At 32.4% G+C, this 72089-nt stretch overlaps 6 protein-coding genes and 1 long non-coding RNA gene across 12 annotated transcripts; 5 read left to right on the top strand and 2 right to left on the bottom strand.

The window, feature by feature from the left end:
• Positions 1 to 3064: 3064 nt before the first annotated feature.
• Positions 3065 to 5387, top strand: LOC105776809 (heat shock factor-binding protein). 6 transcript variants are annotated; one of them, XM_012599723.2, is made up of 5 exons: positions 3065 to 3212; positions 4175 to 4228; positions 4523 to 4546; positions 4649 to 4691; positions 5081 to 5387. In XM_012599723.2, exons 1-5 carry the CDS (start codon positions 3210 to 3212, stop codon positions 5218 to 5220), a joined length of 264 nt encoding a protein of 87 aa, XP_012455177.1. In that variant the 5' UTR covers positions 3065 to 3209; the 3' UTR covers positions 5221 to 5387. The 6 variants fall into 6 exon arrangements, 3 of the variants coding, with proteins under 3 accessions (XP_012455177.1, XP_052478921.1, XP_012455176.1); XM_052622961.1 differs by having other exon boundaries at positions 3930 to 4228; XR_008190279.1 differs by lacking the exon at positions 5081 to 5387 and adding an exon at positions 3930 to 4014 and having other exon boundaries at positions 4523 to 5060.
• A 1060-nt stretch (positions 5388 to 6447) lies between these two features.
• On the bottom strand, positions 6448 to 7052 carry LOC105776808 (protein RALF-like 33). Its single transcript, XM_012599721.2, has one exon. It carries the CDS (start codon positions 6985 to 6987, stop codon positions 6607 to 6609), a length of 381 nt encoding a protein of 126 aa, XP_012455175.1. The 5' UTR covers positions 6988 to 7052; the 3' UTR covers positions 6448 to 6606.
• Positions 7053 to 23298: 16246 nt separating this feature from the next.
• Positions 23299 to 25306, top strand: LOC105775527 (tyrosine--tRNA ligase 2, cytoplasmic). The gene is made up of 5 exons (XM_052622486.1): positions 23299 to 23410; positions 23856 to 23982; positions 24073 to 24169; positions 24721 to 25071; positions 25166 to 25306. The coding sequence occupies exons 1-5, from the start codon at positions 23299 to 23301 to the stop codon at positions 25304 to 25306; spliced, it is 828 nt and encodes a 275-aa protein (XP_052478446.1).
• A 98-nt stretch (positions 25307 to 25404) lies between these two features.
• LOC105776807 (tubulin alpha chain-like) lies at positions 25405 to 26154 on the top strand (the record flags this gene model as incomplete). Its single annotated transcript, XM_012599720.2, has 1 exon — positions 25405 to 26154. A coding segment is annotated over one exon (669 nt), but the record flags the coding sequence as incomplete, so codon positions are not given.
• A 23218-nt stretch (positions 26155 to 49372) lies between these two features.
• On the top strand, positions 49373 to 50743 carry LOC105774986 (uncharacterized). Its single transcript, XR_008189686.1, has 3 exons — positions 49373 to 49627; positions 50260 to 50302; positions 50573 to 50743. It is a non-coding gene; the product is annotated as an uncharacterized LOC105774986 (long non-coding RNA).
• Positions 50744 to 52815: 2072 nt separating this feature from the next.
• Positions 52816 to 56296, top strand: LOC105777416 (probable protein phosphatase 2C 40). Its single transcript, XM_012600675.2, has 4 exons — positions 52816 to 53090; positions 53807 to 54997; positions 55359 to 55623; positions 55858 to 56296. The coding sequence occupies exons 2-4, from the start codon at positions 53813 to 53815 to the stop codon at positions 55983 to 55985; spliced, it is 1578 nt and encodes a 525-aa protein (XP_012456129.2). The 5' UTR covers positions 52816 to 53090; positions 53807 to 53812; the 3' UTR covers positions 55986 to 56296.
• A 1716-nt stretch (positions 56297 to 58012) lies between these two features.
• On the bottom strand, positions 58013 to 61057 carry LOC105778254 (uncharacterized). Its single transcript, XM_012601921.2, has 7 exons — positions 60721 to 61057; positions 60549 to 60587; positions 60368 to 60421; positions 60205 to 60258; positions 59226 to 59279; positions 59065 to 59136; positions 58013 to 58343 (listed from the first exon to the last, which is right to left on the bottom strand). Exons 1-7 carry the CDS (start codon positions 60775 to 60777, stop codon positions 58224 to 58226), a joined length of 450 nt encoding a protein of 149 aa, XP_012457375.2. The 5' UTR covers positions 60778 to 61057; the 3' UTR covers positions 58013 to 58223.
• Between the last annotated feature and the right edge of the window lie 11032 nt (positions 61058 to 72089).

Genomic DNA, 72089 nt, shown 5'->3' with positions numbered 1-72089 from the left:
AAAACTGTGGAGGGATCCTGTTTTGACATACTTGTATCGGTAGAAGTCCTTGTTACTGTTCATTTTTGGATGCTGACTTATTTGTATCGATATATTTGTCCATTTATACTGATAGAAGTTTGCTAGAACCTAAAAATGACCCTAAAACTCATCTTGTTTGATCCAAAGCAATACCAAATCATATCCAAACATTATAAAACTCATTTAACAAATTCTAAACACCATTTCAAACATATTTAACACCTTAAATCACATTTTTACAAACATATTCACAACCTTATTAACATCATGCATCAAGTTTACTTTATCGACAAACAAGCAATGTCTCAAACATAACATAAACATGGTAAATTAGGCATGCATAACAACATATCCCTAATTATAACACATATTCACAACACTATACATGTATGATCACATTAAATATACAAACCCTTAACATGATAAGTACCCAAAACATCAAAATAAGTTCAAAGACTAATTATGACATTAAATACATGTCGCTTTGCTACAAAACATATCAAAAGTTGTACAATCTTTGTTGAGTCGAGAATTGAGTCCTAGATGACATCATACTTCTCGTGTCCTCAAGATCTAACATTACCTGTGTACGAAAATAAAAAAAACCATATGCTGAGCAATAGAGCACAGTGGTGCTAACATGATTTGAAAATAATAGAACACATATATAACAAGTTAACATATTCAATATATATGAGATTCGATAATAGATTAAACTAGATTTACATTTCTTGTCTCATGTTTTTAGTATCATGCTTTCATGCTTATTTTCATGACACATATCAACATTTAAATTCAACTATAATGCCATCTCATTCACATATGAATTGAAACATATCATGTGAGCCATTTCATTTTCTCATTTCATACTCGAATCCATTGATTCTTTTTATATTTGTATCGACCTTCAAGGCTCGTAATGATCGTATTGCATGGTCTCTCACATACTATCTTTCAATCCTGTAACATTCATTTACAATTTTCACAATAACATCTATCATTTAATATTCAATGGCATTAACCAACTTATATGTTTCATAATCCCTATTAACCAGACACATACTCAAGACGGATACACAAATCATCCAACCATCACACCAATATAAATGACACTTAGTGCATCATCGATACATCTGAAGTATATTGTTCTCCACGCCTCATTGGTATAAATTGAAAAAATATATGTAAATGTGCCTAGCACCTCATTGGTATGTTTGAAGTATAATGTGCACTTCTCGCTTCATCAACATAAACTGAAGTAAACTCCGTGCATTAATCCCATGGCATGCCAACTATACCCGACTCTATTCGAGAGCATTAATAAACTATTCAATGTTTCACAACGTACACGATTCACATATTATAAGCCTTTTCACAGCAAGTTCATATGAATAAAACCATTTGCATATCATTACATATCATTACTTAACATTATCATGCTTTCACATTTCATGTACGACTAATATGGCGATTCTCATCATTCATAAATCATTTACCACATTCATTCCATATACATGTTCACATATCACTCATTCATTGCATAATGTATTCATGACACTTACATGTTCATTATCATTTTTATTTCAAAATTATGTTTTCACATACCATTTAAACAAAACATCACATATATTCAATTTAACCATAACATGAATACTTACCAAGTCATCAGACAAGTATTGTTGTTACCTTAATTAAGTTATATTTAATGAACCATATACATATTGAATTCAAAGACACAAAAGCATAAACCGGGATAGGTTACTCGTTTACGGCCTTCACCTTTCCTTTATCTCGTGACGTTCCGACATTATTTTTAGCTACGTACGATAATTTGATTATAGTAACAGATTAGTTTCCACCTAATCACATAAAAAACACAACAATTTAACATAAGTTGTACATTATTCATTTTAGTCCCTATCAGCCATAATATTTGAAATGCTCGTATTTCTCAATACTTAGTACCGAATTCATATTTTTTTTTCATTAGGGACCTTGTGCTTTTAATCTATAGCATAATTTCTTAAAAAAATTCAATTTATTCAATTTTAGTCCCCTAATGTCATAAAAAATCCATATAGCTTAGTTGGATTTATAATAAAATCTAACTTTTCATTACTTTTAATTTAATCCTAACATGCTCAAAACTCATACTTCAAAATCTTTTTAAAATCAAGCTTAAGTTCACCAAAACTTTTTAACTGTAACTTGATAAACATTTAACAATTTGAAAATCTAGCACATGAGCATGCTACACTAAGCTTAGATGACCAAGAATTTACAAAAATCATGAAGAGAAAACCTCACTTGTTCAATTTGATGATAGAATGTTAAGGAAGAAAAACCTAAAATTGAATTCTTTCTTGTAGCATGGACGACACATAAGGATAAAGGAATACTCACTTATTATTTATACTTACATTAAGGAACTAATTAAACTTAATTAGTAGACTAACCTTATTTAATTAACTAAATAAATAGCCATAATCATTATTTAATATACTTAGCGAAATGGATGGAGTGAATTATTCTCATCCACTGACTCATGAATTATTAATGGTTAAATAACCATTTGGTCCCCTGGTTAATTGTTAATCAAGCCCCATGCATTTTATAAATTAAAATTTAATAGCAATTACACTTTTATAAATTAGTCATTGTACCATAATTAACCGCTTTGTCGATTCAACTACTCGGTTGTCCATTAATATATTTTCAAATTAAATATGTAAATTCTTCCATTCAATTTCACTAATTTGGTTTACTAAATTGATACCAAAATTGTATTTTCAACATTGATTAAAATTAGGTCATTACAATAAACTTACTAATAGTTGAGTAATTAGATTGTAATTTACTAGTCCTACATCTTGTTACCAAGTTAATGGGCCAGTGATTAATTTGTAACTTTTTTAAATTAATTGATCAAAGTGTAAACTTCCTAATAGATTAGTAACCTTGGGTTTAGTTTGTCCAAAAAAAGCATTTTTCCGTTTTACAAAAATGCCCTTGGACCGTCAGTTCTCATTGTTGTAATCCGCGCCACTAATTTCATCGTCTTCACGCTTCACTTCTCGTTCTTTCTCCCCTCCCTCACAGACTCTGTCTCTCAGGCAAACAGCTAGCCATTTCTCTTCATCGCCTCTGCCAGCCGTCGAAAAGTTTCTTGGTCATTGAAATATACGAAAATGGTATATTTCATTTTCCATAATTAAATTATTTTCTTTAATTTTATTTAAGATGTAATATTTTTTTCATTAATTTCCTAATCATTTATCGAGAATTGTTAGATTAGGCTTTAAATTTTCCGTTATTGAATCTGATCTGTTCTGTTGTACAAGGTAGCAATATTCCGATTTTCTTTCCTTTTACTTTGATTATAATTTTGAAAGTGCTGAAGTTTGTTTGGTTACTTAGAAATGCTTAAGAAATTAATGTAAATATTAGATTAAAATGTTTACCTATATGGAAATTGATCAGTTTTGCGTCCTTTGACGATACGTTTTTTGTATTCGGTTTGTTAGTGGAGTGAGAAATGTCATAATCTGTTTTCTAAAAGAAGAAATGTGAGATAGAGCCGTGATTGGTGATCTCTGAATGCTGAGAAATGCTTTCAAAGTAAATTTGAGTAATAGTTTCAAAATTTAAAACAGTGGAAACTGACCAATTTACACAATATGTTTCTTAGCTGCGGCTTGTTGATGTTATTAGAATGCAATAATCTGTTTATGTAAACCAAATTGTTCAATATAGTTATTGTTTAGTTGTTTTATGTTGCAGTGACATTTAATTTGAAGTTAAACTAGTATGATTGGGCTTGTTGGGTCTAATTGAGTTGATACTTAGGAGGCTCCAACTTTTTTTATTTTTATTGAAATTCTCATGTCTGTCTCTTGTGTCTGACATAGCCATGGGTTTACGACCCTTCAAGGACTCTTCAAATACATTCATGTCAGACGCATAACCATATTCTATGCTCACACCTGAGTCTGAGTAAGATAGGTTGATTTCACTGATTTTAGGCTTGAATTTTACGTTCTTCAAAGAAAAAATTTTCTTCCTTCATCAACTGTCATTTTATATGGTAGCAGACATTGATGCCTTTGATAGCATTCTGTGTTGTATAGTTTTTATTTTATCTTATATTCTGCAGAATGGGGATGATTCTGTAGATAAGAAACTGGAGAATGAAACAATGGCAGCTTTTGTAAGTTACTTTTCAAGTTCCCCGGCACTTATATGTATCGCAAATAAACTTAAGAGTATTTCCTTCTCTTCATGGTTGTTTAGAGCAGACAAATATTATTCTTTTTTAGGGTGTATTCTGAGTTTTGCACTCAAATTGATTTGTTTGCTTTGGACCATTGTATGATATTCCGAGATAGCGGAAAAGCATGGGGATTTTCTTATGTTTAGTTATATAGATATTGCGACGTTATGGTTCTATGATTTAGCCAATTTTGATCCTGATTTTACTGATTTTAATTACATTGTTATGCAGGTCCAGACTCTACTTCAACAGATCGTGGGTTCTTATTTTGAACTGTTTTGGTATTCTATAAGGAATTTCAGAACAATAAATTTTAAACAGATTTAGCTAATACCACCCTTCCATTACATATAACAGCAACAAAGGTTCCAAACAATGTCTGACTCCATCATTAAGAAGAATATCCTTTTCATATTATCTAGTTGTTTCTAAACGAGGGGATGAGTTGCATGATTAGTTTCTATAAAGCATCAGGGAAGTTCTGTTTTGTTGATCTTGTGGTTGTTTGGTGGAGGTTTTTAAGAATTTCACTTTTGCAATAAGCAAAATGTGAAAGCTTTTTTACTTGCTTACACCGAGGTTTTAGTCTGTTTTTACTTTGGTTTTTTATTTCAATGGGGAAAGTAGCCATGGGTGAGTTGCCAAATTTCCTTTCATTTCACTCAACCTTGTTCTTTAGGTGCTACTAAAGCTAAAGTGAAGCAGTTTAACCTTAATTCGATGTATATTCATGTTCCAAAGAAAATAAAACTTATAAGCATGTTCTTGATTTCCTTGACTTAAACGCACTTGATGAGAGGGGCTGCAGGATAGATGAGCTAGAACAAGCCATCAATGATCTCAAAGCAGAGATGGATGCAGATAAGCCTCCTTCTCTTTCGGTTCCGTCCTTGCCGAAGGACGATTCCAATTCGCCCAAAGAACCATAACAGTGTGAATTTGGCGTTTACAGCATGGTATTAATAGACTCTGTATTCCTTTTGTTCCCTAGCTTTTCTTTCATGGAAAACCAGTAACAAACAGACACAGATAACTTATATTTGTGACCGCCTCTTCTAATTTCAATTATCTATTATATATGGTTAACCCTCTCTAATCATTCTTCACACTAGTAGTTTAAGTTCATGATTAGACTTCTTTACAATATATATAATATGATTGTGATTAGCTGTTTAAGTAACAAACACCTGAAGAGGAATTGATTTATATATAGAAAATACTAGTTTGGTAGGGAAGTTTATGCTTGAGGAATCTCATTATCTTTTAGGTCATGCTAGTCACTAAATAATTTGATTCATGTTGTATTTGATTTTGTTCATAATATCTAAGCATTAAGAAATGAAGTCGTGCATAAGTGGTCCTAATTCTTGATGTTAAACTTTGTGGATAGCTTTCTGTTTTGGCTTCCTTTTCTTATACTATTATGTGACAAGACATTTGAGGTGCTATGTTATCTGGACCCCGGGGCTCAAAATTAGTGTCGGATGTGGGTATATATATATTTAGTTCATTAATTGTTTCAAAATTAATGCCAATAATTATGTTTGAATGTATTGGACATAGGTGTTAAGTTTGTGTAATGTGAATTTAATGTGTAGCAAAATACAGGTGTAAGATGCCAAATACAGTTGGATTGCATTTCTCTTTGCTTTGTTTTGGCCTATCACTTTGGAAAAAGAATTAGATTCTATGTAAATGGGTTGCTTTGAATTTGCACTTCGCACATGAACCGCCCTCCTCACTTGCCGCAATTGCTGGGTCAATCTTTTTTATACAGACTTCTTTTTTACAACTTTCAACTATAAGTGAACTTAAAAAATATGTATATAAATAAAAAAAAAAATCATACTTCATAGCCTTGAAAAGAAAAGGTAGCCGACATTTCCTCAATAATATAGCTGAAATCTTCAGGGGGGGGGGGGGAATGGCCAAAAATAAATATAAAATATAAACTGTACAAATCAAGTTATGCTTTGTCTCACCAAACAACTTGTACCACAATGGCACAACCTCAAAATCTGATAAACCCAAAAATCAAATAAATTATTTTATTAGCAACACAAACACAATCCCTATAGAATTCATTCAATTATCTTTATTCCACTCAATTATCTTATATGCGTATATTTCATAAAATTTGAAAGAAGAAGAAGAAATTAAAAACAACAATCCATCTGCAATACACACAATAATTTATGAATCGAGTATAGGAAGAAATAGAAGAAAATATTACATTTTCAAAATTAGACTAGAGGAGCAACAAGTTTATTTTATTTTTATAATAAAAGGGCATAAAAATAAATAAATAAATAAATCTAACGCCGACAGCGTGTAATTCTACTGCACCCGCGTGAGTAAGGATTTGCTTGAGCTCCCGGCCGGCAGTTATAATACGACGCACCGCGTCGCGAACATGGCACCGTGTTTCTCCTCAGCGCACCGTAGCTAATGTAACGCCTCGTCGCTAAAATGCGCCTGTTGATCTCGGAGTCCATGGCGAACTCGCCGTCGAACTCCGAGGAATCTTCCCCGCTGAGCATCAGGCATTCCGCGATGGATCCACCGCACTCCGATTTAATCGGGAGGAAATGGTCGCCGCCAAAATCGAGCATGGGAGACGAAGCGGAAGCCGCCACGTGGATGGCCAGGATTGCGCAAATCGCGAGGAAACTGAACGAGAATCTAGAGCTTCCCATTTTCGAGCTTCGGGTTTTTTGGGTTTTCTGTTGATGAAGGGAACTGGAAATAAGGGCATGTTTAAGGATTATAACTTTATAAGCGATTGGTGCTAAGGGAAAGCCACTGGGGTTTGGATTTATTTGCGATTATGCCACTTGACTTTGACGTGACCGCCCCCATTCATGTCAATCACTTTGTGGACACCCACTAATTATATTTTTGACTCCTCACCTTTTCACATTTGCTATACAAAATAAATCCTTAAACTTTGTCACTTTATTTAGATAAACCTTCCTACTTTTTGTACATTCAATTAAGCCATTAAACTTTAATCTATAACTAAATAAGATTCTTAATATCAGTATTTCCATTTGAATAAAGGCTATCTAAATGAAAATCAATGTACAAAAATAAGCTTAAGTACATTTGTCGACATTTTTATATGAATTATAACATATCTTTGTACTTTTTTAATGTTGTTTTTATATGTGTCCTATATTATTTTTTTAGTTTATTATTATTGTAAAATAGAATTATTTTCAAATGTTGGAGTTTTATATTTGTTATTCCCTTCCGACTTTGGAGATGTGGTAACATAGTAAGCTGTCTAAGAAGTGTCTACAAGCAATTCTTCGCTTTTCATTACCCGAGTGGTCATCGAATTACCAACATCTTGGAAAGCCTACTTCCATTCAACCTCCTGACCCCTTCGAAAGGTTTATGGTCACCAAGTTATTCATCCTTGCGAACAGACTACTCGTCGCCTTCAAAAGGATCTTACCCATCCATCTTTGTGAACAGACCACTTGTTTCTCAAGGCACTCATTTTTCTAGTGTGAACACTCCCCCAACTATGGGCACGTCCTTTAAGCCACTAAACTCTACTTGACTGTAACAACCTTGTACCCCAATTCAGAAAGAATGTTAGAATGAGTCCCACTATCTTTGTGAACAGACCACTTGTTTCTCAAGGCATTCATTTTTCTAGTGTGAACACTCCCCCAACTATGGGCACATCCTTTAAGCCACTAAACTCTACTTGACTATAACAACCTCGTACCCTAATTCAGAAAGAATGTTAGAATGAGTCCCATCACGTACATCCCCCTATGCATTCCATGATGATGACTTATCGGTAGTAAGTTTACCACATCAACACTACCAGATACGAGACCTCCGCTATATGTATATCCCTCAACACGATAGAGAAGGGATTGACCCTCAAACATTCATAGCCACCTTATAATCCTCAACCTTCTCATTTGTGTACCCAACTTCTTTACTTACATACATCCTCCGACGCTCTGCTCTGTTAGGAAGAACCGACCTTCCTCAATACCACCACATACTCCTATTTATATCCTCATTTGTTGATACCTCATCAACAATATTTTAAAATCTTAATAAACTATAAACATTCAAACTAAGTTTGTTTATGATTGGGACATGATTGATTAGTCTAAGTGCAATGCGATTCAACCTAGATTATCATTAATAGATAAAGAAAAACATGCTTGTATAAAAGTTTTAAGGTTTATTTGGGTGCCAAATAAAGTTTAAGGAATTATTTACGAAACAATTAATGTTTAAAGATTTATTTGAATTTAACAAAAGTATAAGAACTTATATAAATAAAAGGATAAATTTTAAGGGTTTATTTAGTATATTAGACAAAATAATCACAGAAAATGACAAAAAAATGAATGGCTTGAATTATGATCAATTATCTTATCGAATTATCTGGATACGAATATCAATTTCATTTTAATAAGTTTATATTGAATTTTATAATTATATCTAAATTTTTGTTTAGTTTTGTTGATTTTCAAACATAAACTAATAAAAATTATTTTATTTTTATTCGGATACACACGAAATTAAAAATAAAATAAAACATCTATTTGCATAAATAAATATTAGCTTAAATAATAAAACTTGATAGTGAATTATAGTAGTAAATGAGACTTTAATTAATGAAGCTTTCAGGTCTTATGCTCAAGTTACTACTTTAGATTTAACTTTGATTTGTTAGTTTAATAGTTGAATTAGTAATTTAATTATTTAATAATAGAAAGAGATCTACTTATACTTGATGTAAAATTTAAGTTTTTTACATTCTTTTGTAATTTTTATATTATTAATATTTTAATAACCCAATCATCATATTTCATGTTTCATTCATATAGATCATGCATGTCAAGTTTGGCATAAATTCAACCATTAAATATATATTAATATAAACAATATTAGATTAATATGATAGAAATATCAAATTAATTAAAAATTTTACATGCATGACAAGTATAAATATGTTGATAAATTTTACATCGACGTAAGTGGATCTCTCCTTTAATAATATATGAATGTAATGACTGATTATAATTGTAATTTTAAAATAATAAATTAAAATATAATGCCAAAATTTAACTTAATCTTAATCATTTATAATAAATGAATATGATACCACATATAGATAAATTTTTTTAAATTTACACTAATTAAAACCTAAAGTTACTAGTACCCATCACAATGTATCAAAATTTAATTCATCAGATACATGCACAAATAGTGTTAAATTTATTAAATTCGATTCACCGAAAGTGTTAATTTTCAAGTTTGAAAAATTAGCCGATTTACGACAACTTTTTGGATGGGCTCCAGGTATTTTTAGGTTGAGATGTATCTTTTAGCTTCACAATGCATTTTGAATCACTCAATTTTGAGTTTGGGAGCTCAAGTTATGACTGTTTTAGTGAAAATTGCGCGAGCAGAATTTCTAGATAGGATTATTAAGGAAATTATGAGTTTCGGGCTTTTAATTCGATTTTAAATCATATTGTGTTCGGTTTTTAGACTTATTTTTTTATATATGAGTCCAATATTGTATTTATTATGTTTTATTATTTATTTATTCTGAATTTTAGATATTGTTTAAGTATTTTACGTTGTTTAGGAATTTTATGTTTTTAGTCAAATAAAAAGTTTAGTTCAAAACTACTTTTGTTTAGATTAATTAGAGTTTCATTATACTTTAGAGTTTTATTTTGATGTAATTAAGCTAGCCTATATAAAGGTCTATTTATTGTTCATTAGATATACAGTTGTTTTCATTAATCAAGTTTTCAACTTTGGGAGTAAGTTTCTTTGTCCAATACTTCTTTTTTTTTTATGATTTTTAGAAGTAATTTTCTTCTCGATTTTCTTCAAAGAGTCGTGAGAATTTATTTTTCATTCTTCAATTTGTCAATGATTATTTGTTGGAGGGTTGATTAGAGTCGTTAATTGAGTTTGTTGGGATTTATATCTCAAAGGGTTCAATTGAACACTTATCCATCTATCCATCATATTCATTGGGATTTTTTTTCGATTCATCTTCCACTTTTACTTTTTTTCTTTATTTAGTTATTACTTTAAATATTTATTCTTTATTTTTAAATTTCTTATATTTGTTATTCTTATTGTTTTTAAAATCTGTTTAATTTATTTTTTTCAAGTCAGATCCGAATTTTTTTTTTTGTCGATCCTCTTCCTTTGCCCCTCCTTTATTATCATCCAATTTACAAAGATATTAAGGGAAACATACAGAAGCACCCATAAATAGTATGATGAAATGTGAGACAACATTGGGCAGGTAGTGGACAACTAAGGTGAGAAGAATAATAAATATTGAAAAAGAAAGCCCTTTCCAGTTTCCAAATGTGAATGTGGGAATGCTTAATTGTGAATTAATGGCTACTCAAGTAGTAGTGTGTTCAGTAATTTATTTTGCGCTTTTCCTGCATTCACATTTAATACCGCCTACTTCAATTTGGTCATTTTTATCTATCTATTTAAAAATTTTTTAGGTTTAATTTATATTTAAACTTAAATATTGTAAGTTCAGTTCGTTCTTTTATTAGTATTTGATTAATTGATAACACGTGTCATAAAAATTAATTTTTAAAATTAAAAAATAATTTTTTATATATTTTGCATGCATAATGAATATGAATATATGATTGTTTAAATTCATTTGAACCTAAATAACTATTTGTCCTTATTCATTATGAATGTCCTTTTAGTAATTTTATAAATTTATAATTTAAAATAAAATCTATTTGTAAAATATAAACTCTTGTATTTTATAAAAAAATCATTTTTTATATTTTTCCTGAATTTTAGGACTTTAACTTTTTATTTCAAGTGGACAACAAATCTCGACGAACAATCCTTTATAAAAAATATATTGTTATTTTTGAAATTATAAAAAATATAAAATTATTAAAAGTTATTCAGAATGAACTTGAATAAATGATCGTACAAGTTCAAATGTGTTACACCCCAAAAATCCTTTATATATCTATGTTTGTATGTTTATGACACAAATATATGTTTGCTTTAGTGGTTATGTGTTCTAGGAGTGTCTGAGAAGTTTTGGAGTTCAAGCCTTAACTTGGGAAATTTTTTTGTTTTAATTGAATAAACCTCTATCCCTAACCAATAGGCTTATAAATAAATATTGGTGAAATATGTCAAAATGGGCCTGTTGGTTTGGAGTTTGAGTCCTTGGATGGGCAAAGGGGATAATTTTTGCTCTTTGTTTCAGCAAGAGGTTGTTTTGACTGAGTTTCTGAGTAGTAGTGGCGTGGTGGGGGAGTGTTGGAGTGACTTTAGGAGGAAAATATGGGATTGTAGAGTTATCTCGATTTGGTGGATTGATAATTTCGGCTCTTACCTCTCTTTCTCCCAATTTCGGTCATTTGGTATAGCTCATTCCTCTTTTCTTTTTGCTCTACCATTTCTCCTCTGTTGCTGCCGACTTCCCATTCTTTTTCCCTCTCCTTATTATGCCGAAATCTATCTCTTCCTACTCCATTCTCTGTCAATTTTTTTTGTTTTGCCTTCCGTCTTCTTTTTTTTTCGTTTGTGTTGAATACCAACTCCGTAGTTCCGTCCCTCCTATATCGTTTGTGTGTTATCGGTAAGTTGGTGAGTTTCGGCCTTATTGTTTTAAACGTTTTCTGGTTAAATGGTTAAAGAGGGGTTTTGCGTTTGGTGCTAGGAACTAATCAAGGGGTTGTTGGTCGTCCATCGACGTTCTAGGCATGTGGAATTCCTGTGCTTGTTCGAGGGTTCTGGAGTACTCGTGGTGGAGTTAGCAGTGAAATCATATTAGGTGTGTAAACACAACTTTGAAAACGAAAATCGGCGAAATGCCGAAGAATGTGATTGCTGACGCCACACAGGCGTGCGATCACCCGTGTGGTAGGGTGTGTGATCGTCGAGGCTGGCCATGTGCGATTCATGGGTCGACCCGAATTGGGCCGTGTGGGCCACACGGGCATGTGGGCCTCACAGGTTAACCACACGAGCGTGTGGGCCTACATGGGTTTGCAACATGGGCCTATGGGCCCATTTTCACAGTTTGACTGCTAAGGTTGCACGGGTCGCCCAAGTCGACTGTGAACTTATTGTAGGGTCGGTAAGTTTACCTAGGCCCCTAATTGACTGAAATGATTGAAAAGACTGTTATATGCCTATATGAGATAGATATGTATGTTTGTATGATGAGCATGCTAAATACCCTATACTGATTATACATGATATCATGACATGTCTTTATGATGCATTGCATTGAGTGGGGATTGATATTGATTGGAGGAAGTGTACTGAAAGGCTTCAAGCCTAACTTACTGGCAGCTCAGCTGCAACTACTGTCTAGTGCCGCATTCGGTACATTTGGAGTGTAGGGATGGGTGGGTTGATTATATCCACACATGGAGTGTAGGGTTGGACGGGGATGGAGTATAGAGGCTGGTTGGGTAGGATTTTATAACTGCATAACTATCACTGTTATTGTACTGTGATGGGCTAATCCCCTAATGCTTACTGATACTGAAAAGGGTTTAGGCCCAAACTTAGATTATTTGTTATTGTTTGTTTGTTTGCATGGGGATTACACATTGAGTTCACATAAACTCACCCCTTCTGTTTAATTTGTACAGGTAATCCCTAGACATAGGCGGATTGGTGCGCCGGAGGACTCAGCGGTGGCCACACGACTCCTTTTTACTATTTGATACTTATTTATGATTTTAAGTTTTATTTTGGGGTATTTTTCTATAATAATGACCTCTCTGGATTTTTACCTAAAATTTAGATTTTATACTGTTTTCTGTTTATATCTCCTAGAAATAGGAGAAACTCGGGTTTTCAAAAGAGATGAATGTTTTATCAAAATACCACGTACACGCAAATTATTTTTAAAAAGCTTCCGCAAAGTATAGTGTTTTAGAAATGAATCACAATTCGAGAATTAATGAAAGATAATGATAAGTTCTAAACGGAAAATAGTTTTAGCAATGATACGGTTTTCAAACACACTCCCATGTGACATCGCCAGATTCGGCCATAACGTCCAGGCCGAGTTTGAGGTGTTACAAAATGAGTTCGGTCAACATTTTGTCTAAATTCATTATGCTTGTAAAATGAAAACTACAAAAATGAAATTCTAACTTTTAAAAATTTTGAAAAGAATTTTGTTATTGAATATATAACTAGGAGCTCAAAGTAATAAAAATTAAATTACGTAACAATATTTTAAATTTGTTGTTAATATAATAAAATTTACCAACAACATAATTTGTTGTAGTGTATTTTATTAAAAATTTGCAATCACAAATCGTATTGTTATGATTAATAACATAGAAATTAAATTATGTAACGATATTTTAAAGTTTTTGCTAATATTTTAACAACTTATTTTATAGTTATGCATTTTATTAAGAATTTACAATGACCAATCGTATTGCTATGACTAATAAACAAAAAATAAATAAATTACATAATAACATTTTAAAGTCGTGGTTAATATTATAACATTTAACGATAGTTTCTTTTATTGTTACATATAAAATTGGAAATTCACAACGATAAGCCTCATCACTGGGATTAATACCCTAAAAGTTAAATTTAGAAATGAAATCTAAAAGCCATTGCAAATATTCCAAATTTAATGTCATTTTTGTATTACACGACAACAAAAATATTGTTGTGAAATTTAGTTGTTATATACGGGAAGGAGAATGAGAATAAATCTTTCACTTATTTGAATACTTAACTACTAGTGAAGTAAAATACTAATCTAATCAAGTTTAGAATTATTTACACAATTAAAAAGCATTTCATTCACACCATATTAGATGTTTAAGACATTTCTAACACTGTCAAATACGCACTCAATTAATTCTTTCTCAAAAAGTTACAGTAGTGATCGACTTGTCTACCTAATGACTACGGAACGAAATGTTGAATTGACTTGATATATAGTTATTAACTTTAAGTCCATCAGATTTCTCAACTCACACTAGATCCTAATATTTGACATTAAATCAAATATCTCACCTATAAATTTAGCATATATTAAATACTTGAAAATGCCAATTGAATTCTAAATGCCATCAATTAACTCAAGAAACCATATATTTCATCAATTTAACATGGCAACCCACAATCAATCTCGTTAACTATTTACCTAGCCATAGGCATGCAAACTAAGTCAACTCGATTAGAATTCGCCATGCTTTCATAATTAAATCAAGAGCTAAAAGGTTAAGTAACGAAAGGCTTAGCCAACTTGTAGAGATCCTTCACGAAAACTTGAAGTTCCAACATACGTTGAGAGTTTAAGAACAAAATTAGAAGAGAAACACTTAAATTCTGTTACAATTGAAAAGATTACAAAGTAAAAGTGTTTGAAACTAATTTAATCTAATTTAAAGATTTGCAAAGAATACGTATTTTTAGATTGGAGTTCGGGTGCACAAAATGACTAAAGTACTTAGACGCATGCAACAATGCAACTTTAACTTTGCAATGCCGCAACGTCACCTTCTCTTTTACCCTTGAGTGACTGTTGGGGATCAAGTAGTTGGCATTAAAACGTGGCGACCACAACCATACCACATCATGACATTGGCCTCGACATTGCTCCGCTTTGGCGTTCAAACTACATGATGTTGTGACCTCAGCTACCTTTACCTCACGACATTTGCCCCTAAGTTGCATTTTCCTGATTCATCTTCGACAACTTAAGTTTAGCGAAATTGTAATGTTGGCCACTGAGTTACTCCAATTTTTACACAAAACATTTCTAATATAACACTAATGCTAAAATACTAAAAATTAAATATCAAATAACCATATTTACTACACTGTAACCCAAATACTAAAATACCAAAAGACTCAAAATATATCAAGTTTGTTTTCTTGCTTGCTTGAGATTGAGAGGATTTTTTTGTGGAAATAGAAAAGGATGAGGATAAGTATTTATAAGAGAGTACCTCGACAGTCATGAGTATCGAGTTTCTTATGTTAAATGAGTTGGTTGAACTGACAGACAAATTAATTTTCTTATCAAAGTTTCCAATCTTGAGCTCGACACACATGAGAGTTCGAGGTCCTATGAATTACACTTTTCAGTCTTTTTCTCTTGATAGCCATGATATAGTTCTAGTGGTGATTTGACTATACAATTAACTTGATACGCATAACTTGAGGAAAAAAGATATTATGGATGTAATTATTTATTTTATATTGAAGTAAAAAACCCATGATGAGATGATTTTTAATTAGAAGTTTTAGGTTTAGACTCGAGTGAATTTAGATCAAATAACCCTTATCCTACTTGAAAAATATATTGAAAAACATCCTTTTTTTCAATTTTACAATGAATTGTATATATTTTAATTAGAATTTTTAAAATTTAATAAAATGTAATCTTGTAAAAACTTAGTATACGTTTAATGCCTATTTTAGTAGCTGATTTTACTTAATTATCCAAAAATTAACTTAATGTGTTAGCACTCTCAGCCAATAAAGGACCGCCAAATTTATGCATAATTAGCTATGCCATTTTATTCATTTTAATTGTATAAAATTCTAAAACAATATGCTTTTATCTATCTTCTCGGATTTGTGATATCTCTTCTAACAATGAAAATTACAAAAAAAAAATATAAAAAAATGTTAAAACTCAAATATACAAAATTCCTTTGTTTTCTTTTAACTAAAAAAAAATTAAAAGAAATGTTAAAAGAAAACATAAGAATGTTTTGTGGTCTATCTCCTAAACCAAAGACATCATTTCCGACGAAGAGATGCATCAAATAAACTGCTCATCATGCTATCTTCTTGAATCCCCAAAATCTTTGTTCTAAAACAAACTCCAACCTCCCTAACATGAGCCTAAATACCCATACTTAACCACCATCAAATCAACCTCAAAATAGGCCTATAGTCTCTTTCTGACTCCTGCTTCCTTTTCACCGTCCACATTACTTGAATGAGACCCCAAACACCTTCACCCCATCCATCACCCAATTTAAGAACCTTTCAATTCTCTATCCTAGTTTTTAAAAGCTTCATTTCATTTGCTCGGTTACAACTTTCTTTGATTTTCATTCGAATCTTTCTACCGTTGCTACAATTTCTTTGCTTTACTCTTCTTTCTTGTTTTGATGGGTGAGATAAAAGTTGGTTGATTTGGGGTGTTCTTGTCAATTTTCCCTTGATTTTGATTCCATAATAGAGAAGGGAAGCAAATTAAGAACGGAAAGGAGATTCAAATTATTAAAAAGGTGGCTAAAAGGTAAAAATAAAAATTTACTCAAAAAATCAATATAACGTTTATGAAAAATCAATTGGTCCTTTTTATTAACGAAAATCATCTATTGATCAATTTAATTGTTAACGGCATAGATGTAGTTGATGGAAGCCACCAAAAGTTATCACGTGGTAGTATGTTGATGTGAAAAATATAAAATTATAAAATTTAATAAAAATAGAATAAATATATATGGATAAATAGTTGTACACATTCATTTTAATCTATATAAAACTTAAAACTACTTATAATTCCTCCCAATTTTTAAATATAACGCATTTCACAAACCAACCTAAAACTCAAACCAAAGTAATAGGTATCACAGGGAAAAAAATACATGGACAAAATGAGCTAAACCCAAAATCTTGACTAAGTAGTTGGCTTGAAGATGAGAATGCAATAGAGTTTCCTCTTTGTTGTGTCTTTCCATTTCCATAGTCTAATGTGAGGGTAAAACATGCTCAAAAAAGGAGAAAACTTTCTGGATATATATATATATAATGGCGGAGTTTAGTAGAGGCTTGGGGGTTAATGCTCCTTTAAGGTTTAAAATTTTTGCAATTTAGCTCTTTGTAGATATATTATGATCCTCCCAAAAATATAAGTAGGCTCCCCTAAGTTAAATTATTCTATGATAACTTTTGAATGATATTTTTGTTAAATATATTTTACTTAAAATAATAATATTTTATAAATAATATATATATATATATATATAAAGGAAAATATTTTATCATCTTTCTTCTTCATATTGGCTAGCAAGAAAAGAAAGAAATAAATTTTCTTTATCATTTTCCTTCAAATTATAAGTAGAAGGTAAGTTTTTCTTCAAATTTTTATGGGTTTTGAATCTTTGAAGTTTGTTTTACATATATGTACTAATAGCCTTTTATTTTATCAAGTGTATTAAAAGTTGTCATCAATGGATATTGATGGAAGGTTATAAAATTAAGTAAAGTGTGCATGTTTTTGGATGAAAAATGATTAGGAGACGGTTTCTAACTTGTTAAAAGTGCAAAAACAAAACAAAAATAACTAGATAATGTTATAGTAGGTTTCAACCAAAGTGAAGGGGAGGAAGAAAACCTTGGTCACTTTGTTTAAAATTATGTCAAATGATAGCTTGTGAAGCAGTGAGTATTCTGGTGAAAATAGAATAAAAAATGGTTAACCAAGTCAAAAGTTATGTGAATTTCGGATCAAGAAATTGTGAAAAATATACTTGTTTTTGGATGATCATGAATTGGTCAAATTTGGATTGAATCGATTGTTATGCTGGAATATTATTTCTTTTGAATCGATTGTTTTAATGTTTAAATAAATTGTTATGTTGGAATACTATTTCTTTTGAATAGATTGTTTATATATCTAATTTTAACTTAACCCCCCAAAATTAACATCCTGGCTCCGCCACTATATATATATATGTATATATATATATGAGCCTGCCACTGGAAAGTTGTAAAATTGAACTATATTATAGAGCCTACCTGCATATATAATTTTCTACAGATCAACTTGCCCAGTTTGAGTTGGTTTGCTTATGCTGCTACATGGAGGGTGTTGAGTATTTCCCGAAGCAGAAAATGGAAATCAAGCACAAACGAATATTGAAGTTTATCAAGAATAATCCAAATGCAAAATGATTATGTTTTACACCAGGGGTTCCTAACATGCAAGTAAATGAAACTATTTCAAGAAAACCACATAATATTATTGTTCATAATGTATTTTTTTAGTTTTTATATATTTTATATATTTTAAATATTTTTCAATAATTATTAATATTCTTTATAATTTCTAAATTTTTAATAATTTTGCATTCGTTCAAAATGAATCTAGACAACCATTCTAAATGCATTTTATTAGGTTCTTTTAAATTCTTTTAATTGTTTCATATTTGATTTTTATAATTTATAATTTCTTTTAATTTTAATTCATTTCGGTTGTATTTTTTTATTATAATTTTTCTAAAAAACATTTTTAATTTTTTTGCTAATATTGTAAATTGCCATGTGGCATGTGACATGTCTACTTTTGATGGCTCAACGTCAAAGTTTTTTGGGGTCGTGAATTTCTAATTCCTCACTGAGAGCTTTTTATTTTTTAGACCCTTTTAACTCCAAAAATTTTTAGTCCACGATTCTTGCTTTTGTAGAAAGTGGAAGGAGATTTATGTAAAATTTTGGAATGTTGAATAACAGTTGTGGGAGAATGCCTCTTATTTTGACCAAAATTTATTTTGGCTTTTCTTCTCCTAGTTAAACTCTATTTTTACTTTCCCACTTAAACTCTAATTAACCTAGAGTTGTTATGGTCATATATGCTATAAATTTCAGCTTATAAGTAGGCCTTAGTTACTCTAGGTTTTACACAACAAAAATATTTAGATTAAGAGAATTTTGTTCTTTATTTCGAAGGGTTTTCTTGTGGGGCTTCAGGTTTTCTTTTAATTCTCTTCATCTTTTGTACTCTCATTTATTATAGTGAAATCTCCTTTTGCCTGTGATGGAGAGAATTTTTATTTTCTTTATTTTCAACAATAATTCACGTAAAATTTGCATGTTCGATCTTTTCAATTATTATTTTCTTCACTTTATTCATTGTTTAATTGAGTTTATCCCCTACAAATTGGTATCAGAGCTAGTTCGATTTTCACAGTCAACCTATTTGAAATTTATAAATTTCAGTTTGTGGCAAGTTCGAATGATGACAATACTGGTTCAGAATAGTCTGAAAAAGGTCGTTACAAGGAAGAAGCCCACAAATATGGATCAGTCAGAATGGGAAGAGCTTGATGAAAAGACTTTATTCCATTATTCAATTATGCATCATGAATAATGTGTTACAGGAGGTTTTGTAGGAGAAAACAACGTCTGCGTTATAGAAGAAGCTGGAAGCCTTATATATGATGAAATCTCTGGCCAACATGTTAGTATGAAAACAACGTCTCTACACATTCAAAATGGTTGAAGGTAAGTCTATTAGAACTCATCTTAGTGAGTTTGTTACCCTTCTTAATGACTTTAAAAATCTCGAAGCAGAGATTAGTGACGAGGATCAAACTATGTTATTATTATGCTATTTACCTTTTTCTTATAAAACATTTAGGAAAACTCTGATTTATGGGAGAGATCATCTCTCGTTCAAGGATGTGAAGGGGAATCTTCTGAGTAAGGATAAACTTGACAATGAGTTAAGCCCAAGTAAAAAATCAGACGAGCAAGCCTCAATTCTAGTTGCAAGAGGAAGACAACAAACTAGAAAGACGAGTTGAAACAAGTCTAAAGCAAGGTCCAAATCCAAAAATCGTGACAAATATTGTGGCTATAGTAAAAAGGTAGGTCATGTTGAGGCAGAATGTTGAAAACTTCAAAATAAATCAAAACGGATACTATTTATACTAGCTTGGTTTTAATCCTTAATTGCTGAAAAATAAAGAGGAAAAATGCAAAGAATGAAGCTTAAACCTTGGTTCACTAAGGGTTTTACTAAAATTTTAAGAACTAATACTAAGTCTCAATTCATGATGCTTTTATAAATTCTAACCCCTTAATTTTTTGGGTGTTACACCTAAATAAATGGATGTCCATATACAAATGAACTTGGATGTTCATCAATCTCATTTTATTTTCCACATACACTTTTAGTAATTTTTATAATATTTTTTTTTAATTTTTAAATAAATACTAACTTAACATGCCACATGACAACTTCTTAATGTTGTTGTTAGTCACATCAATGTTTGTTAATGGTTAAATCAATCAATGCTAATTTTCGATAACAGAAGGGCCTAATTGATTTTTTTTTTGTCATTAAGGATTTAATTTAGTGCACTATTTTTCCCTAAAGGCTTACTTTTTTTATATTTTATTTGGAGCTTTTTAGACCATTTTGCTAATTCTTTAAGACGCCTTTTTCTCAATAAAATATCATTCATAAACTTGACATAGCTTGTCATCTACTCTAAAGCTTCAACTAGAGGTATATTAATGGACAACTTGTTAAACATATACTAAATTTTTTGAAATTGTTATTGCTTTTGCTTTTATAAATATTATGAAATGGTAGAGGAAGATATATTGGTTTGTAATTTTCATGACCAATTTATTCTGCGTGCAGGGGCAAAGCTAGGAAATTTTTTTAGGGGGAGTGAAATTAAATTGTAATTTTTATGATAGTAAAAATGTAATTTCACTATTTTAATAGCCTATATATTTATAATTTTTAAAGGATTAAATCAAATTTTTATTATTTTAAAATTTTAAAATTTTTAAAAATTTTAAAAGGCGTAAATAAAAAATTTCCATTTTAAGGGGTCGAGGCCCCTGTCAGCCCCCCTTAGCTACACCCCTATCTATATGTACTAAAATATATTAACTTCAAGATTGGATTTTATCGTAGGTATATGATATCAAGTTATAGTATAGAAATTTGTTTTACAATGAAATCTTTCTTCAAGGATTGTATCATAGGGAGAATTCTAGAAATTAAAGCTATACTTAAAACTATCAAATCAAGAACTAATAAACTTGAATTAAGAATTGTTAACACAATCAAGTTCATTTGAAATTGAATTTAAACTGATCAACTAGATGACCTAAACGTTAAAATGCAACTCTCATCAAGCATTTCCTCTGCAATTCTATAGTGATGGTTAATTGGTCTGCTTAATGGTTGCGAAATGGAATGTGTTGATGAGAGGTATCAACAAGAGAGGAGATAAAGAGGAGGAGGTGGTGGAGTAAAGAAAGTCGGTTCATCTAAACAGTCGGAGAGCCAGAGAAGGTCAACAGGACCAAACAATTTATCAACAAATGATATATAACAATTTTCAATATTTTATATCATACAATACTTAACAAACAAATTTCAACTTTTTAAGGTCCAAACTTTCGTGTTGTACTTAAAAAAGCTAGAGATGAAAAATTTTAAAATAAAAATAATAATTTATCAATAAAAAAGAAATTAACGTTTTATTCAAGAATCTTTTATTCAACATGAAAATCATTCTCATGATTTGATGACCATTCCCATTATCCAACGGTTGATCGATGTCATGAGTTCATTATTATTTTAGGGGTTTAAATGAGTGTTTTGTGATTTATAATTTTTTATATTTTTTAGAAAATTTTGAATTTTTTATATTTTTATAAGTTTTATAATTTTTATAAAACTTTAAATATGTTTTATATGCTTTTTAATTTTATAATTTTTTTTATAATATCTATAAATTTTGATGATGTTTTATAATTTTTATAATTTTTTGTAAGTTCGATAAGTTTATATCAAATTTATTATTTTTAATTTTTTTATAATTTTTAATGATTTTTTATGATAAAAATATAAAATTAAATTAGGAGGTGCCATGTGCCACCATCTAATTGATTTGCTAATTTATTTTAACGATCAACATGGTCAAAGATGAAAGCTGTTAATGGAGGGGCTTAATTGATTTTTTTTTTGTTCATGATACGTGCTCAATTAGGTACAAATTTAGTGCAATGGCTCGAATTGATTTTTTTTCATTTTTTTCTTAAGGGCCTTTTGTACTTTTAAGCCTAAAATAAAAAGTTACATATTTATTTTTTATTGATGTTGTATAATGATTTATTTGACCTTCCAAGTTTATAAAAATGTTATTTTAGCTATTAATTTTCAGTCTCTTTTAACACTTAAACTTGTATTGTTTGTCAAATCATCTCAAAGTGGATGAAAAAATTAATGTTTGTTAACTTTGCTGACGTGGCATACATGTGGATTGCCACGACAACAATTAATTAATTTTTTAGAATTTAAAAATTTCAAAAAATTTTAAAATTTATTTTTTTAAAATGATTTAACTTTTAAAATTTTATAAATTTTATATACTTTTAATGCTTTTAAGTTTTAAAAATTAATTAATTGCTAACCTGGCATACAAGTGGATGATGCATCGGAAAAGTTAATAGATTTTATTATTATCTATTTTGGGTGATTTAACAAACAATGCAAGTTCAATGGCTAAAGAGGGGAAAAATAAATGTAGGGCTAAAATGATTTTTTTGGTAAAGTTAGAGGGTCAAATAAGTCATTATGCCTACTGATATTGCACTTTAAATTAATATTATATATATACTATTATTAATGTATGTATTTATATTATATATTAACAGCACGTTTGGTTGGGTGTATTGGCTCCCCACCTAATCCCTCTTTATTCCGTCGTTTGGTTCAATGTATTGCTAATACGCGTGTAATACATTACTTTCCTAATCGGTGAAAACCACCGATTTCTAATCCCTCTCTTTTGCCCAGATTAGTTGCCGCTTCAGTTTACCCTCCCCATTCACGCTTCTGTTTTACCCAAAATCCACCGTCTTCTGTTTCTTCCTTCTAGCTTTCTTCTCCACTCTCCTCGCTGTCTTCTCCTTCTATTTTTTACCTCTCTTTGGCGTCACAACTTTGTATTGTAAACCCTTTGCCAACGCCGTCGCAGTACTCTCTGAACCGATGGTGGACCAATCTCCTGCGGATCAGACCCCACCGTCTTCCGGCATGCAGTCTCTCTCCGCCGATTCTCAACCTCCCTCCTCCTCTTCAACTCCATAGTGAGTCATTTTCATTGTAATTTTTTGTTTTGCTATTTCTTTATAGATGGAAATCGAGTAAATATATTTATATATTTTGAAATCATTGTTTCAGGATGAGTTTAGAAGAAAAGTTCAAGATTATAAGAAGTGTAGGGGAAGAGTGTATTCAAGAGGATGAACTGCTAAATCTTCTAAATCATAAACCTGAACCCATTTGCTATGATGGCTTGAGCCTTCGCGAAATGCACATTGCTCGGTATTCTACTTTTTCTTTTTCCTTTTTTTAGAATCTTTAAGTTTTTTTCCCTCAAAATTTTATAGTCCTCTTATATTGATTTCTCTGTAGATGTAGGGATTGAATCTCGAATTGAATCAACTCTTTGATGGATTTGATTTATCTGAAAAGCTAATTATGGGTTTGTTTATTTATTCCTAACACATCATAATGATTGAAATTTGACAATTTAACTTTTTTCTGATTATTTGACTTCAAAGTTTTAGCTTCTTCGTAGTTATTTTATTGATTTTATTGTTTTTTTTAAACAATTGTTATATGCATATTTCCCTTTCAATAAATTTATGCTATTTGCTGCATTTGTTTTCAGATCTAAGTTCTAACATACTTCTTTCATTCACTATGTTTATTCATATACTGTGGCTCTACATTTAGATTTATTGTGTTTCTTTTTAAATGTTGAATTCTTGTGGTCTTCAGATGAAATTAACTCTAGGGCATCAGAGTATTGGCCACTTGTGATGGATATAGCTCGCAGAAACAAGCTGCCCAGGATAATGAGGTGTGGGGCTAATAAGATCTTTTTGGTTTTTTTTTTAATATTTTGTAGTAATTCTTTTGTTGACTCCAAATACAAAATGTGTTTTTCTAGGTGTTGTCAAATTACGGGCCGTAGTGAGCAAGATGAGTTGTCAGCTGCCCAAATTCTTTACCCATGCATGCAGTGTGCTGACATATTTTTCCTTAAGGTGCTTCTGCTCTGGATTTTATCCTTTCCTGATTCCAAGGCTTTTAGAGAACTTTAGGTAGATTTATAAGTAAATCTCAATAAAAGTGCGAGTCTCACTCTGTTTCAAGTTACTTCTACGAATTACTCAATTTGTTAACCATATAAATGCTTATTAGGCGTATTTTCTAAGTGATATCCATTGTTTCATTTTCTTTTTCTAATTGAGAATTTTCATTATGACATCATTTGGTATCCTTTTATTGGAGTAATTGGAATTTTTTTCTCAATGTGTCCAAATAAAGAAAGTTCCAATTTCTGATTAAAGATCCAAATTTACTATTATATTCCTCTACATAGCTATTTTAAGTTTGACAGTTTAAGTAGAGAACAACTGTTAAGGATCTCCAGCATTGTTGCTATTGATCTCCTTCCATTTTTCTGCAGTTTATTCTGGACTATTTTTTACAAGCTGTACCCTTGCTTGTGTACATTCTATGTTTTCTTGTAGGTTATAAAGTTAATTCAAACTTTTATTTATCTAAAGCTGCTGTAATTACTTTATGTGGACAGGCGGACATTTGCCAGTTAGGCATGGATCAAAGGAAGGTTAATGTGCTTGCAAGAGAGTACTGTGATGACATTAAGAGGAAAAACAAACAAATTATTTTGTCTCATCGTATCGCCCTATTTCAATATCTATTTTGGTTCTTGAGATCAATTGAATGTGGGGAAAAACTTTGCAGATTTAAGAGCCTTACCAAGACCAATTATTTTGAGATGCTTGAAGAGTTGGACATAAGTGATAACCAGATCAGAGTTTTACCCGAGTCTTTCAGATTATTGTCAAAATTAAGAGTTTTCCGAGCTGATGAGACTGCCCTGGAAGTTCCACCAAGAGAAGTAATCAATTTGGGTGCTCAGGTAATGCTAATCTGGCTACAAATTTAACTTGCTAGGACCTTTCCTGTTTGATTTCTTATGAGCTACTAACTCATTCAACTTCTTTCTACATTAGGCTGTTGTTGAGTTCATGGTTGATCTCATTGCCAGGAGGGATACCAAGGCATCACCACCAAAGAAGGAGAAAGGTTTTTGGTTCAGGATTTGTTCGATTTGTTGGCCGTTCTGGACCGCAAATACAGACGACAACATGTAACCAATGAATTACACTAATCTCAACAGGCTGGCCTCTCAGGTACAATAAATGATGGCTTTAATTTGATTGTTTGCATTGTATGTGTATACTTATGATGTTTGGATCGTTTACTGGTTATTTCTTCCTTGACTGCATCTTTGAGATTTGATGGTGCTTTGAATGTGGATGTGAATGAGTTTCAGACCAATTTAGTCCCATACCCTAGAATCCATTTCATTTTGTCTTCATATGCACCAGTGATTTCAGCGGAAAAGGCTTACCATGAGCAACTATCAGTAGCAGAAATCACAAGCAGTGCATTTGAACCAGCTTCAATGATGGCCAAATGTGATCCACGCCATGGGAAATACATGGCTTGTTGCTTGATGTACAGAGGAGATGTGGTGCCTAAAGATGTGAATGCTGCAGTGGCACCAATCAAGACCAAAAGGACCATCCAGTTTGTTGATTGGTGTCCCACAGGGTTCAAGTGTGGCATCAACTACCAGCCTCCAACTGTGGTACCTAGTGGGGATTTGGCCAAGGTTCAAAGGGCAGTTTGCATGATTTCAAATTCTACTAGTGTTGCTGAAGTGTTCTCAAGGATTGATCATAAGTTTGATCTGATGTATGCAAAGCATGCATTTGTGCATTGGTATGTCGGTGAGGGTATGGAGGAAGGTGAGTTTTCTGAAGCTAGAGAAGACTTGGCTGCTCTTGAGAAAGATTATGAAGAAGTGGGCTTGGAATCTGGTGAAGGAGATGAAGATGAAGGGGATGAGTACTAGGTTAGAATATAAAGTAAAATCTGCCAATGGACTTATTGGTCAGCTAATAAAAATGGGTTATTTTGTTTGTCTTCTCTATTGTATCAAACTTCAAAACATGTTTTAATCGATCTCTACTTAATTTCATATGCTCTAACTTGCAGTAATTTCATATGCTTCAAAAAGTATGCGTGCTTCAAAAATGGGTTCTTTTGTTTGTATTCTCTATTGTAGTATCAAACTTCAAAACATGTTTTAATGGATCTTTGCTTAATTGTTTTATTAAATTATATAAGAATATTAATTATTAATAATTTTATTAAATTATATATTTTAATTATAATATATTTAATAATAATTATGTTAAATTATCTTTTATAGTATCATATATTATGATTTGAGTAAATTCATATAAGAATATTAATTATTAAGAATTTTTTAAATTATATATTTTAATTATAATATATTTAATAATTATTATTTTTAAATATGATTAAATTATTTATTATTGATATTAATAATCTTATTAAAATTTAAATAACAATAACAATAATCATTTACCCAAACAAATTTATGCTAAGGGTATTCTAGTCATTTTAATTTTTTCCATTATGCTATTACACCTCTATTCCATTCAACCAAACACAAGATTACTATTACGTCTCTATTCCATTACATTCAACCAAACAATTGATTTGCTATTACGTCTCTATTCCATTACACCTCTATTCCATTACGCCTCTATTCCAATACAGCGAACCAAATGTGCTGTAAGTGTTTTACTGAGTTGGTGCCACCTTTAAGTGGGTCACCAACTCGGTTAGAAAATTAAGAAAATAGCCTTTCATAACTAAAATAAGTTATACTATTCGAGATTAATTTTATAATTTTATACATTTCAATTTTTATTATTGATCTGTCACAAATTGTAGTGGCACATTAAGTACTTTTCGACACTTAACGAGCTTGTTTTCTAGTCATTTTAATCTATTTTATTTTATTTTCACATTTCTTAGTTTAGATTTAAAATATTGCAAAATAAGCATTTTTACTCATTATTTTGAGCTAGTTGACCTATCAGGCCAATGCCGGTCTTAAGGTGGCTTAATGATTTAATTGAGTGTGCAGGATATCCCTTTGAAGTCCCAAAAACATTAGGAATGACAGTTGGGTCGCAACACAAGCTTTCAGAGTCGCAACACAACTGATAATTCATCATCATATGATTACTTTGGACTATATCTTACTTAGATTAGCTAAGTTTCTTGAGTGTTTTTATACTTTTTAAATTCATTTTAGTGATTTGAATTATTTTTTTTTGTTTGTATTTTAAATATTATGTGTCTTTAATGTTTTTCACACATTTAATTTCAATAAAATATTTCATGTGGAATTTGCAGGTAAAACAGGTTTGGGAAGAAGATGTCAATACATGGAACCATGAGATTAAATGCACTAAGCCTAAAGTTGATCCAAGATGATGAGTGAAAGTTCAATGCTCAAAGATTCAAAATTTGTAAATTGTACACATTCAAAACTTCTAGATGGAACACTTCTTAATGTTTCGATCATGTCTCGAGCTTTTGGACTCTATTTTGGGAGTACCTTATATGTAACACCCCTTAGCCCGTCAGGAAGACATAGTGTAATAACCCGTTTTTTAGTGGTGTTGAAAATAGTGGTTTCGGGATCCTAATTTCGATGTTTCAATCTGTAAATATTAACTATTTAATATTTACGAAGTCATTAGTGTCGTATTAAATTTTGGTTATGAAATTTTAATGGTTAGTTAGTTAATTAATTAAAAAGAACTAAACTATAAAATGTGCGAAAGTCAAGAGCTATTAGTGTTTTGGTTTAAATTGTCTATGTAGTATGATTGGATGGTTTTAAATGGCAATTAAGCCTTTTTAAAATTAGATGGATGGTAAAAGCTTAATAAACTAAGAATTTTATTAGTTATTGATTAATAAAAAAGTTAAAATATAGAATTATAATAAAAATAAAACAAAACAATAGTGGGGGTTATCATCTTCTTTATCTCTTTATTGTTTGGCCGAAACACCGTTGTTCTAAGGTCTGGGAGCTTCGATTTTTCTATTCTTGGATGCATGTAAGGGTTTCTTGGTTATTTCTTCATGAATTTCATGTTTTTGAGTTAATTGTAATGATATTTAACAAGTATAGGGACTATTTTATGAAATTGTTGAAGTTTAGAAAAATTACCATATCACTCTTGATGTTTTCTTGATGTTTATACTTTTGATGGAAGCTTTGTAATAGCCCGATTTTCAGTGATGTCGAAAATAGTGGTTCGAGACCACCAAATATGACAAATAAGCTCGTAAATTTTCATTATTTAATATTTACGAGCCAAATGTGGTTTTTTTTTAAAATTTTGAATTAGTAATTTGTGCTTTATAAGGCTTTATTACGTTAAGTGATTTAGAAAAGAGGTATCGAGATCTCGGTCCTACAAACTGAGTCGTAAATATTTTTATTAATATTTACGAAGTTTCATTAAGGTAGTATTAAAGTTTCATTAGAAAATTTTAACATTTTGGTAGTTAATTAATTAAAAAGAACTAAATTGAAAAAGGTGCAAAACTTGCTAACTAAAGAAATAGTGATTAAATAGCCTAAATAGTAAATAAAAGAGGACTAGAAGGGAAACTGGACCCACATGGGATGGCTAAGGCGGCATAAGCATAGAAAAATCAAGAAATTGCTGTGAAATAAGGGCAAAATTGTAAATTTTGCCAAATTTAAGTGAAATAAAAGGGAAATTGAAATTCTAGACATTTTCATCATCATTTTTTAGTTCTAAAACAACCATTGAAGAGGGTTTAAGCTGGTTTTTCAATATTTGCTTCATGTAAGTTTAATTCTTACTCTTTCCTTGAAATTTTTATGTTTTGGGACTTTTACAATTAGGTTCAGCTAACCATTTCATTAGTTTTTGATTTTGTTGAAATTTTTGGAAGATACCATTGATAATTTTATATAATTTTAGTTATTAGATGATGAAATTGAGATGTTGATGGATATTTAAAGGTATTTTATTAAAGAATTTTGGATGAAATCATGATTTAGGGATTAAATTGAAAAGTTGTTGAATTCATGGAAAAATTCTAAAATTTCATGGAATTCATGGGCTACTATTGATATATATGAAAATATATATGCTTGGAATAAGGATTAAATTGCATGAATTTCATTTTCCTAACCTAGGGATGAAATCGTCATTAATTAAAAGTATAGGGGCAAAGCGATAATTTTGCCTAAGATGTGACTTGGAAGGAATTGAATATAAATTTTATTAAATTGATGTTAAATTTACTCGTATAGATCCGGATAGATGAAAAACAGAGTTAGATCGTGGAAAAGAAAAAGTATCGGATTAGTAATTTACAAGTCACGAACAATTGTCGAGGTAAGTTCGTGTAACTTAATTGTGTATATTTATATTCTTATATTGAGTGTTGAATATGTAAATTGTTTAATTGTCATATATCTGTATGTAATTGATCTTGTAACTGAAAATCCTTGATAAATAAATAAGTCCCGTTTGGATAATGAGATTTGATGGATACACGGTTTTGTTTCCCAAAATGGTAGTGTTCCTGCATAAGTTGCGAATGTACCGTAGCTCAAAAGAGCGTTCCGTTACAAGCCCTCTCAAGCTTCCCGTTATAGTGTTCTTGCAAGCTTCACGTTAAATGCTCTTCAAAGCATCCCGATCGGTTATGACCCTACATGTGTTGTGGGCACACCGCAGCTCTTATAAGCGTCCCGTTATATGGCTCTTCGTGAGCTTCCCGATTAAAGGCTCTTTGTGAGCTTCCCGATTAAAGGCTCTTTGTGAGCTTCCCGTTAGTGCTTGCTTGAACTGCCTGTTATATGGCTATCTGGTGCTTCCCGTTAATTGCTCTTTGGAGCTACCCGTTATAGGCTCTTTGTGAGCTTCCCGTTATATTGCTCAGATCAGCTTCGCATTACAAGGCTCAATGAGCTTCCCATTATAATGCTTGAGAGAGAGCTTTCTGTTTAAGTGCTCATAAAAGCACTCCCGGATTTGAATTGACAAATTTATAGTATTGTACACTTCAGGTGTACTACCCAAGTATCTATCGAGATTTCAAATGGTTCACGGGTGAAATTCTGACATGAGAACATGTGAAATTAAAATGAAACTATTATCTGTATATGCATGAAATACTTGGAAACTCGATACCTGATAAGCTCATCCTTGTTTTTGTTATTCACATGAAATACATGACTAACATGTTTGTTGAGGTTATATGTGTTAGGCTAATTGCCAAATTGCTTTAGATGTATTAAGCACGTTTATTATATAAGTAAATAAATGGTAAGTTAATTTCCCGTTATACAAACTTACTAAGCATTAAGTGCTTACTCTATCTTATTTCCTTTGTTTTATAGTACTCGGAGGCTCGTAAAGGTTGGAAGCTTGTCGGAGCTATATCACACTATCCCTCAGACTTTTCGATATATATATAAATAGTAAACTAATTTTGGTAATAATGGCATGTATAGGTTAAATGTTACCATTGATAGCAATTTAATGTTGGTTGAAATTAGCCATTGGAATGGCTATTAAATGATATGTTTTGATATGTAAATAGTCTTAATATGCTTGATGAGTATGTTTAAAGGGTTGAATGAGGAAATCATATAAGTATATTGGATATTAGTTTATGATAGTGTATTTGGTAAAACATGTTTATAAGTATTAGGCTATCTTGGTAAGTTGGACATTTGATCATAGGTATTAATATGTCATACATAAGATTTGAATTTGGCTAGGTTTAAATGTCTTGAATTGGCTCTTGAATGTGTTTAAATGTTTATATAGGTGGAAGGTGAAATTGGTGAAGAATAAGGCTTGAAAATGGTCTTATTTTGTCCACACAGGCGTGTGACTCAGCCATGTGTGACACACGACTGAGCACATGGGGGTGTGTTCTGGCCGTGTGTCCCTTGCATCTTAAAATTTTAAAACAGAATGCTCAAAATTGATCACACAACCTGGCACACGGGCGTGTGGCTTGGCCGTGTGACCCCTGCAATTAAATGTATTGCAAGTTCGAGAGTTACACGGGTTGGGGACACGGTCATGTGCCCTACTTCAAATATCACACGGCCTAAAACATGAGTGTGTCACTTAGCCATGTGAGCCACACGGCCTGACCACACGGGGGTGTGTCCCCTTCACCTTAAAAATTTTTGAAATTTCACGAATAATTCTTTGAGTTTCCAATTTAGTCCCGACTTGTTTCTAATGTATGTTTTGGGCTTCAAGGGTTCATATAAAGGACGATATGCTAAATTTATGACTAATTTCTGATATGAATGTGAAGTAATATGAAATATTTTAGTCTGATCGGTAAACCCTGGTAATGCTCTTCAACCTTGTTCCGGTGACGGATATGGGTTAAGGGTGTTACAAGCTTGGTGGTTAGATATGATTAAATTGTAAAGTAGTTTTGAGTTTAGGGACTAAATAGGTAAAATGTTAAAGTTTGCTTGATTTTCCTGTGAATTTTTGAAAGTTAAGGGCTGTAATAAGATGGATAAAAAGTCGGTTACATGGGTCAAGAATTTAATTGTATAAATAAGCTTGATTTGGTTTTAGAGATTAAATTGAATAACGTGTAAAAGTTTAGGGTAAATGAGAAAATTTTTAAATAGGAAGAAATATGTATTATATTGAATGATACATGAAATTGAAGCGAATAAGTGAAATAAACTATTTTGTAGATCAAGAACAAGTAGATAATCGAGGAAATGAGAAAGTTGTTGACTAGTCCCTGAACTTTTTCAAACTCTACAGTTTAGCCCTTGTAAGTTCATTCGGTTTAATTTAATATAATTTGAAATCTATTAAATGAGAAATTGGTTGATGAATGTTCAATTGATTGCTCGATATAAAATTAGTGTGAAATGAAATAGTTAATTGTTTGGAACATTGTTTAGTAATGATATCTCATAAGCCGAATGAACGTAGGATAGAGTACGATTGGCATGCCAATAGGTTAGTGCACGCTATATGGGATTGACTTGTGTCGAGGCAGTGATTTTTTATTTGTGTTTATACACTGAGTATACCGAGGTTCAGCATTTGTTGCGAACTATTGTGTTATATTACAATGATTTTGGTGTGTTATCGGGGGCGGATGTAATTCCTTCGAGCTTGACACTTGGTGCCCAAGAGTGTTTTCAGATGGATGTTAGCATACGAGCTAGGCAATTGGTACTAAGACGTGCTTTTGGTTGGATTGGCTCGTTTGAGATTTTGGCAAGTTTTGGATGGATAACTGTGTACTCATATCCGTATATCGTTCATCAAGTAATATCTCTAATGTTAAATGACTTGATATTAATTTGTTTGAAAGTTGTTCATGAATTTTCCTGATAGCATTGTGGATTAATATTAAATGATCTCGTATGATTATATTAACATGTAACTCGTACATGATTGTATGTATACACTCACTTGTTAATGATTGTGGTTAACAGGAAACACTATTTATTACTCATGTTATTATAAATATTATGGTTAATTCGATAAGCTTTATCGTTTTAACCATTGAACTTACTAAGCTCTATAGAGGCTTACTATGTTATTTTCTTGTTTCCTTATAGATAGTGTTTTGTGGAATTGAACGATCAGATCAACTTGAGGATCACACTATCTAATCACATTTTGGTAGTTTTTGAAGTTAACTTTTGGGTTATATGGCATGTAATAGGTGAAATTTGTAGATGTTTGATTGTATGTTATTTGGTAATTGTGAATGTGGTGAATGATGTTTATGTTTGGTATTAACTTGTATGTGTTTATGTTCATGTTATGTTATTTGGTCATTTGGTATAAGTCTTATATAATTGTTTGAAATTATGCGTATGAATGTATATGTTTGAATGAGAAAAGAAATTGTAAGTTTTAGTATGAAATGATATATGATTTGAGAGTTGAATGAACATGTGTGAATTTGGTTAGTTTGGAATGTGAATTGAAGTGCTAAATGATGACATATTTGTTAGACATAGGTTGATTGAATTTGACATGTTTTTGAGTGTGTTTGAATGTGGTTTAGACATAGGAATGCATATAGATTGGGTTGGCTTGGTGCGTAAGCAAATGGGTAGAAAATGGCTTGTTTTAGGGGCAATTTGTGAAGCACACGGCTTGGGACATGGGCTGTCACGTGGCCGTGTGCCACACACGGCCACCCCACACGGTCGCGTGTCATTATTATTTTTAGGTTCAAGTTTCACACGGTCTGCGACACAGCCATGTAACCATATTTTGAATATACACACAATCTGGCATACAGCCTACGACAAGACCGTGTGAAATTATTTCGAAAGTTACATAGTTTGTCACACGGTTGGCCACACGGCCATGTTCCTGTACCACACGGCTTAGGCTTTGTCACACGACCTAGCCACACAGTCGTGTGACCCTTGTTTTAAAAAATTGTCAATTTTTCCAAACTTTTCTGATTTGTTTCAAAATGATTTCCGAACATTCCCAAACTATTTTTAAGGCCCTGTAGGCTTGGTTTAAGGCCCATAAGTGTATTTCTATCTTGATTAAATAAGTTATTGAATGTTATTATTTAATTTTGTATAATTGTTTCTTTTTGAAGTTAAATGTTCTAAATTGTACTGTAATACTCTGTAACCCTAATCCAACGACGGAGATAGGTTAGGGGTGTTACATTTAGGCTCTAATACAACTAAATGTAACACCCTAACCTTCTTTGTCACCAAATTAGGGTTACAAAGTATTACGGTACTATCTAGTCACATTTTGGTAGTTTTTGAAGTTAAATGTTCTGAATTGTGCTGTAATACTCCATAACCCTAATTCGATGACAGAGACGAGTTAGGGGTGTTACACATGGCATGTATCATTCAGCCAAACAGACTGCTCGACGGACTGTGGCATTACTAACGGGTTCAAATCCTTCGGCTTAACTTAAAATTTCTAGAAAGACAATTATGAAAGTTTTCCTTAGTGTAAAAATGATTTTTCTTCTTTCATTTGATAACGCATCTTTAGAGAAAATAATAGAAGTTATAAAAGAAAATTCTATTATTCAACTACTGGCTAGTTATGACATATATATCAAAATCATAAAAATTCACAATCAGCAAATCAAGAGGGTTCGGTGTACACACTCAAAATAAGGGACAATTCTCTTTTAAGGTAAAATAATACAATGACATAGTTAATTACGAAATTTAATTACAAAAAATATGTATACGCCATCCGCCACGTAGTTATGCATGATACAAAAATAAACAAGTGGCTCACTTGTAACTGCAACTCTGGCGTAGTCCTCTTCTATTGATCCTTCTTCTACTATCAAAATGCCTGAGAATGAAAAGTAATAGAGTAAGTTCATTTGAACTTAGTCAGTTTTAAAATAGACACAATTAGTTTTACAAGAACTCCGATAATCATCAAGGATCAATACTTCTAAGAAAAAGAACTATAGACTTTTCTATGAAACTCTGTCATACAGACATAATACAGAAAGTGCCATCCATAGTTCCTTGGCTTCAACACTATGCCGATTTAACATAACCCATACAACACTCAGGCAGACACATTCCACCAACTTATACACATCTCCTACAACCCTGCATGGTTATCAACGACCCATTCCTTGTGCCAACCTCAAACCCATATCTCAAGAAACAGAATCACATTTCAACTATACCAGTGATCGGGTTGGATTACGAGGTGTTATAGATCTCCTACAACCCTACATGGTTATCAACGACCCATTCCTTGTGCCAATCTCAAACCCATATATCAGGAAACAGAATCACATTTCAACTATACCAGTGATCGGGTTGGATTACGAGGTGTTATAGATTAGTTTAAAATTATTATTAATATGAGTATAACGAATTGACTCTGTGAATTATATTGAAGCAAGAAGAAGAAGTGTTGGTTTTATTCACATAACAAGTTTATTATCATGAATGTTAAGCTTGGTAACTTTAAGTTATAAGTATATGGTAGATATGTGCATATAGATATACACGTTTATTTTGGTATAATTTTTAATATTAATATTATCTACTTTCATTATAAAAAATACCACTGAATACTTTACTCAACATAGAGACTGTTTTCTCCGTGTGCAAGTTAGATCTAAATCAGGATTTTCGTGTATCGAATTCAACATCCGATCCACAATCCCGGCCTCAAACATATCTGTTAGTTCTCAATATTACTTATATTTTACAAGTACCTAATAGGATAGGTTTTGTAGTAGTCAAATGATGTTATAATCAAATGTTATATTTTACATTCTAATAGTAATATATATACAGTTGATATGCATACGAATAAAAGTATATGCTAATTAAATTTTTCATAGTTTTATTTTGTCATGCTTAGTGTATATATTAATTGTGAGTTGATTGTAGTTGCTCCGGCAACGAATGTGACACATTGTAGCTTAGATCCGGCGATTGGGTTGGGTATAGGGTGTTACAATCCCAATCAGGAAAGTGGGGTCAAGAGATAAGCGTTTACTGGTTGCTTAGTTAAGAAGTAGAGCCCAAGATGTAATACTATTTAATTAATAACTAATTCCCTAATGAAAAACCGAATTTCAAAGTTAATTACAACCACTGAAGCGAGTTAATTCTGCTTGTTAATTGAGAGATTTTTTATTGTTAACTTTGTTTTTAGTAGCTAGTTTTTATTTTATAATCTTAATTCTTAATTTTAATTATCGTAATATGATTTTTGGTGATTAGTGTTTAGATATGCTAGTGTAGATAATATATTTAGATTTAATTCAACCTCCCTTGGTATGATCCTCAAAATACTTCTCTGTGTTCCGTTGTAACACTAAACTATATTACAATCTGACCTATTCACTTGCAGATACTGCACTGATTTTATATGTTTCTATTTGAAATATTTTTACTCTAAACGTTCACATGTTTGGAGGCAGTCAATTATGCACACCTTATTACCTCCATCAATTGTGTGCTTGTAACAACCTGATTTTTAGTAATGGGAAACGGAAGTTTTGGAACCCCATTTTTGATTAGCAAGCCCGTAAATATTATAATTTAATATTTACAAGGTTAGTGTAAATTTTAATTAAATTTTTGCCCCTTAATTTTTTCAATTAGATAGATAATTAAGGTACAATGACTAAATTCTAAAAGTTTAATCGCTATAGATTTTTAATTAGCTAAAGGACCAATTGAGTAATTGGACCCATTTTTATTGATGGATAGTGGAGGATAATGTTATCATCCGTTATCTTTGATTAATTAAGATTATTATATGAATAATTAAGGTTAATTTAGTTAATTAACATTAGCTAGTTATTAATCTAAGTATATAGGATAAAAAAGGAAAAATAATATGTCATGTTACCACCTTCTTCATCTTTTTCTACCTTGGTCAAATGTTGAAGAAATAAAAAGGGTTTCAAAGCTTTTCAACTTTAATATCTCAATTGGTAAGCAATTTCAAGTTTGTTTCTTGTAATTCTTATGTTTTTAAGGTGCTAATAGCTTGATTTAGCCATCCCGTCTACCAATTTGTAAAACTTTTAAAGTTCTCAAAAGTTTTCATTGTTGATTTCTTGAATCTTAAGGTATTAGATTGTTAGATTTTAAGATTAGAAGTGAAAATGAATAGTTTGTAAAGTTTAATTGCTAGTTTTTGAACTTAGGGACTAATATGTGTAAATTTCAAAATTGATGTTAAATTTATATAATTATTTTTAATATAGAGTTATAGAACGATGTAATTGAGATTAGTTTCAAAATTTAGGCTCAAATTGAAAGTTATGACAATTTTGTTTTAGGGACTAAATTGAATAAAATGCAAAACTTTAGGAACATTTGAAAATGAAATTGAACTTTCATATGCATCTAATAGGATGATATAAAGTACTTTGAATTTATAAATTGAAATGAATTATTGTATAGATTGAGAATTGAATCAAATTGAGGAAAATTGAGAAAAGGCAAAATTGCGATTAATCCTCGACGTTTTTTTTGTTGCTATTTTTCAAGTAAGTTCATATGGTATGATTGTATTGAGATTATTATGTATTTTAATTATAAACTTGTGTACGTTTGATTAAAATTTTGATTGTTTGCAATTTGGTACAAAAATGTGATATATGAACTAAATTGTAAAGAAATGATTATATGTGCTAAGTGTGTCCAAATGAACGTAATAAAGGATAAGATACAATTGGCATGCCAATAGGGTTAATTGCACACTTGTACAAGATATATATGATGGTACGAAGTTATTACTGTTTATATTGAAATCTAGCATTTGTTGCGGATCATCAAATACTGAATAACTCTTCGGAGACCCTAGTGTGGTGGAGGAATGTATTTTTGTACAATTATATATGATAGCCTATGGGATTTGCACTTCAGTGTCTTGGTGTGGTGTAGTTGCTGCTCGGGTGACCAATCTGGTGTGGTGTAGTTACCCATGTTTGTAAGAGCCCGTTTTCAGTGAAATCGAAACAGTAGTTTCGGGACCACAAATCTGAGTCCAGAAAAAAATTATTTTAATATTATTGCATGGTCTTCATTATGATAGGAATGTCTTATGAAAATTTTATTAAGAAAATTTTGCCGATTACATGTCTAATTAGATGGAAAGGACCAAATTGCATAAAATGCAAAAGTTGAGTTCTAGTAGCTATAGGTATCAAATAGCTATGGAATTGAAAATTGGAGGTCTTTATATGGTGAATAGACCATTAAAAGGAGTTAGTAGATAAGTATGATGATTCATCAATGGAAAATTAAATAAAGAAAAGAACTAAATTGAAAAGTAAAAGATAAAAAGATGATAACTAATAAAAATAAAGAAAAATATCATCATATTATCATATTTCCTAAAACAAAAATATAGAAAGCCTAGCCATAGAAATTTGGTTTTCAAGAAACTTATTTGGCTCAATTAGGTATGTTTTCTTGTCTCGCTTTTAGTAATTTTATATTTATGATATTGTAATAACTTATTTTAGCTATCTCGGGATTTATTTAAAAATTTATCAAAGTGCTAGGGTTTTACCATGGATGAGATAGTAGAATTATGAAATTTTATGGTAGAAGATGAAAGGTTGTTGATAGATAAACAACTTTTGTAAAGTGAATTTTGATGAAATTGTGATTTAGGGACTAAATTTAAAAGATGTAAAATTCATGGAAAAATTCTAAATTTTATGAAATACATGGGTTGTTATTGTGGCATATGAAATTCGGCTACGTTTGGAATAAGGATTAAATTGCATGAATTTCATTTTCCGAGCTTAGGAATGAAATTGTAATTAATCAAAAGTATAGGGGCAAAATTAAGATGTGAATTGGATTGAATTGAATATGAATCAATATTAAATTCATTTATATAGATCCGGATAGACCAAATACGGAGTTAGAACAAGGAAAAGAAAAGGTATCGGATTAGTAGATTATAAATACACGAACATTTGTTGAGGTAAGTTCGTGTAACTAAATTGAAAATTTATATGTTTGAATTGAATGTTATGTATGTGAATTGTATAATTGACATGTATGAAAATCAATCGCATATCCGATAATGTCTAACAAGTATTAAGCCCCGTTTGAATAAATAAAAATCGACGGATACAGGGTTCCTGAATTTGGTTGTGGTCATGCATGTGTTGCGGACACACCACAGCTCGAAAGAGCGTCCCGTTATTAGCTCTCATAAGCATCCTGATATTTGGTTCTCACCAGCTTCCCATTATATGGTTCTTGCGAGCTTCCCGTTAATAGCTCTCCGAAGCATCCCGATTAGTTGTGATCCTACATGTGTTGTGGATACACCGAAGCTCTTATGAGCGTCCCAATATATGGCTCTTCGGAGCTTCTCGATAAAAGGCTCTTTCATGAGCTTCCTCATTGATCGCTCTCCGGAGCTTCTTGATATTGGCTCGCTTGAACTTCCTGATTATCGCTCACATAAGCTTCCCGTTATATGGCTCGAAAGAGAGTTTCCCGTTTAAGTGCTCGTATGAGCATTCTAAATATAAATTGACGAATTATAGATTTTTACACCTTATGTGTACAACCCATATGTCCATCGATATTTTAAATGATTTAACAGGTGAAATTTTGATATGAAACAACATGAGTACAAAATGAATTGTTATCATATATGCCTGAAATACATGAAAGTGATAATACTTGACATGTTGAACAATGGGATGAAAGATACATATGTATAAAATTTGCTTGATGACTATGTACATTTGTGAATATGAATTATAACATGAATTTCATGACTAACATGCTTGATGAGGATATGTGTTTAGGCATTTGGCCAAAATGGTTTGAGCATGTTTAGTTTACTTACCTTATGTGTGAAATAATGGTAAGTTTAATTCTATGTTATACGAACTTACTAAGCTTTAAAAGCTTACTCGGTTTATTTTCCCTATTTTATAGTAATTCAAAAGCTCGAATTGGTTGGAAGCTGGTCAGAGTAACATCACACTATCATTCAGCTCATTTCGGTATATATAGCAAACTAAATTTTGGTTATAATGGCATGTATAGGCTAAATTTGACCAATGGTGGCATGTATGTATTTGGTTGAAATTAGCCATTGGTATGGCTTGTAATTGGTATGTTTTGATATGTAAAAAGTGACCTTAATATGTTGATGTGTGTCTGAAATGGATAAATGATGGAAATCATATAGGCATTTTGATGATTGGCTTGTGAAAGTGTTAAAGTGTTAAAGTGTTAAAGTGTTAATGTAGGTGGAAGATAAATTGGGTGAGAAATGTGACACACGACCTAGCACATGGGCGTGTGATCTGGCCATGTGTCCCCTGCATCTTAAAAATTGAGAAATAGAATACTCAAAATTATCCACACGGCCTAGCACACGGGCGTGTGGCTTGGCCGTGTGGCCCCTGCACCTAATTAATACAAGTCAGTAGGCTTACACGCCCTAGCACACGGGCGTGTGGCTTGGCCGTGTGACCCAAGTCAATGAGCACCCTAAATTGGACACAAGCTGGGTCACAGCCGTGTGCCCCTATTTCAAATGCCCATATGACTTGAGACATGGGCGTGTCTCTTGACCGTCTAAGCCACATGGCTTGGCCATACGGGCGTGTGTCCCTTGCACCTAGGAAAATTTTATAAGTTTTGCAAAAAATTCTTTGAGTACCCGGTTTAGTCTTGACTTGTTTCTAATGTAAATTTTAGGCCTCAATGGCTCATATAAGAGACAATATGATTTATTATGATTTATTTCTGATATGAGTGCTAGTTGATATGAAATGTCTATTATTTGATTTATAAATTTCGATAATACTCCGTAACTCTATTCCAGCGATGGATATGGGTTAGGAGTGTTACAGTGTTTCTGAATTTGTTCATTAAAGTTCTTCGAGCTAAATGATTATTGAAAATGAAAAATGACAATAGAATGATATGAGTTTGGTTTAAAAATGGTTAAATGTTGATTGCATTATGCAAATGGTATGAATTGTTGATTTCATGTGAATGGTATTGAATTGAGTTGAATTGAGATGTTAAATATTGAATTACTATACCATTGGTCATATGACGAAATCACCTTATTGTTGTGATTTGCTATGTTAGACATATTTTGACAAGTTAATTAGTTTGATATGTTTGATTGTAATTTGAAGTAAGTTTATCGCTTAAATACCTATGGACTTACTAAGCATCGAAAATCCTTATCCCGTTGTTTTCCATTTTCCTATAGATTTTCAACTTGCGAAATGTGTCGACCAGATTTACAAGAAGCTCATACTATCCCGTTATTGATTTGGTAGTCTTTTAATTGTTTTGATGTTCAATTTTGTGGCATGTATATAGGAGTTATGCTTTTGGTTAACTTTGGAAGTTGGTATACTTGTGATCAACCTTATGCTTGAATTGGTAATGTTTATATCTTGTTGAAATGATAAGTTTTGGAAAATGAACTTGAATCATAATTAGTAGCTTATTGTAGCATATTTGAGTTTAAATTATAATGGTTTAGATGATGGTATGAAATGCTATATATATGAATGAGTAGGTTAAATTGGTATAAGTTGGATCGATATGTTGGTGCCAATTTGTGGAATTGTGCATTGGTTAGCTTGAAATGGTTAAATAGTATATTTAGGTGTGATTTTGGATTGTTTTATGCAGGTTTTAGTGTGAATTTAAGCACCATTTGGGTAAATGGTTAAGTTGGTGTGAAATAGGTACTAAAATGCAAATTTTTGTCATTTTTGGCTCAAAGGTACCGATGCCCTATAAAGGGGTATCGGTACATTGGTAATTTTTGTTAAATTTTCAAATATCGAACCTAAAAATGGTATCGGTACTAAGATGAGGTATTGATACCTTGACAAGGGTATCAATACTTTATGTCTAGTATCGATACATTTGTTTTAATTCAAATATTTTTAAAACACCAAAGCTTAAAATGGTATTGGTACCTAGTAAAGTATCAATACCTAACCTGAAATTTTGAAAACTTTACAATTTGTTCTTATTTCATATTTGGAATAACAAATGAGCTTTCGTAAGCTCGATTGAGTCTCAGAAAAGTTTGTATAGCATGTGATAACTATGATTATGGAATGTTTGAATGTTTAAATGATTTATCTATAATGTCTTTTTATTGTTGTTGCTCTGGTAACGAATGTGACATCCTATAGCTCAGACCCGACGATTGGGTCGGGTGGGGGTGTTACAGTGTGTATAATCGACATCAACTTAAGATTGATGACAAAACCATGTTAAACAATTTTAATCTATTTTTTTATTTTAACATTATACATATTTCATGTGTTATTATTAATTAGTTTCAAACCATATATTTCGTTATCTATTTTATGTTATATTTGAACACGATTTGTGTTCAAAATTTTTATATCCACACGCATATGCGTGTGATAGGAATTCTAGTATATATTAATATGTTTGATTGAGTTGGTAACATAAGTTAACTCGACATCAACTCAAGATTGATGACAACATCATGATAAAAATTTAAATTTTTTTCATTTTAACATCATACATTTTTCATTTGTTATTATTAATTAGTTTCAAACCATACATTTCATTATCTATTGTATGTTATTTTAAACACACATTTGTGTTCAAAATTTGTTGTTTCCACCCACATACGCATGTGATAAAGATTCTAGTATATATTAATGTATTTGATTGAGTTGGTGTCATAACTTAACTCGACATCCACTCAAGATTGATGACAACACCATGATAAACAATTTTAATCTATTTTTTCATTTTAACATCGTACATATTTCATGTGTTATTATTAATTATTTTCAAACCATACGTTTCATTATCTATTGTATGCTATTTTTAAACACACATTTGTGTTCACAAATTTTTGTTTTCACGCTCATACGCATGTGATAGGGATTCTAGTATATATTAATGTATTTGATTGAGTTGGTGTCATAAGTTAACTCGACATCCACTCAAGATTGATGCCAACACCATGATAACCATTTTTAACCTAAAATTTTCAATTTTAACATCGTACATATTTCATGTGTTATTGTTAACTAGTTTCAAACCATAAGTTCATTATCTATTGTATGTTATTATTATTTTTTTGGTTGAATAAAAGGAAAGCTAACTACATAGCATATGTAGGCCTAGAATCAGTATCTAACAAAGCAACAAGTCCAACTAGTGGAGCTATATGAACTTGCAAACCTTGCTTTTGGGATCTTGCAAGAATCGCCAATGCATGTGTAGCAGTGTTGGACTCTCTATAAATGTGAGTAACATGGGCTGTCTAATTCATATGTAAAATTTCCTTGATGCACGAGGTCAGCGTGTAGTTCCCATAGTTGCCATCTCCACTGGTACAAGCTTGGACAACAACTTTGCTGTCACTTTCGAGGAGAAGGTGGCTGGCACCTTTGGATCAAAGTAGTTGCAGACCATAAAAAATTGTCCACAGTTCCGCCGCAACTGCACTACAATTGCCGATGTTCCTCCCATAGATCATCAAAAACACACATTTGTGTTTTAAAACAAATTTGTTGTTTCCATATGCATACATGTGTGATAGGAATTCTAGTATATATTAATATATTCAATTAAGTTAGTGTCACAAGTTAACTCAACATCGACTCAAGATTGATGACAATATCATGATAAATAAATTTAATCTAATTTTATTTTCTTTTTAACATCATACCTATTTCATGTGTTATTATTAATTAGTTTCAAACTATACGTTTCATTATTTATTATATGTTATTTTTAAACACGCATTTGTATTCTAAATTTGTTGTTTCAACATGTATACGTGTGTGACGAGATTTCTAGTACTATTATTAATTTTTTATTGAGTTGGTGCCATGAATTAACCGAACATCAACTCGATTAAAAAAACTTAAAATTCATTCTTTAAAAACTAACAAAGATTACCACGAGTGTTTTCTATTTATTTATATTTTTAGTTAAAATCTAGAAATAATAATTTAAACTTTAAATAAATTTAAAATAACCCATACATAGTAAGACTTTAACCATGGGCATCAAGAACCCAAACCTTTCACCTTTACCATTTTAAAGCATAATGAATTTTAAACAATTTCTTTTATAAATATATTTATTACAAAAAGATTTTACAAGTTAATTATAGTGTTATATTCAATTTTATGTTATAAATTAGGTTTAAGGGTGTAAAAGTTTTCATATTTTTCAAAAAACAATTAATTTTTTTTGCACTCAATTGGATACTTGAACTTTCAAAATGCATAAAAAAAAGGCCCTCAAATTTTTTCAGAAAAAGCCATAAAGCCCTTTTTTTTTCACTCAATTAGGTACTTGAACTTTCAAAATGCATCAAAAAGGCCCTCAAACTTTTTCAAGATAAGTAATTAGGCCCCTGCTTTTTTTTTACACTCAATTGGGTACTTAAACTGTCAAAATGTATCAAAAAGGCCCTTTAACCGTTAACTTTAATAATTGACCGTTAAAGTTAACTGACCCTAATTTTTTTAGTTAAATCCACCTCGTATCACAACCATGGCATGAATGTGACAAAAAATTATTAAATTTTAATAAAAAAATATAAAATATTAAAAATTAGAAAAAAAAGAAATTATAAAAATAGTAAAAAATATAAAAAAAATAAAAATTAATAATATTATAAAAATATTATAAAATGCATCAAAAAAACCCTTCAACCATTAACCTTAACCGTTGACCGTTAAAGTTAACGACCCCCATTTTTTTTCAGTTAAAGCCATCACGTGTCGTAGCACAAGATGACACGTGGCGAAAAACAATAAAAATCTAAATCAATAAAATTTATAGAAAAATTATATTATATTTCTTTTGGTACGATAACTTTTATAATTTTTTTTACGAATTTTAGATTTCTTTACATTTTTTTATAATTTTCTTACGACTTTATAGAATTTTATAATTTTTTTTCTATATTTTATAATTTTTTATGATTTTTTATAAATTAGGGGCGGTTAACTTTAATGGTCAATTGTTAAAGTTAACGGTTAAAGGGCCTTTTTGATGCATTTTTGCAATTCAAGTACCTAATTGAATGCAAAAAAAAGGAGGGGCCTAATTGTTTTTTTGAAAGAGTTTGAGGGCCTTTTTGATGTATTTTGAAAGTTCAAGTACTCAATTGAGTGCAAAAAAAAAAACAGAGGCTTAATTTTTTTTTTCAAAAAGTTTAAAAACTTTTTACACCCTTAATCTTTATAAGTTAAATGACATTAAATTCCTTTTTTTTTAACAATCTCACTATAAATTCTAATCATATCAGACTCTATTTGACAAAATCTTTAAAACTACCCATAACTCCTTCCAACCTATAAATAGGAGGATAATGCATTTCAACGCACTCGAACTAACATCCTCCTACATGGATATCCATACCCATACCAATCGAGTTGAGACTCAACAGTTAAATTACATTAACTTAGTCACTCAATTTACCAAAAAACTTGATATTTTATGGATCAAACAGTCATATACTAAAGATAATTATGTGGTTTGATTTTTATTTCATATTTTGATAAAAACTTATCTATACCTTATAAAAAAAAAACTTCCCTCTCCCTTTAAAAACCTAATCATATTAAAAATATAATCACTCAATTAAAAATTAAAATTATTTGAAAAATATTATTTCTAAAAACAATTAAAAATAGCAACAAAAATTATATATATTATTTAAGGAGTTTTAACCAAAATTTTAACTCACATAACTGATATGCCATATGATTAATATAATATTATCAATCAATTAAACATCAAATCGAAAGAATTTCTTTTAGTTGAGAAAATTATTAAAATGGCCATCGTTTTTATAGTGTAAAAAAATATCAACATGAGGGTATAACTTTATCCTTTTTATATTTTCATATAAAATATTTCTACTTATGATAGGCAACTTATATAATTTTCTATAAATATTTTCAGTCAGGTAAGCATAATCTAATATATAGTTTTGGGGTTGGCGTGGGCTAACAGGGATCTGTCAATTGGTTTTGTGATGGTACTAGGAAATTTTGGCTGGCAATGTTGGGTCCAAGTGCAGATAAATCCAATCATTTCAAATACGATTTATTAAATATTAATTATATATCCTGGTCTCTAACTTTTCTGTCCCCACCATACCTGACCTTTGTTCTCTCTTCTGTTTTTTTTTTCTTTTTGGACAATTGCTGTAGCCTGTATAAACGTATGTGGGGAAAAAAAATTCACATGTTATTTATGTTATATGGATTATTATTTTATGTACATGTAATAAAAAAAATAAGTTTGCCAATAAAGTTACAATGTTGTCACGTTCTTTAATTAACCAAATAAAAGTCATAAAAAATTTTATTTGCTTGTTTTGATATTGATACAAGATTTCAATAAGAAAAACATGGTGAAGACGAGAACTAATTCACCTCCACGATAGGTGGAGAGTCGAAATTAGAGGTTTCAAGGAGAGGGAGAGGATGAGAAAAGGGAGGTTGATGTTTAGGATTTTCTTGGAGGAGGAGGAGAGATCTTTTGACTTGTGTTTTAGGGTATTTATTGGAGGATTGCCCTATGTTTGGTAGTGTCACATAGTTGACTATATAAAGGGTAGGCCTATACATGTGGTTGGCCAAGTGACAGGGCTAGTACAAGTCAATCGTTGCCATATGTGGTATTATGTGGTTCTGCTCTGACATTCTCTTGCTAAGATTGTATAAGGTTGTTGTGCCTTAGTGATTTCCACAAAAGGTTCGTAGCGAATCGTTATGTGTGGATGGTCACTACAAAGAGTATTTAACAGAGGGTTGCTCGTGGGCTATTCCCAGTGGAGGGTCATTGGTAGGTCACTCTTGCTATGCCACATGCCCTTGTCAAAGTAGGGATATAACACTTAATTGATTTAAATTATTTAAATAAAAATAGAAATTCTATCAAACACTTATGTGTGTAGAAACTACGTACTTAGAACATAAAGGTGTACAATAAATGATGAAATGTATGACTTGAAACTAATTAATTATAATAATACATGAAATATGTACGATATTACAATGAAAAATAGATTGAATTGTGGGTAAAGCAAAATCTAAACACATAAATGCATCAAATTAATAATTCTAAGTACACTACAATTGTTTATCCTAGTGTTGTGATCAATCTTTAGTTAATGTCGAGTTAATTTGTGACACCAACTCAATCAACAACTATATCAATATATATGCAATTGATGAAGATAATAAAATATGCATGATAAATTTAAAATGTATAAAACATATTAAAATAAAACTTTGGTTGAGTGGTAAAATTAAGGTGTTATCAATGTAAATGATATGAGTTTAAATCCCATAATATGCAATTTTTATTAGCTTTTTTTAATAAAAGACTAAAGTATATCTAATTAGGGCGGAAAAACTCAATTCGATTTGAAAAATTGAAAAGAAAATCGAATTTCAAGTTGTTCGAGTCAATTTGAATAAGTTTAAATCGAGTTGAATTTTACAACTCAAATAATTCAATAATGATTAGTGTAAATACCCTTTGGTTCCAATCAATTTTGAAAATAAGCAAATTGGTCTCTTCTCAACAAAAATACAAAAAAATTAAAATAATTTTAAATTTTAAAATATTTATAAAATTCTAAAATTTATATTTTTTAGAAAATTTAAAAAAATAAAAAATTTCTAAAGAATATATAAAGAAAGTTAAAAGTTTTCTAAAATAATAATTTTGGGATCTAAATAATTTAATTAATGATTCAAGTTTATTATACTAAAACAATTTTTTTTTGTGCTTTGAAAAAGTTTGCAAATATATATGGTTTTAAATTTAGGTGTTCTAACATAGAATTAGTTATAGTGTAACAAGATTCTAATGGGACAAGTTTAACTTTTTTAATTTAACTCGAACAATTTCACTCAATTTGATTCGAAAAAAAATTCAAATCGAGTTAAGATGATAAATAGGACTCGTTAACTCGAATTTTTTCCATTTAATTCGACCGAACGCTTACCCCTACATCGAATAATATAACTTATTTTAAATACGAAAAGTTATTTTCGTAATTTCTCTAATTGAGTTGGTGTCCGATTGACTCGTGACAACAACTCTGATAAGGTTTTAAATAATGGGATAGATATTTTATTTCCTTCCTTTTAACTAAACTCTTGTTCTCTCTTTTATTTTACATGATGTTGAAGACTAAAATCTAAGTTTATGTCTAAATATATATCAATACAGATAAATAAAAAGATTCCACACATAACTATACTCTTCAATTCATTATTCTCATGCTCTCATAGGATTTGGTTCGTTTGCAAGTTGGTGGATGAAAATTAATCAAGGGGTACTCAAATTTGGAGAGTTCTTTAGAACCAGCCTTATTGCATGGGTTTGCTGGAACATTTGGAAATCCGGAATCAATTGGGTCTTTCGAGGTACTAAGGTTGACCCGATTTATTTATGAATACAATGAAGCGAGTATAGTCCCAAGATAGTTTGCAAACAGCTCCACCACAATGCACAAGAGGTGGCAAAATGTGGTTGTTCAAAGCTATTAACATGATTCGAGGCAATCTAAGTTTGACATGGGGTATTTCTGCTATCATTAGGATGTTGGATCTTGCCCTGCTCTCTAACAATCTCTACTGTAACTTCTACTTGATGAAAGCTGTATGGAAAAGTCAAAAGCGCAATATTACGAATTTAGTCCTCGAAAATTCTGCTGCTTTGAGGTTGAATCCAACAGGAATAAAATATAGATAAATAAATAAAACCAAACCAGCCATTTGTACTGTTGTTGAGAACCTGTGAAGATATGATGAATGCTCACCACTCACTTAGTCACCACCACCACCTTTTAATTTTGACGAATAAATTCTGGCTGCCTTTTTCATCGTTTCTTTTAAAATCCAAAAATTGTCCCAATCTTTAACAAATTGCAACCAATATATCCTTTTTAAGATATTGTATAATAATAATAATAATAATAATAATAATGCGTGTGCTCCAATCTCTCTCAGTGAGAAAAAAACTCCAGTCGTCCGTATCAAGAAACAATGGGCTATTTACAATACCTAATTGTCAACTAACACACACTATTTCTAACTTTGAAGGATTCCAAAATTAGTATATAATTATTATTTATTTATTTTAAACAATAAAACTTGTTTTTAAGAAAATAAAACATGTGGTAATATTTCAACCTATTAACATACAACATGATCATAATCCTTTAAAATTTATTAAAATAAGAGCTAATTTTAAATTATGGCTCTCACTTTAAATTAGTTTTAAATTTTAAATTATTCTAATTAAATCCTTAAATTATTGGTGATATATCAATTAGATCTTGTTATTACTAAAATCGTTAATTTAACCGGTAGATGACGTGTTAGATCTTATATAACATGATTTAAAATGAAAAAAATTAGAAAAATGAATATTGTAAAATAGATGTTTTAAAAATCTTAGCTTTTAGCTTTTTGAAACTTGTAAAGAAGCTATATCATTCACTTTTATTTTCAATTTCATTTTTTTCAGTTTACTTTATTTTTAGTTTTTACTTTTTAAAGTTATGCGGGTCTGTTTGATAGGGGAAAATATTTTCCGGAAGTGGTTTTCCCCATTTTCCAGTGTTTGATTGGAGGAAAATATTTTCCTCGCGTAAAATCAATTACAAACAGGGAAAAAGAAGTTTTAATTTGGAAAATGTCTTACCGATTTAGAATCGAAGACATTTTCCGATTTTTCCAGCGTTCTCCCTTCTCTACACTCTCGTTCTCCCTCCTCCTCTCTACACCGATCTGGTTTCGTTCTCCCTTGATTTGGTTTCGGGCTCCTTTTCCCCCCTTGATTTCTTCTTCTTTTTATAAATTGATTTGGGGATTTTCTGCTTGTTTTTGTCTGAGATCTTGCTTGGGTTTTCTACTAGTTTGGTTGTGCTGTTTGGCTTGTCTTGGGCAGACTTTCTTCACAGACTTGCTTTAAAAAGGTATATTTTCTTCTCCATAGTTTTGTGAATCGGTTTCTTGTCCATAGTTATAAAGATTTTGGCCCCTGTTTATGCTAAATGTCACCTCTGCTCTCACTGATCTGTGCGTGCTTTTTTTGTTTGATTTTAAGTGTATTTTTTAGCAGATCGAAGCTTGTTTCGCTGTTTTTGATCAAAGTGTTTTTATTTTTATTTTTCTTTTGATTTTCGGTTTTTGATCGAAATTCTGTGTTTTTCTGTTTGTTTGTCACTATCTTGTTTACTAACTATTCATGCAATTCTTAAAGAGTATTATATCATAATGGATTCTTTTTAAGTCTCTGTTTGGTTGATAGGAAAATTCTAGAATTATATGAAAAAAGAAATGCAAATTTAAGTCTCGTTCAGAATATGATTTCTACTTCGATTTTGTTTTATTATTCTGTTTTGCACGTTCTATTTCGTGCAATGCTTCATCGTATCCATATTATGTTATTCGTACTCAGATTTGTATATATGTATATGCATTTGATAATAATATGTTCAAAGAATTACAACATTTGATGTTGAAGAACAAGAAATTAGCTTCTTCGTTTTCTTTTTTTTTTTGGTTTAAGTGATTCTGTTTTAAGTATATGTTTTACCTTCTGCAGCCATTTCATATCTTTCAAGCCTTCCCTCCCAAAGCAGGCCAAGGTGAGGATCTTTGACTGGTTGTGAAAAGTGAAAGAAAAGCTGGTAAATGATTCTTGTTATGGTTTAAGTCTAGCATTACGTAAGCAGGGTTTGTGGTTCATGTTTTTAAGTATCTTATTTACCTTTGTTCTCCGAGTAGTTGAATATTTGTTTCACGACTACATATATAGGAATTTGTGGTTCATGTTTTAAGTATCTGTTTTAAGTATCTGCCTTACCTTCTCTTTGTCATTTCATATCTTTCAAGCCTTCCTCCCAAAGCGTGCCAAGGTGAGGATCTTTGACTGGTTGTGAGAAGTGAAAGAAAAGCTGGTAAATGAAACTTGCATTTGTGCCGTAGAGCCTCATTCGGAGGCATAGCTTTTAACACGCTCTTATATAGAAAATAGTCATAATTGAGCATAATGCAATTTCAGTTCAATATTTCATTTCATTTATCAAGGTTTCGGGCCAGATATGGCGGTCTTGCATTGTTGATATTATCCCAATTATGAGATATTATTCCAATGATGCTAAAAGAGAATGGGGTAGAGCTAACAAGAACAAATTCATAGCATGTGGATGGTTTTAAATAGTTGTGCAAACACTTTGAGTGTAAAACTGCTTCATGATATGGTTGTGGAAAGATTGTGGGTTAAGCAAATGGCACAGTTCGCTTTTAATGTAGTAGGTTGTACATTGGTTTTGGTTGCATTTCTTGGTGGATGCCGTTTGAATAATAAATTAGAATAACTAAAATTTTTCTTACACCGATTTTAATTTTGATTCGTATAGTGTACATCGACTAAAACATTTCACAATCGACTAATGCACGAACAATACTAAAAATTATTTTTACCAACTTTATGGATAATAATTTAATTATGGATAATAATTTAATTAAAGATACAACATAATGAAATATGGATTATTCGTTTTCTTTATCTTTTTTTGTGAATTTATTCGCTTTTCTTTATTTACAAGTAATCGATATCAAAATCTTTTACGAAAAATCTGATTAGTATATTCTCAAACTAGAATCTATATCCAATTGGTCTCTATAATTTAATTAAAGATACAACCAAAGTTTTTTAGTTAAAAGTAAGAAGCATAGAAAAATTTGGCTTCAAAAATTTTCTCGGGTTGAAGATATTGATACATTTATGTGGTGTAATATTATGCACTTGGACAATGTTGTTACTATGTGGTGTACTACTAATTATGTATTTGGATAATATTATTTCTAGTACTCATTGTGGTTTCAAGTAATTTATAATTATTCAATATTATTACTAGTACTCATTGTGGATAATATTTTTCAATTTCTAACGATCAATATTGTAGCTTAATAATTGAGTATTATTATAAATAAATCATTGCAATATATGTAAAAGTAATTTAAAATATAAAAATTATTAATATATATTAATATATGTAAAAATAACTTTTTCGGAAAATATTTTCGAAATCATCAAACAATGAAAATATTTTACACAAATTCAATCAAACACCGAAAATATTTTCCAAGAAATCATTTTACGTAAAAGTAAAACATTTTCCGAAATTATTTTACGGAAAATATTTTATCGGCAATCAAAAGGACCCTTATGCATTTTCATTTTAAATTTAACTACATAAGATTTGATATGTTATTTAATAGTTAAATTTAATAACGAAAGGACCTAATTCATTAACCTTATAGTTTGGAATGAGATTAAAATGTTTTAAAGTTAAGGGACCAATTTAGAATAAGAGTCATAGTTTGAGGATGTCTTGTGCAATTAATTTTAAAATAAATATAATTTCTATAATTTTTAACTGTTGACATTGAAATATAAAGAGTTAAATTACTTTTGGGGTGTTTGAACTCAGGCAACTTTTTCAATATTAGAGTCTAAACTCTTTTTGGTCTAAGTTAAGTCTTGAATTTAATAATGTTTTCATATTAGAGGTTGAACTTTTTTCTTTCAAATTAGGCTTTAAACTTGACAATTATTCTCGCTCGAACTTTTTTTGTCCAAACTAGTCTTTGGAAACCTTAGGGTTTAGGCCCCAATATTGAAACAACTGTCAAGTTTAGGCCCTAATATAAGAACAAGTGTCAAGTTCAATGATTAACTTGGACAAAAAAAAAGTTCAAGCATGGAAACATTTGCTTAGTTCAAGCCCCAATGTAATAATAATTGCTAACTTCAGAACTTAATTTAGACAAAAAAACATCAATCTCTAATGTAAAAAAAAAATATCAAATTTAAACCTAAATAGTAATTTAACCCAAATATAAATTTTAAATGGAAATTTTTTAATAGTTTACCATTACAAAGGTTTAAGATTAGTTTTAAAATGATTTTTGAAAATTATTAATTTGAAAAGAAAAGAGATACATATATAGAGAGAGAGAGAGAGAGAGAGAGATTGAAAAACGGCACTACCGGTAATAGTGAATCTGACAAAATCAGAGCCAAACAAAAAGTCCCAAAAACGAAAAAGATAAAAGGAAAATAAGGAAAATGTATATATAAAAACAAAAATTCCTCCAAATATAGCAGAGAGAAAGAAAGAGAAGACCCCTTCTTTCCCAACCATCCAATTTTCCATTGAACCAACGCATTGCACGCTCTTCCTTCTTTCAGATTCATTCTCCACTAAATCTCTCTCTGTTCTCCTCTTTTCTCCTTCTCCTACACCCAAATCTCTTGCCTCTTTGCTTCCCCCAAACTTCACTTACTTTCTCCCCTGCATTCCAATCTAACTCCTTACTTAACCTTCTTTTCTGCCTTCCTTTGACCTTGTTGATCCAAGCACAGTGGTGGGTTTTTCTTCTTTTGCTCTCTTTCCTCCCTTTTTTTTGTACCTATACCTTAAGTTTTTTATCATCATTTCAATACCATGTTGTTTTTTTTACCCTTTTGTTTAATTCAATGATTTAATATCTTGTTTTGTTGTCTTTAGTGAACTAGTTAAGATTAGAGTTCATTGTTCATACTCTAGTTTGAGTTGCTGTGGATAGACTTCTTGATAATGGAATCCTTTGTTGTTTCGATTTAAGTAGTCTTTATTTTTTATTACTCTTGTTACTGTTTTTGTTGTTTTAGTGTTGAATAGTACAAAATATTGTGCATTTTTATATGTTTAACAGCTAATATTAGCATTTGATAATCTTTAGTCTTTTATGAAACTGGGTTTTAATGCTATGGTCATGATTCAGATCCAGTTCGTTGTTTTGTGGTTTAAGGATTCGTAATGTCCTGTTTATCATGAGAAGAATTTATAATAGGCTAGTTTATTAGCAACAAGAGGAATGATTAATTCTTGTAATGGAAGTTTTGTGTTCACTTTGGTGACTTAATTTTCTGATTCTTACCTTTTGAGAAGTACATCAGATTTGATCATATAAAATGTTGGATTGAACTGTTAGAGATGTAATAGTGCGCATCTACTTGGTTATTTATATAATGAAATTACAGAATTTTGCATTACTTTCCAGAGCTTATCGTGCTAATAGAATCTTATGCTCTCTTTCAGCCTATAATGCAAGGAGAAAATTTTATTAATTCTGAAAGGGAAATTAAGGTTAGTTTTGGCTATCAGTGCAACAGCCCCAGAGGTATTCCTTGTAGCGCTGCTAATGGGCGTGAAATCTGGTCAGGAAGTGAAATGCCAAGGACCGGCAGTTTTTCTTGCTTGTCCGGTGCTGCCTTAAGTGCCAATGCAACATTGGCCAACACGAATATCTGTAATGGTGTGATCGGAGGTGAGATTCTTCCTAGTTTGGATTCCCCTAAATCATTTCGGAGGGTTCCCTCTTCCCCATCTCTTCCAAGGTTGGATATATTATCATCTTCGCTGCAAAGCAGTATCTCAAACTTAAGTTGCAGTTCACCAAGTCCAGTTGATTCACCTGAAACTGACTCATTTTTACTGAAACCGATGAGTGCTCCTTCTAGAACTGACAGTTTCCTTAATGCTATGGAAGTACAAATGGCGGGTGGAGCCGCAGGTGAAGACAGGGTTCAAGCTGTCTGTTCTGAAGAGAACGGGTGGCTCTTTTGTGCAATCTATGATGGTTTTAATGGAAGGGATGCAGCTGATTTTCTTGCTGGCACATTATATGAAACTATAATATTTTACTTTACTTTACTAGACAGGGAATCAAAGCAGAACGTCCCCACTGGAAATGGATGTTTTGAATATTTTCATGATGATAGTTTGGTTGGTAATAAGGCAAAACCCACTTCTAGGATTGACGGCAAGAATTATGCAAGTGCTGAAAGCTTGATGAAAAAAACTGCGGATTGTAAAATGGAAGTGCCGTGTGATTCATTTAGGCATGGGGTGCTTGATAGCCTCCAACATGCTCTAAGTCAAGCCGAGAATGATTTCTTGTACATGGTAGAACAGGAAATGGAGGACCGCCCTGATTTAGTTTCAATAGGATCTTGTGTTTTGGTTGTTTTCCTGCATGGAAATGATATGTATACTCTCAATTTAGGTGATAGTCGAGCTGTATTGGCAACATATGATGATGCCAATGACATGGGTAGGACTGAAAAGTTGAAAGCTATTCAGCTTACCGATATTCACACTGTTGATAATGAAGTTGAAAGAACTAGACTCTTGCATGAGCATCCTGATGACTCTATGCCTGTAGTAGCTGGAAAAGTGAAAGGAAAATTGAAGGTTACTCGTGCATTTGGAGTAGGTTACTTGAAAAAGGTAGGTACTCGAATTTCACATTGCAATTTTCTTGTATTTTTTGTTATCTAAATTTTCCCTATTGAGAAGAATCACTGCACCATAGTCGCAAAGTATTACTCAGCCCCAGAAATGGCAACTTTTTTTCCTTCATCTATAAATTTAACATCTGAAGAAAAACCACTTTTGCTTCATCTTATCAGCGAAACTATATCTTCAAGACTTAATAACATCTAATGTATCAACAAATGAGCATAACCTGCCTCATTTACATTGTGGTTTAAGCATTAGTGAGCTCAATGGCAACTGCTATATACCCAACTTATTGTTGTTGATCCAGTCTTTTCCGTAATTAGCATATCATTTTTGTTATTCCTTGCAGAAAAAAATGAATGATGCAGTGATGGGAATTATTCGAGTTCATAACCTCATTAGCCCCCCATATATCTCCACCGAACCATCACTGAATGTGCACACAATATCAAGATCGGATCACTTTGTTATAATTGGTAGTGATGGTTTATTCGACTTCTTCAGCAATGATGAGGCCGTAAAGCTTGTTCTTTCTTATATCTCTAGCAACCCTTATGGAGATCCTGCAAAATTTCTCTTGGAGCAGCTTGTAATAAAAGCAGCGCATTCTGCAGGTAAATTATATATAATTTTATCTGTCGGTTATAACTGATTTAAACTTTTGTTCTAGTTTCATTTGAACAATGACCAAAATTTTCTTTCACCGCATGTGTCTTATGGTTGTCAATATACCGAGTTTCATATAAAAGACCATACAGTCAAACCAAAATGCATTGTTTGTAACTATGGCTGTATAGTTGTTTTATTATTACACCGAAGTTTCTGAAGATATGGATTTACCATCATAGGTTTCAGTAAGGAAGAATTGATGAACATTCCAGCTGGTAGGAGGAGGAAATACCATGATGATGTTACTGTTATGGTGATTATTCTCGGAACGAATCATCGCACTTCTAAGGCATCAACTTGTGTATGAATTTTATGTCAAAGCATTGCAACTTGTTATAATTTTCAATTGTACATAGCTTGAATTCAGATAAATTTTCTGTTGGGGACAAAATTTTGTATTACTTGGAGTCATGCATTAGAGTGTTTGATGTGAATAAGTAGGTGAGTCTTTTCATTTTTCTTTTAACATTTCACAACTAGTTCTAAAGTATCCTCTTCTAAGTTATTGCTTATGAATAATCAGAAGATCTGCTAACTACTAGACAAAGTTCTTTTGTAAATTACTTGCTTGTTGATGCTCCCATCATCTTCTGAATGTGAATAACTCAATTCTTACAAGCTTCTTTGAATGGCAATTTGTTCTCTATTTCTATTTCATTTCTTACTCTGTGGTTACTTCAACAATTGGCCCCTCTGATTGATTCCATAATCCAAAATATTGATTCAATATGCTATTGAGTAGTAGAACATTCTTTTGTTCTCTTTTCTGCGGTGGTATGCAGGGATCGTGGCTTTTGGGTTGTTGGTTCGTTAGAGGTGGAGTTGGTAGGACAGTGGCTTTTGGTTCTGTTTTTTTTCTTGTCGGACAGCTGGTGAGGCATATGGTGGCGCAAGGAGGCCAGTAGTGTTAGTATAGGTGTTATTTGCAGGAGTGGTATTTTGATAGCTATCGAAAACTTGGCAACTTCATTTAGAGTGCGTTTAGAAAGTTATTTTAGGGTGTTTATAAACTCATTAGGTAGTATTTGGAAAACCACTTAATAATTAGATTTCGGTATAATTGTTTGTAATTAAACAGGGGTGGCATATTTGGGTAACCATTGTAATTGGTGGGTCTCACCGAATTAGATGTAATTAATCCATATTAATTACACTTTTCTACTCTTAGTGGAAGGTGAGAATTGGAAGAATTACATGGATAATTACACCCAAATCCAATTACGCTACGACTTTTCAAACATTCATACATTGTTAAATTTTAAGAAATTTATTGATGCAAAAGATCAATAAGGAGGAGAAAGTGGTGGCTGTAAGGAAGCTAGTTCACCTGTGACAGACAAAGAGCCAAGGTTAAGAGATATATAAAGGAAGGTTAAGAGATATGGAAAGGAAGATAGAGCTGAATGGAGTAAAAGGTTGGAGGAGGCTAAGTCAAAAGTTAAAATGCTTGGAAGAAGAAGGATCACCTAGTGCCTCATGTGTTGGGGGTGTATATAGGGGAGGTCCTCTTTGTCTAGTAGAACCACATCATCGGCAATATGGATGATAGGCTACTCGTGTGATCAATTAGGTGGCAGGTCTGTTACATGTTAGTTGTCACTAAAAATAATATTGTATGATCCTACTTTGACATTCTATTTACTAAAATTGTACAATATTGTTATACCTTAGTGATCCCTCAGTAGTCTCCCTTAAAGACCAAAAGTAAATAGCCTCCCAATTAGCTTAGGTGATGTTTGTGGGTAGTTGGTTTTGCATGCTTTGACAAGAGGGTTGCGATGAAAAGCATTTGATGGGGGGCATCCGTGGGTACCTATTTAGGCTCCTACTAAGCTAGCCTCCTACTAAGCCATTCCTCGCTCTATCACAAGTCATCGTTAGAGTATAACAACTATCATCACCAAGCTATGACACAAAGCAACATATTTTTTCATCGACTCACATGTTTATCTAAACCGATATATCAATCAATTTTCAATTTAAGTCAACATGCCGATCAATTTCCTATCCAATTCAATTCCAACTGTCTTTTTTTTTTTTTTTTCTAGTTAGTAAGATGTGCACCCATAACCTCTTAAATTTTTAAGAAAGACATTGTAATTAAACCGAAGTGCATGGCATGTTGTTATTACCATTATTTAACATTTAAGATCATTTTAATTCAAACCAACTGGTGCAACTAATTCAATTAGTCAAATCGGTAATTGGTTTGGCCTCTAATCTAGTTTCTTAAACCTTGATAAGAAAAAGAAAACTAGTACTCTATGGTACTTTTGAGGAAATTGTGTAGTAAAGCATATGCTTTAATAAAGGAAAACTTATTAACACCCAATCTAAAACTAGAAGACAATATTGATATCATTTTGGTCTCATCATGACCATAGTAAATGCCAATACCATATCAATGGATTCAGATGAAAGCTCTTTCCTCTGGTAGACAGCAAGGTAGACTAGAATTTTAGCCTAAGATACATGACAGTAGTTCATAACAAGCAGCATGAACAATAATATGTACAAGAACGCACATTCCATCATAAAAGCCCATCTATATGTCTACTTCATTTCCATTTTCCTTTATGGGTGAAGTAAGTGTTTCCTCATCCTTTCCTTCAAGTTTAACCTTAGGATCTTCAGCCTCTTTTGCACCCTCTGATACATCTTGCAGCTGCAAAAGTTCAAAATGATTCAACCTAGGAGCAAATTCCAGTTTCTAAAAGCATAGATGATGTAAAAAACCAAGTAGCATACGCCTATGTTACTCAGACTAGAGTATGTTGGATACGAGTGTGTGTCTAACATGGTTAATGTTCAATTTTCTCTATGTTTTGGTAAAAATACCATGGAGGCCCTTGTACTAGAGGTCGGATTGCATTTTGCCCCCTCTACTAAAAAATGGGCAAATTAATCATTTTATGTTAGATCAAAGAGCAAACTAATCCTTATGTTAAAAATGTTATCCACTTCTATTGTTAAAAACTGGTCATTATACGTTAATATAAGGAATACATAGCATGCCACATGTTACTGTCTGGTTATTCTATCATACACGCCAATTTTTAACAGTATAAATGGATAAAATTTTTAACAAAAATGACCAATTTGCTCTTTGATCTAATGTACAATGGCTAATTTACTCATTTTTTAGAAGAGAGAGTAAAATGAAATCTGACTCCTAGTAAAAGGGCCTCATTGTATTTTGGAGGATTCTAGGAGGACTATATCCTCATAGCCCATGTCCGAATATGTGTGTGGCATAAGCATCAGATTTGCGTACTTGAAGGAAAATGAGAAGTCCAAAGCTAAGATAAGGATGAGGAATGCAAACAAAAGTTCCAAAGCTAAGATGAGGATGAGGAATGCAAACAAAAGTTCTAAATTATACATACCCCCAAATTTCTTAAGCTAGCAGTAACATCTTCTTGTTGATGATGGAGAGTGTTCCTCAGTTCTTGAAATTCCTTATTTCAAGAATGAAACATTTTAGTTAACATAAAATCTCCTCGTTTCAGAATGAAAATCTTCTTTTATTTGTAAAGGGAGAACTTACTGAACGGAGTTGCTCAACTTCCACATTAAGTGTTTTCTTCAGTTCAGTAAGCTCCTGCAAGAGATTGCATGCAAATTAGCCTAAGAAATAAGGACATTAAAAGATTTTATTAAGATATCTACCTGAAACTCCAATTAAAACTATTTATTGCTTTAACAAGTATTCTTAGTCCAAAATCAGCTCTTCCATCAATGATTTCAAACAATAACACAAATCTTTAGATCCTTGGCCTCAATCTATGCTACTCAGACTTGAGAACGTGTTGGCTACAGAAATGAGTCCTAAATGGGTATATGCTCATTGTCTAAATATGTTGTTTCACCCCCCTCCACGGAGAGCTGTGTACGGTTCAAGGAGGGGGGGTGCCTTGACCATACATGAGCATACGACCACCCACCAAGAGGTGGTACCATATACCCCTACAAGTGACCTATATTCCATAGGTCAGGGGTTCGAATCCGACCAATGGCAAGACGCTCACATTGCCTTTGGTAGGTGGCCGTATGTTCACGTACGGTCGAGGCGCCCCCCTCCGTAAACCGTAAACGGCTCTCCACAGAGGGGGGCAAAACCCTCCGAGGGACAATACCTTCCATTGTTGAGGGACCAGGTTCACGTTCCCCAAGACAACACTTCAAAGACTTCTCCAGGAGGAGCCAATCCCTCCTCAACAGACATCCAGTAATTATATCCTAAAGCCTCTAAATGTCACTATAGTTAGCTCATTGCTAACATGTTTGCAACTCTATCCAAAACTTCAATGAGCAGCAAAGACATATATGATATAAGTATATTCTCGGGAAACAAACATCCACGTATACATTTTCTTAACATGAACTTTCATTTCATAGTAAAAGATTCAGCAACTTTAACAGTTAAATACTTAAGTAGTAGCATGCCATGAAACAGACAATCTCAGCATGAACAAACAGAAAGGCTGAAATATTTTAGATAAAAAAGCAAGACATACTGAACTTACATCTCGATAAATTTTAACTTGGGTGTCCAGCTTTGACCTCCAATTTTTCAGATCCTAATAGGGGAAACCATTAACAGCTTTTTCAACTCAGAATTGGAATATATATAACCCAAAATAAAGGGGAAATGTAAAAAAAAAAAAAAAAAACATTTTCCAGAATTACCTGTTTCAACCCTTGAATTCTATTCAGTAGCTCAGTCCTTGATTCATTCAATTCCTAAAGCCCCAAACAAAGTTAAAAATTAGATACGAAATGAATCAAATCAAGTAAGTTTTTCATAAAAGAAAAAAAAGTAATTAATAATTTAAATACGGGGGGGGGGGGGGGGAACCCCAAGACTTACTGCAATTTTTGAACCCACTGGAGTGATATTCTCCTTTTTCTGTAAAATGGGTAAAAAGATTTATTAATATTTCTAACCAAATCCAAACTTGTAAAAAAGAATCTTCAACTGTAACTTGAAAAACCAAAAACAAAAAAATTAAAAGAAAAAGAGAAGGCGAAAAAGGAATTACGGGAGGTAAAGGAGCAGAGCCGAGTGGAAGAGGAGGGGTTGAATCAGAGGATGCCATTTGGAAAAAGAGAATATTGTTTGAATTGATTGGATTTAAAGCTTTGGGTTTTTCTTAGTTTCCTCTTTGGTTGTGAGAATATGAGAAAGTTTTTCAAGTTCTTTAACAGTGACTTTGTTTTTCAAGTAGATCTGGAAATTGACAGAAAATAGAAAGGTAATAATGAAAAATTGGGTAACAAGAAATTGATTTGATGAACTGGATTTTGAATTTGGGAAATTGGGGAGTGTTTGAGCGGGCAAAATTAAATATCTTTGAGGGTAGGTTTTTTACAGGAAAAATTATTAAACATTGAAGCTTTAAACGCGAACCTTTTATCTTTTATGTCTGTTCATTTAAGATTTACATTCTTTTCAAAAATTCCATTTTATTTACACTTTCACAATTAAAAAAATATTACACTTAAAAGTTCAAAAAAAGTATTATAAAATGGGGGCAATTTACCAATAAAAGTCATTTTTTTTCAAAATTTACCGAAATGGGCCCATTTTTAATTATTTACCGAAATGGATCTTTTTCCGAAAAATCGCGCCCATGTCAGCGCGATGTCAGGGTAAGCGCCAGGAAATCGCGTCCACGTCAGTAAGTCACGCTGACGTGGACGCGATTTCCTGGTGCCACGTATCGCGTTCCGGGGGACACGATTTTGCTAATTTTCTCATGTTATGTTTTTTTGGCTTTTAGGGTTTAGGGTTCAGACTTTTTAGGGTTTTTAGGTCATGGAATAAATAATTTCGAGTTGACGTTTCTGATCAAATAGTATAAAATCACTTCTAGCAGGATGATATTTGAGAAGAATTTATGAAATCGCTACCGTGGACGCTTTTGCTCTGATGAGTCACGGAAGAAATAATTTTTTTTGACGTTTTTGAGCAAATAGTATAAAATAGCTTGTAGCAGGATGCTATTTGAGAAGAATTTGTGATATCGCGCCCTCATGGACGCGCTTTTGCTACAGTAGGTCCCGGAAAAAATAATTTTTAGTTGACGTTTTTGAGCAAATAGTGTAAAATCGCTTCTAGCAGGATGCTATTTGAGAAGAATTTGTGAAATCGCGCCGTCGTGGACGCGATTTTGCTACAGTAGCATGTTTGGGTTGAGGCTATAAATTAGGCAGCGAATGTTCTCAGAATGCATAAGTCACAGCAGAAACAATTTAGAAAGGCTAAGAAGGTTAGAGTTTCAAATATGAGTGAACGTATTAGTGTTGTTATTTACTACGATGGTGAGGTTTGCCACACCGAGAATGGTGTTGTTTTTTTGTCGGATAATACGGTGCGACTGGTTTTTAACCAGAACATAGATTTGACAGAACTTCGTAAAAGAATTAGGCGTAAAATTTTTGGAACGACGCCAATGAAAGTTCTGTCTATCACGTATCGATTTTGTTCATCTGTTGATCCGATGACATATAACTCGTTCGACATAAAAGCTGCTCGTAGCTTGGAGGCAGTGGTGCAGACTCATCTTGCTAGTGGAGCAGCTTATATTGAGTTATATGTACAATTTACGTCGCCAACTGATGTACTTGCGACCGGTTTTCGAGATATATACACGACCCCTGGCTGACACTCGGTTAGCGGGTTACAAAATACGGAACAACACATGTTTGGTAGCGGTGTCGAATGCACATCCCCCGCAAGACGCTCTGTTGGTGGATGGGACATGTACATCGGTGGCTCGACGTTTGATGCTAGAAATACGTACTGGGAAACGGTATCAAGTTCTAGTGGGTGGCAATCTACATCCAATTGGGGACGTTATCAAATGCCCAGAAGAAGGGATGACGTACTCCCTACGACGTCAACTGGTGAGGGGACCTCGTACGCTGTAGATGATTGTGGGTTAGAAGATGACTTCGATGTGGATCCACCTCGAGAGCCCGGGCCGGATGGTGTAGAAGTTGGCTTATTTTCTGAACCGGAGCCTATTCCAACAGAAGCTGAAGATGCTGAAAGGAGTTCAGATGAGGAAGAAAATCCACGATTCAGAGCATACTCACCTCCAGCTCACATGCATAATGTCGACCTGTCTGCAGATGATGCGTTAGAGTTTCCAGATCTACCACACCGGTTACGTGATCGTACAAGTTCGGGGGTAGATTTCGGTGAACTTGAAGTTGATCAGTTTACCAACAATGATAGTTTTATTGGTGCTTTGAAACAACAATAGCATCAAAAACGGCGTTAACTACCATGTCGTTAAATCAAAATCTGATAAGTTTGAGGCGAAGTGTGCGGTGCAAGACGGCACATGTTCATGGAAAGTTTACGCTTCGTTAAGGAAAAGGACAGGGTTGTGGGAGATAAAAAAATACAAAGGTCCACATACATGCGCTGCAGGTACAATATTGACTGTATCTGAATAATACTTTTATTATGCAATGTTGCATTATTTAATGTACTCCCTCTGTAGGTGTTTCACAATATCATCCCAAAATGGATTCAGCTATGTTAGCTAGCTTGATACTGCCCACTATAAAAGTAGATCCTAGGACTTCAGTGCTGGTGTTAATTTCTAATATCTGTAGCCAAATGGGGTACACGCCCTCTTACCGCAAGGCTTGGATAGCTAAGCAAAAGGCGTTGGAGAAGATGCATAGTGGGTGGGTCGCCTCATATAATGAAATTTGGCAGTGGTGTCAGGTGCTAGAGAGATACGTCCCAGGTGCCATCACAGACCTTGAAACGGAACATACGTACTACAACGGCTGATTGCTACGTGGATGCCAAGTGTTCAAATGCCTGTTTTGGACCTTTAAGCAATGCCGAGACACATTTCCATACTGCAAGCCACTGGTACAAATTGACGGTACCTTCATGTTCGGTAGGTATACTCATCGGCTATTGCTTGTAGTGGCATAGGATGGCTGTGGGAGAATTCTTCCAATTGTATTTGCAATAACACCGGGGGAGTCGTCCGATGACTGGGATTTCTTTCTCTCTAGGTTAAGGAGGCATGTGTGCCCCCAACCTGATATCTGTGTTATTTCAGATCGAGGCGACAGTATACTAGCTGCATTTGATCGAGAGGGAAGCTTGTGGCAGCGCACGCACCATAGATATTGCCTAAGACACGTTGCTTCGAACTACTACAGGCAATATCCATCTAAGAGCGAACAACGACAAGTAACCAACCTGGGTATTTAGTCTATATCTGTGTTATTTCGTTTGTCAATTTGAATTAGTTTTATTGGTAGAAGTGGTATAAATTATTCGCTATGATCTTATATTGGTAGAGTATGAAATAAATACAGATCATTTTCACGAGATGTTGGCAATTTTACGATCCCAAAACGGAGAAGGGGCGGACTACCTTTGTAACATACGTTTCGAACAGTGGGCACAATCATACGACGGCGGCCTACGATATGACCATATGACGTCAAACCTGGCAGAATGCATAAATTCTGTTCTTAAAGGAACGCGCCATCTACCGATAACATCGGTTGTGCGAGAGACATAGTTCTGTTTAGCGGCGCTATTTCCAAAGCGAGCGGCAAGTTATGTAGGCCAAATGCAGGGGGGCCATGTATGGTGCAGTAAGGTAGTTCAAGAAATTAACAAGGCCAAGGCGAGGGCAAACACCATGCACACAGTGTGTCACGATCGAGACAATTTATGGTTTCACATGACAGAGTTTGACAGACCGCACCAATGTGTTGTTGGCGGGCAATATCGTGTACACTTGCAAAACAGGACTTGTGACTGTGGGAAGTTTGATGCACTTCGTTATCCATGTGCTCATGTTATTGCAGCTTGTCAGAAACTCTGTCTACATCCGATGAGTTATGTGGATGAAGTGTACAAATTAGAAAACATGTACAACGTATGGAGACACGTTTTCCCACCGGTCCCAGATGAACGTAAGTGGCCGCCCGTATCTCTTGCTCCTTTTAAGCTGTTACCGGATAGAGAATTGCGTCGCAAACCAAAGGGTCGACCTTGCTCCACTAGAATACGTAACAATATGGATATCTGAGAAACAGCTAGTCAACAGAAGTTGTGCGGATGGTGTAGGAATCTAGGCCATACAAGTCGATCATGCCCTAATCGAAATAGTTGAATGTAATTTTAGAAAAATTATATTTTTCAATTATTAATTGATAATTGTACTAATTGTTACTAAAATTATCAAATAGTATAAATTTATTAATTGTTAGTACCAGTCAAAACATTTTATCAAATCTAACATTATGTGAATGTAAAATTATTAAGTCAAAAAATTGTGTTAATGGTTAGTAAAACTATCAAATTATGTAAAATTATTAATTGTTAGTACCAATCAAAACATTTTTCCAAATCTAACATTACGTGAATGTAACATTGTTAACTTAGTTTAGGGTTTTAAATAATTTAGGTTAAGGTTTTGAATTAAATTAGGTTAGGGTTAGGGTCTTTAATTAAATTAGGATTAGGATTTTTAATTAAATTAGGTTAGGTTAGGGTATTTAATTAGGGTTTAGGTTAGAATTTTTAATTAAATTAGGATTAGGGTTTTAGGGTTTTTAATTAAATTAGGTTAGGGTTAGGTATTTTAATTAGGGTTTAGATTAGGGTTTTTAATTAAATTAGGATTAAGGTTTTAGGGTTTTAATTAAATTAGGTTAGGTTTAGGGTATTTAATTAGGGTTTAGGTTAGGGTTTTTAATTAAATTAGGATTAGGGTTTTAGGGTTTTAATTAAATTAGGTTAGGATTAGGTATTTAATTAGGGTTTAGGTTAAGGTTTTTAATTAAATTAGGATTAGGGTTTTTAGGGTTTTAATTAAATTAGGTTAGGGTTAGGGTTTTTAATTAGGGTATTTAATTAGGTTTTGAATTAATTTAGGTTAGGGTTAGGGTTAGGGTTTTTAATTAGGGTTTTGAATTAATTTAGGTTAGGGTTAGGGTTAGGGTTAGGGTTTTTAATTACGGTATTTAATTAGGTATTTAATTAGGTTAGAGTTTTTATTACATCAAATAAACTTATATTTTATTACATCAAATAATATCAAAATAGCTCGAAAAAATTTCTATTTTATTACATCAAATAAACTTCTATTTTATTACATCAAATAAACTTATATTTTATTACATCAAATAAACTTATATTTTATTACATCAAATAAACTTCTATTTTATTACATCAAATAAACTTCTATTTTATTACATCAAATAATATTTAAATACGGCAATCAATGTCTATGCCCGGGGGATTCGGTGCCACATGGCGACCGTCGACGGTTACGTGCTAGATTCCTCCTTCCTCTAGCTTTCGGCAGCTGTTGTTGTTCCTCCGGTGGTGATTCTGGTTCTTCCGGTTCGGCATCTGGTTGTCGGACTTGGGACGATGATCCACCTTCAAAGAATAGTGTATGTGGAGGTGTTTGCATCATGAATGCCGACGGTGTCTGAAACCCATACGTTAGTGGGGATTGGTAAAAAGGAGAGCTCCCCAACGGCCCCCTTGCGATCCCTCATGTGCCACTGGCCTATACATCGGCGGTCCGCTTGGCATAACAGGAAATGGAGCTGAACCGGGCATTTGGCTTCAACCTGCCATAGGACTCGAAAAGGATACATATAAGGGTTAGGAAACGCACCTGGCATCATCTGAAAAGGCGGTTGCGTGGGTATCATCGGTTGAATTGTTGCGTCGGGTGACTGCGTCGGTGCTCGCGTTGGGCTTGGTGATTGCATGGCCGCTGATGATGAGCCGGGTGAATGTCTGGGCCTCGTTGAGGGGCTGCATTCATCATTTTGTCGTCTTGGATTTAGAGGCCCGCGCCTTTCCCTTTCGACATGTATTTGCCGCTGCCTCTCCTCTGGCGTCAGTAAATACGGCTTGCCATGGATCCTAAACCATGGCATGTATTCTGGAACGCACGCTAACTCTGGAACGATGATTGGTTCCCGAGTAGGTAGATGTTCATACCGATTTTGCCCACATTTTCGTGAACTCGGACTAGTATCTAGGCCAATCTGTACCTAATAGCCGAAGGTCGATTTTGTGGTGATCGTCAAACACCTCAGGGTCCACGGGAATCGATTGTCTACATCCAAATTGTCGTAGCACTCTGTCTGTCTGGTGCGACTCCACGGTTGCGTAGTTTATCAACACGACTTTCACCTGCCAAGCGTTCGGATTTTGTAAAAACTCTTCCGGGATTACTGCCAGAATTGCCGGATCCTCGTATGGTGTCCATTGAAACTATATGAACATGATAGGAATATTAGTTATATACATAATACTAAATACTAAATACTAAATATCAATCGACTAGTGAATGTATGGAAATATCTATTTGCAGTAATACTTACTTCTGCTTCCGACCGTTGGTCTAATAGAAGCCGTATATCTTCAAGAGTGGACGGTAATAGAGCATAACTTGCCGGATGGTTCCACCTAATTAAATAAATTTTTAGCATACTTTTATTTTTAAATAATCTACATAATAATTGTAAAATGTAATATAAAATTTACCTCGTTATGAGTGGGAATGTATATGGGTGGTTCACTCGAGGACGTAGAAATGGAAAGCAAAACCGTGCCCATGACTGCAGTAGTGGCAGGCAACCTCCGATGTTTGCTCTCCTCGGTCGCGTCGCCCTACACATCTCCCGATACAACGTTGCCAAGATGGCAGACCCCTAACTAAATTCACCGGCTCCTCTAAAATCAACGAGTTTTAGCAGCCATCTTAGATGTACGCGGCTCCGTGATGTGTCGGGCATTAGATAACCTCCAATTAATTGAAGAATGTATGCCCGAGCATATTGTATTCTTTCAATTTCGGTTGAATCTTCATCCGGATCAGAGAATGTGTCACGTAACCAGCCCATCTCGACCTTACCTCCCTCCATTTTCTCCGGAATAGCGCCCAAAAGCTCGTAGCACACCGCCTCCCAATTGATAGATTGGGCAGACCCGGTGACTGGGTGCCCGTCCACCGGCAATCCCAACTGCAGACTGACATCTTCTAGAGTGATAGTGCACTCTCCACATGGAAGATGGAATGTGTGCGTCTCGGGTCTCCACCTCTTGATCAACGCACTGATCAGTTTTGGGTCCAACTTTCATCTCTGGCCTACCGTCGCCGCGTGCCAAAAACCCCCTTCTCGCAGGTAGTTCTCTACTAACGGTGATGGAGGAGCATGCATATTTCGGATATGGCATTCCAATACCCGATCTTCAGACTTTTATAACAAATAATAAATTAATAATTATCTAAAAATACATAAATAAAAAATTCTTAAATAATATTTAAAAATTAAATTTAATACTTACCATTTTCATTTGTTCCACCGATACGTGATGCCTATTAAGACAAGTCAATGATCCGGCCATTGATGAAATCGTACAAATGTTTACGATTTATAAAAATATAAAAAAATTTAAAATTATTTTAAAAACAAAAATTTAGAGAAAATTGAAATTAAATATGGATTTGAAATAATTTTAGAAGGAAATTGAGAGGAAATTGAAATGAAATATGAGTTTGAGAGAATTTTAGAAGGAAATTGAGAGAAATTTGGAAGGAAATTGAGAGGAATTGAGAGGAAATATTAGAGAGGATTTGTTTGTGAAAAAATAAAAAGGGGTGGGGGGTATTTATAGTTTTTTTTTTACCGTTGGGGGGCAACGGTCAAATTTTTTACCGTTGGGGTATTGTTCACGCGCGGATGACATCAGCGTCCGTCGTAGCGACTTGGCGGCGTGGAAGGAAATCGTGTCCTTGAGGGCGCGATTTCCTTCCACGTCGACAAGTCGCTACCGACGTGACAAGATTTCTAACGATACTCGACATCGCTACCGACGTATGCGATTTCTCGGAAAAAGACCATTCCGGTAAATAATTAAAAAATGGGCCCATTTTGTTAAATTTTGAAAAAAAAGGGCTTTTATTGGTAAATTACCCATAAAATGGAGTGCATTTTGATTCTTATACTTTTAAAATTATAAAAACTAGATTTTTATATCAGCTACCCCTGGGATTTTAAAATATCATAAATAAATTTTATTTTTATTTTATTAAAGGTGTTAAATATAAAATTAGTACCTGAATTTATTTACTTCTCTCATATTGGTATTTATGGGTTTTTTTTTCTCAAATTAGTACCCAAACTTTTTTTTTCCATCCACTAGTTTAGTACCTGAGCGTAACAACATTAAGATTTTGCTAACATGGTAGCGTTGCCCACTCGCACGTCGTCACATGTCGCACTCCCAAGACCCCTTTGACCCGTGTTTATTTATTTTTACTTAATTCTTTTAAATATTATTACTTAATAATATTATTCCTTTAATTTTTTTCTTCACTATCATCTTCAACCTTTTTCTCTTCTATCTCTTTTGTTTTCGCTGCTATCTCTTTCATTTTTCTCTCTTTTGTTTATCCGTTTGTTTTTTTTCCTTTTTGACCATCTCTTTCGTTTTCTTCTTTCACTTCTTCATTTCCTATCTCTTTCATTTGCGACGCGAATAATGTTTTGGACTCTCTTTCGTTTTCATCTCCTTTATGTCTCCACCATGTCTTCTTCTACAAACAGAAAATCAAGTACTCAAAAAAGGGTTTTGTACTGCCATTGCGGGTTAAGGGCTCCCATTTGCAATGCAAATACTCCAAAGAATAAAGGGAGAAAATTCTTTGGGTGTGCGAACTTTAAAAAGGTAAATTAGGGTTTGTGTTTTGGTCTGCCATAATTGAGTTTGTGAGAAACAAAGGGTTTTGTGTATACTAACATTTTGTTGCAATTTGGGTTTAAGATATATTCTAAAATTTTTAATGTTCTAATTTTTATCAAATAAAGTTAGTTAAACAATCTCTCCTTTTTTTAATATAACAAAACATTTTGGTAAATTTGTTTTTTGAATTTTTTACTCCCCCCTGTTAAAGTTCAATTTGAATCAGTGACTTGATTTTATTAATTTGAAATAAAGACTTGAGAAAGAAAAAATGGTCAATTAGGTGTTGGCATTAAAAGATTAGTCATAAAAATAATCAACCAAATTCCAATTAAATTTACTTTTCTCTTCTCTTCTCCCCCTTTTTGTTATATCAAAAAACAACAAATGAAGCTTAAGAGAGAGACTTTGTTAGTCCAAGAATAGGAATTGAAAAATGTGAAAGCAAAGAACTAACATTAAACCTTTAAGTATCTACAAACAAGATACCAAAATAAGCATGAATGTTCTAACATAAAGATAGGTAAATGTGCAATGAAAATGATTAAAATGCATGAGAAAAAAAATATATGCACTCTAGTCTTCTTGGGGTGGAGGAGGAAGAGGGAATTGAAACATCCTAGAGTTTAGACTTCTAACATTATTATTAACATGATCAAACGCATCATCTACTCGAGTACGGAATCCTCTAAACTCATCACTTAAAGAAGTAATAGCACTAAGGATGGTAGCAGCCATGTCGTCAAAATGAGACTGAGCCGATGGTTGAGTGAATGAAGAAGTTGGTGGAAGAGCTTGCTCTGTGGGAGGAAAATCATCATGCTATTTTTCAACATCTTCATCATCAACCTAATAAGGATTGGGTTGGTCACTTTTAACCCAATTGCTGGTAAGAGGATCCAATTTAAATCCAGCACAATGAAAAGTATCAAAGCTAATAGGTTGAAGTTTAATGGACAAGAGAGGATCGACATTGGTTAGAATGTTTGGGCATGTAAAAGTATAAGATAAGTACATTCCAAAAGGCAAGGTGAGTGTGCTAGAGAGCTCCTTCCCAATGCTTTTGGTAATGTCATTAAACAATATGAGTGCAAGATCAGGATGCATATTACTATGAAAACAATCAATCCACTAATAATCGGTAGATTGAATAACGACATGTTTTGAAATTGGATGCAATATCCATGTAATAATAAGGTTCAAAACACGATCATGGACATTGAGCTCGGATGTTTACGAGCATCGAACGTTTGAGGTTGGATTGTAAGTGCCTTTCTCATTTGATTCACCACTGAGAGGAAGTTTTAAAAAATTGCCAAAGTTTTCCAAAGTGAGAAGAATAGGAGTTTTCATAAGAAAAGAGTTAATGACAACCATGGTCTCACCCATTTAATCATGTTCAAGTCTAGCATTCAAATAAAATGCTTAAACAAAATTAACATACGTTAGTGAACAAATTTTAAAAAATTCAATCTAATACCATTCGACCAAAGTTTCAAGAAATAAAAAATTAATTTTGGCTAAGAAATAAGAATCAAGTGCTATGAAACATTAACTTTGCATTTTGAAAAATAATGGTCAAAACAGTAAGAGTCATTGTCATCTCTAAAGCAACCATTGAAAGAAATGGTTTTACCGCTAGACGTATTTGAAGACGTAGGACCAAAACGGGGATGGTTCTTGATAGTCACTTTAACTAACTAGAGAAGACACTATTTGCACTAAAAATTTTAGTTGGAGAATTTTATCAAGCACCTTGTAGGCAAAGGGTTTAAAGAAAAGTTTTAAGATTTTGGCTAAGTTTAGGCAATCTCCTGTAAGAAAATACAATGTATATGTTCCAATATTGGGAAATGTGCCCATATTGTAGTAAACATGTAATTGTTTTCTATTTATTTGAACGATGAATAAATAAATAAAGTTAATTTCACATTTCACTATTGTGTCTTTTGTATTTCTGTTTTTTATATTTTGCATGCATAGCGAAATTCTGACAAATAAATATTAGCTCATTGATTGTCTAAGTTCAAACTGAAGATAAGTAGCACTGTAAGAACATTTACATTGCGAGAAAGACAACTTATTTCAGTAGATAATCTAAATGAGTCCGTAATCCTGTAAAAGAATCAAAGTGAGCATTTGATTTAAATACTAAGAAGAATAATTGTGTCGTCTACAATTCCAATTGAGGAGATGGCTAGTTTTGGCTATTATAAAGCAGTTGACTCTGTGGGTAGAGACAGAGATGTATTCATTGGTAGAATGATACATTGGACTAGACCTAAGATGAATTAATTTTGAATCTGTTTGTGAATTAATTCACTTGTGACGTTTATGGTGTGATTTACCTAAATCCTGAGTTAGTTACTGACCACGCGTATGCAACTCATGTACTTTGATATAAGTGGAGGCTTATGCTTTAAAAATGATTGAGCCCATAGCCATACACACATATATGCATATTTTACTAATTATACTATCTCAAACCACTTATCAATATGCCTATATGATTTTCCATCATTCATCCATTTCAAACACATGTCAAACATGTTAAGGCCTTAGAGTTATATGTATACATTTCAAACTATACCAATCACAAGCCATACCAATGGCTAATTTCAACCAAACACATACATGCCATCATTG

This window comes from Gossypium raimondii, chromosome 10, assembly GCF_025698545.1.
Source record: "Gossypium raimondii isolate GPD5lz chromosome 10, ASM2569854v1, whole genome shotgun sequence".
NCBI lineage: Eukaryota > Viridiplantae > Streptophyta > Magnoliopsida > Malvales > Malvaceae > Gossypium > Gossypium raimondii.
The sequence above is the reverse complement of the archived record's forward strand: the minus strand, read 5'-3'. Positions and strand labels throughout refer to the sequence as shown.

Coding starts and splice junctions, on each gene's coding strand:
- LOC105776809 (XM_052622961.1), top strand. CDS start 4,103: ATGGTAGCAGACATTGATGCCTTTGATAGCATTCTGTGTTGTATAGTT. Junction 4,547..4,648: donor AGACTCTACTTCAACAGATC/GTGGGTTCTTAT, acceptor TACATATAACAG/CAACAAAGGTTCCAAACAAT. Junction 4,692..5,080: donor TGACTCCATCATTAAGAAGA/ATATCCTTTTCA, acceptor ACTTAAACGCAC/TTGATGAGAGGGGCTGCAGG.
- LOC105778254 (XM_012601921.2), bottom strand. CDS start 60,777: ATGGCATCCTCTGATTCAACCCCTCCTCTTCCACTCGGCTCTGCTCCT. Junction 60,588..60,720: donor GCTCTGCTCCTTTACCTCCC/GTAATTCCTTTT, acceptor CCCATTTTACAG/AAAAAGGAGAATATCACTCC. Junction 58,344..59,064: donor CTAGCTTAAGAAATTTGGGG/GTATGTATAATT, acceptor GAACTTTTGCAG/CTGCAAGATGTATCAGAGGG.
- LOC105775527 (XM_052622486.1), top strand. CDS start 23,299: ATGAGTTTAGAAGAAAAGTTCAAGATTATAAGAAGTGTAGGGGAAGAG. Junction 23,983..24,072: donor AAGCTGCCCAGGATAATGAG/GTGTGGGGCTAA, acceptor GTGTTTTTCTAG/GTGTTGTCAAATTACGGGCC. Junction 24,170..24,720: donor CTGACATATTTTTCCTTAAG/GTGCTTCTGCTC, acceptor TTATGTGGACAG/GCGGACATTTGCCAGTTAGG.
- LOC105776808 (XM_012599721.2), bottom strand. CDS start 6,987: ATGGGAAGCTCTAGATTCTCGTTCAGTTTCCTCGCGATTTGCGCAATC.
- LOC105777416 (XM_012600675.2), top strand. CDS start 53,813: ATGCAAGGAGAAAATTTTATTAATTCTGAAAGGGAAATTAAGGTTAGT. Junction 54,998..55,358: donor GAGTAGGTTACTTGAAAAAG/GTAGGTACTCGA, acceptor TATTCCTTGCAG/AAAAAAATGAATGATGCAGT. Junction 55,624..55,857: donor AAAAGCAGCGCATTCTGCAG/GTAAATTATATA, acceptor TTACCATCATAG/GTTTCAGTAAGGAAGAATTG.